Raw genomic sequence first — 72,089 nt, 5'->3', positions numbered from 1 at the left:
AATTGGAAGCTCAACACGGATGGAAGCTACAAGGAAAATCAAAACAAAGCAAGAGTGATGTGCCGTGAATTTCGGCACATTTTATGCCTTTGTAACTAAAATTGTTGCTTGTTTTTAAGTGTTTTTACATTGTTTCTTATGTTATTTTTGTGTTTTATAGGATTGGTTGACTAAGGATAGGAAATGAGATGAAAGGCTGAAAAAACGAACAAATTGGAGCTAAATGACGGTCCATAACTCATGTTACGGACCGTAACGGGATCCGTAACTCATGTTACGGACCGTAACGGGATCCGTACCAGAAAGGATACGTGCCGCTATGAATTACGGTCCGTAATGCATGTTACGGTCCGTAACATTGAAGCGTAACAGGACCCAAATTTCCAGAGAGTTTTCTTGGAAACCATCGGTGTTACAATGTGGTGTTATGGTCTGTAACTCATGTTATGGTCCGTAACATCTCACCGTAACATCAGCCAAAATTCCAGAAAATTGCCAAGTAATGTCACAAGTTACGCCTCAGAAGGACGGTTCGTAACACAGGTTACGGTCCGTCGCATGGTGGCCGTAACAACAAGCTGCCAAATGACGAACTGAAGGACGGACCGTAACCTGGGTTACGGTCCGTAATGATGCCGCGTAAGGGCATTTTTGTCCAGAAACTTGGCGCGATTTTTGGCTCTATAAATACTTAATGTAGGGTTTTAATTCAGCAGCCAGATTTCTTTTGAGAGCATTAACTTTAGGTCTTTCATATTAGAAGTGGTTGGAGCATTTCAAGCAACAACTTCACTTCCATTCCACATTGTATTCGCATCGTAAGTACATTATGTCAACTTTTAAGCTTTCTTTGTTAGCTAAAATTATGAGTAGCTAATTTTAAAGCTAAGGTTGTGAGTCCCATGATGGATATTATGTGAATGGGTTTCTATTATTGATATATGCATAATGGTTGTTGGTATTTATTCTGTCTTTGTGATTTAGTGTAGGGTGATGATTGCAAGCATTAGCCTAAGCCATTATATTAACTTTTCTTGGAAAAGAGAGTTAGTATTGGTAAGATTGAATAACAATGACTCGAGGCGTTAACCCTCGTTTAATAGACTAACTTAGGGATAAGAACAAGTCTAAATTGGCATTATTGGTCATTCTTCGATTGCAACTCTTTTATATTCGGAAGAATCATAAAGAGGAAATACGACTTAACTGTTGGGAAACATTAAGAAGTCCTTAACAGATCAAGTGCATATTTATATAACAACCATTAGAAATATATCACATTGAAACCTGAAGCATAATATCTAATCAAATTGGGGAACACAACCTTAGTCTCTATCTCGCATTAAATACAATTCCAGTCAAAATATTTAATTAGGTTATTCAACAAATATTTCAAATTATCAGGAATAGGATTAAAGCCTTTAAAGACTAGTATCGCATACGATTAGTATTCGTTTCTCTCCATATTCCCTGTGGGATTCGACCCCAACCTTCTTGGGTTACTATATTTGACAACGTCCGCTTTATATCATTAATAGGTGTAATTTGAGCGTATCAAGGAGCCAGAGGTATTGTTAGGAACAGAAATGGGGATATGGTCATGGCCTTTGCACATCCATCCCAATTCTGCACTAACAATTATAGTGAAGCATATGCAGCGCTAGTCAGTATTTTTTGGTGTGTCAATCATCCCTTCGAAGCCCTTGAAGTAGAATTGGATTCCAAGATGGTTGTACAAATGATTGAGGGTTCCCTTAAACCTCCTTGGAGGTTACATGGCATCATAGAAAGCATTAAGTCAAAGATGGCTCATAGAAACATCTCAATACAACATTGCTATAAAGAAGGAAATGAGGTGGCAAATGCCCTAGCTAATTATGCAACAAGAATACAAGTCCCTAGAATTTTTTTGAATAAAGGTGACTTGCCGATGGAAGCTAGAGGACCACTCAGAATGAATAAGCTCAACCTTTCTTCCTTTAGGAGGAGAGTTAAAAAGAATGCAGGTTGGTACTTTGAACCTCCGTGAGGTGACTTAGGCGAAATGCATTAACTGACTTAAAGTTTCAATGCATTAGTATATCTTTTGTATAGTATTGAATGTAATCTTGTGTAAGGATCTAGGGATATGACCACTAACAATCCAGTTTGAGTCTTCAAATCGTTCTACCTACGGGTTACTAGTTAACGGGTTAGTTATAACTTTATGAGTATCTTTCGGGTTGCTCACAAGCCTGTAGATGCTACTATAAACCCTATATTCCTATGGTGGCCAGAGGTAACAAGAACGCAATTACTTCTCCGTATTCAACTAAGAAAGGCTAAAGGGTATATTCCTATCCTCATTAGTGAAACGATTAATCGAACAAGCTCTATTTATTCTTATTACGCATGCAAATTCCCTTTCCCAAGTTCAATTCACACGCCACAAATAGTGCTTAACTATTTCGTCAGATAATCAAACAATTAAGATCAAGAATAAATAAATAACCCAAAGATGAAAATCAATAGATATAAATGATAATCAAACGTCAACTTTCATGTTTGAGGCAAAACCCTAGAACTAAAGAGTTTAGCTCCACATAGACATGGTGGAAAAACAACAAATCATCTAAACAAAAATGTCAAAATAAGTATTACAGAGAAGAGAAGGTAAAACCCTATAACTACGGCCTCCACGGCGGCTCCAAGCTCTCTCTAGGTCAAAAGTTCTGAACTAAGGGTTTCAAGCTATCCAAAGTTATGTAAAAACCTTGTAGAATATGTATTTATAGGGTACCAAAAGGCCTGGGCTTTAAAAAATCAAATCCAAATCGGAGAAGGAAAATAGTCGAAAATAAGCCTGGTGCACCACCCTGGGCACCAAGGCAAATTTCCAGTGAACATTTTTCGCTGCCAGGTACCTCCTCCTCCTCCTCCTCCTCCTTCTTCTTCTTCTTCTTCTTCATTGCTTCTTTCTTTGTTTTGTAGTCAAAATGGGGGACAAACTCTATGGAATGTCCCCCTTCTTGTCCCCCTTCCTCTTTTCCTTCTTCTTTCTTCCACACTTTATTCTATTTTGCTCCAAATCTCGTTATCTTTACATCGTTTTATTCCTACATAGTAAAAATATAATATTAAGCACAAAGTAATATAATTAATACTCAAAAGACGTTTAAAAGTATTAAAATGTGAGACAACAATAGCTAAATATATGCATTTTTAGACCGAACATCAGTACTACCTAAAAAGCCAGCAAAAAACACAAAACTAGTTGTTCTTGATTGTCATGAGGAACCTCTTCCCTTGTCCAAGATCATTTTCAGACACGAATTTGAGAAAATCTGTGAAGCTGCTTTCTTTATAACCCTTTGGATGCTCTTCATCCACTAGCTCTTTAGCTGTATCAATTTTCTCATCCATTCCCAAACTACGCAAGCTAGCAACTGAAACTCTAGCCTTCTCAGAGTTGAGGGTAACTCTATGTACCACACTTTTATACAAACCATTCCTTAGTACTTCTAAATGGTCACCCACATGGACTTCAAGGGTACCCTTAAGGTGTGGGACGACCCTCCATTGTCCATCTTCACTGTCCAAAATTTCAAAGCCTAATGAACTCTGAAGGACAATTGTTAGGATACTGTAATCTGAATGTGGTGGCAACCCTAGTGCAAGGCTTGGTTGAGGACACGGAAGCTAAGAATTCACTGCCATTACATTCACCCCTTCTTCCCATTTTTTGCTTAGATATGTTGGACCAAGTCCTAGGCCTTCAGTGATTAGACCAATGATGTTCATGGCCAATTTTTGTTCTTCCTCTGCATATGTGCCCATCTTCTCCCTGGAATTCAATATTCAAATTAAAGAGTTAGAATGTTTTATTGACAACTTATACACGTGCAATTTAATAAGTTGTTTAATAGACTTTTTTTTTCTTACGTTACGGGCTTGATATGATGAGGTATATATTTTTGTTGGTTATCAAATAAACTTATAGTATAAATTCGTTTTTCTACAAATTAAAACGTTTCTCGCAGAAATATTTTCTAGAAAAAATATTTAGATATACTCACTGACAGTATAAGCAAACTGTTACTTGTCAGATTCCGAAAAAGATAATTTTATATATTTTTTCTAAAAAATAGAATTAGTAACCTAAAAAATAAAGTTCTAAGTTGTCTGTTATACTAGGTTACAAATACTATGCGCTAGTGGCTAGAAAAGAAATTACTCCCATCATTCCAATTTATGTAATGGTGTTTGACTGAACACAGAGTAAAAAAGAATTAAAAGAAGGCTTTTAAAACTTGTGATCTAAAACATATAGAAAGTTTGTCATTCTTTTTTTTGGTTGACGTGTGATATAAATTCGGATCGAGGGAGTATTTACACTATCAATGTATATAAGTATAATTTGATAGAAATTCATAACATGCCGCTCACAATGATCTGTTTGAAGTCTAGAAAAAAAAAAAAGCAAGATACGTACCTATAGTCCGGCGGGTTTAGAGGCCACAGTTTAATCCAATCACTTAAAGGATTTGCATAATGTTTGAGGAAGACTCGCCAGAATTGAACCTTGTCTTCACCATCCCTCAAGCTTGTTCCATATCTCACAGGTTTGAACACGTCATTTGACATTAATTTTTCTTTGTCTTCAGTAGGCAGGTCAAAGAAACCAAATTTCACTACAACAAATGTGTTATTTAGCTACGAAATTATTAAGTACGATATAAAATTTGTCACTAATTGTTCACTTTTTGTGACAAAATTTACCTTTCGTATTTAAATACATGAGCCATATACTTTTAGTGACGAAACACATAATTTCGTAGCAAAGTTTCATCCACCAAAGTTTCCCACCAAAAAATGATTTGGCGCCATTTATTAAGTAGTATTAGCGACGAATATTAAGTTATCAGTGACACATTTTTTTGTCACTAATAATGCACCCAATTTGTGACAACCTATTATTTGTCTTAAAATTAGTTATATTTTGGACACGAAAATTTTTTGTCACAAAAAATATGTGGTTGCAATAGCGACAAATTAGAGTTTGCAGTTAAATGTTGTAAGCTTTAGCCACAAAAAAAATTATATTCAATTGTGACATTAGTTTTTGTCACTAATAATATAAGAAATCAGTGACGATCATTTTATTGTCTCTAATGAACTTGCAACTTAGTGACAACCTAATTTTGTCACAAAATATACAATGTTTAAATAGCGATGATTTAAACTTTGTAGTTGAATAATTAACTATTTATAAAATGATCTTAGGCTACGCTTGTTTACGATTACAAGTGACAACTTGCAAACAATTTTTCAAGCGCTTTCTACAGGACAAGACGAAACCATAGAATGGTATGATAATGCCGAACTATGTCTTATGAAAAGGCAAGTGTCAATATAAACATAAAACCTACTCTAAGTTAGGATCTTGATATCACAGAGAACAATTATACAAAGATAGTGTCGACTTGCAAGCCTAGACTTTGAAAAGGTGCTAAATGTTTTATGAAATTTTGATTAACTATTTACCACCAATGTGAAAAATGAAATAAACTAAAAAATGAAAGCAGTAATGAAAGAAATTAACCCCCTAGAATTTAGGATATATTATGATAAGGCACTATAGTGGTAAAAAAACTATACACGTCCGGAGCCAGGGTAAACATATTATATCCGGACCTAACCCAAGATAACCATCACACCTAAACAGAAACGACCCATGTAGAAAGTCATTCGGCATATAGTCCTACCTATATACCGACTTGCATTCGACCAGATCCAGGCTTCAGGCCAAAGGCCATGCGGCATAAGGGTCCGCATTTCTAGCCTCGTATAAGCCACACTCATCTTCGCTTCAGTATGTGTTAACTCCTGTTGACCAAGTTTAAAGGAATAATATGGACGTCCAACAACTTCCACAACAACCTCCGTGAGATCAGAGGAGTAGATATCGGCCAACTATTTAATTCAACGAACTAACTGAATACCTATAATCCAATCGTGGCTCCAAGCAAATACAAGAAAAATGACCAATTAGAGGGTCATCGAACACTATTGTACAATACATAAAACAACATATTTGACTACATATTTATTTTCTTATCTTACACTTGTACTTTCACAAAATATCATTGTATGTTCCTTTTAGCTTCCTTTGAAGCCGCTAGCTTGGACCACTACATATACGTATGTATGTACATATATAAAGTAACCAAATCCATCTTTTGCTATGTGGTTCAATGGTAGTATTTTAATTTAATATAGTGGAAAACGCTCAAATATGTCATCGAACTATTTGAAAAGGCTCATTCATGACACTCGTTAATAGTTGGGCTAAAAAATGCCACTGCTGTTACCATTTTGGGTCATATATGCCATTACTCACTAACAGAACTCTACTACTACCAGATTTTGCCACGTGGCATTATCTAATCCCTTTATTTCATGAGTGACATATATGAGTCATTTCATAGTTCAGCGACATATTTGAGCCTTTTCCCAATTCCTATATAAACCTCAATTTTTTCTAATTATACGTAACAAGCTTATAAGGACAAGTTTGCCCCTTATATTAATAACATTATTATTTTACATGGAAAAACTATGCTCTCTTGTTTAATTAGATTATGAATTTAATCTTATTCTACATCCTTCACAAATTTTTACGGACTTTGCGGCTCTATTTTTTTTTTTTAAACACATAAATTTATCTAAGAAAAAAGAGACAGATTTAAAAAAGAGTACACTAATGAGGTGTAGATGAGTACGGAAAGTTACATATGTGTAAAATTTGCGGTGTTAATAGTGGTCGGGATCAAAGGCTCAAATATGTCAAACTCATATGTACTTTTCTTACTTATCTACACCTCATTAGTGTACTCTCTTTTATACCCGTCTTTTTTTTTTTCTTAAACAATTTTTATGCATTTTTTAAATATTTTTGAAGAGTCATAAAGTACGTCAAAATTGTGAAGGATGTAGAATAAGATTAGATTCATAATCCAATTAAATAAGAGAGCATAATTTTTCCATGTAAAATAATAATGTTAGTAATATAAAGGACAAACTTGTTCTTATAAGTTTGTTACATAAAATTAGAAAGATTGAGTTTTATATTAGAATTGGGAAAATGCTCAAATATGTCACTGAACTACGAAATGACTCATATATGCCACTCGTAAAATGAAGGGTTTAGATAATGCCACATGGAAAAATCATGAAGTAGTAGAGTTCTGTTTGTGAGTAATGGCATATATGACCCAAAATGGTAACGTCCGAGGCATTTTTTAGCCCAACTATTAACGAGTGCCATGAATGAGCCTTTTCGGATAGTTCAATGGCATATTTGAGCCTTTTCCATTAATATAATAAAAGATTTTTTTATAATATTTTGTTAATTATTTTGCAATGTGTGGGGCATCGGAACGAAGCAATTCTTCCTCAAGAAATCAATTCCAAGTATCATATCGAAATCTCCCAAAGGGATTACCATCAAACTGTGTTTTCCAGCCCAAGGTCCAGCAAGCACTTTCACATCATACGCCATACCTTCAATTAGTTGGGCCACTTGATTCACAGTCTTCATATAAGACGGACTCTTTGTCAACTTAAGTTCGAATTTTGCAGCAAGTTTGACATCAATAAAAGTGTGAGTAGCTCCAGTATCCACCATCACCACTAACACTCTATCGTCAACCTTCATTTCTATGTGCAGCAACGAAGAATGAGTGTATGTTGATCACTCCCCCACCGTGTTCACTAATGAAATATGATTGTTCAAGAGTAAACGAAGCGGTTTTGCCAAAGCAGCAACTACACCACCCTCCTCATTTGTGTTTGCATTTCCTGCAAGCATAACATTCACCATTTCACGATTTGGACAACTCTTGGCCAATTGAGGCCGACCACAAGTCCAACAACCTTTGTCATTTGCTGAATTCTTCGTGTTCTTTGAATTTTCAGTGTCCACAACCGCCTTTCCTTTGTCGTTTGGTATGCGAACTAAATTATCCCAGGATTATACTCTTGGAACTAATTTATTCCATTTGGGAGGTGAGATAAAATTATCTCAAGTTTGATGAGATTAGGTGGGATATTCCAGAATTAAGTTTGGGACTAATTTTATACAATGTTTGTAGAAGAAGTATAAAATTAATCCCAAACTTAATCCTGAAACCAAACATAGTATAAAATTAATCCCAGACTTAATCCTGAAATATTTCACCTTATCCCGCGTACCAAACGACTCCGAGGTATATGTGTCAAAAAGTGAATAGCGAGGGTAAAATTGTTTGGAAAAATATAACAAAAGGTAAATGTAAATAACAATATTTACAAATTAAAAAGGGGTAAATTAACCATTTTCCCAAAATTAAAAGACTGAGAAATCAAAATGTGGTCCCCCAAATTCTCCCCCCTCGTTTTTCCCAAATTCCTATTCCCTCCAAATTCTATTTCCCCATCAAATCAGATTCCCGCTCCCCAAATCCCACTCCCCACGATTCATGCCAAAACATTATATTCAGACCTACGCTCCCAATCTCACTTCTTTTAGTGAACTGCTTCTTTAGGGTTTAGTTTAATTCTTTCACTTTCTCGGTATCACCGGTGAGTATACCTTACATTCTTTTAATCTCTTGTGAAGTGCCAGAATCAGCAGGCAACCGCTATTTCACGAACTGTAAGTTTCTATCTATTTTTCTCCCTCTCTTTTGTATTTTTTGTAGTTTTAATTAAGTGATTCTATCTTTGAATTTCTGGCAATGAAATCAAAATAATTAGATATATCTAACCCTACTAGCTTAATTTTTGAGTAGTTGAAATTGATAAGAGGTAACAAAGTTGCAATGAAACTCTCACGGCCTATTCAGACTTCAAGCCTTCATTCTCAGACTCCAAAGCAGCAAACCTTCAGTAAGTTCCTATTTATTAATCTTTCTTTCTATTCCAAATTTCATCCTTGACTTGATTAAGTTTAGTTGAATCTTATGTATATCTATCTTGTGGGGGACCACTTTTTTACTATTTTTTAGGTATGCTCTCTTGATAGAGGAGGAGGGGTATATAGTCTCAAAGCTTTAGTAGCAATGTTGTGAACTCATATGAGAGTGATCAAAACTCTGTCAATTTTAGAGTCACTGGTATCTTCATTATAATGTTATTATTTTATTATTCGAAGATTTTAATTGCTGAATTTGTTTTCTACTCCTTATTCTGTTTGCAAAATCGATATAAAGTTCAAATGCACTGATGACGATGAGTACGAATTGGAGGAGTACATTATTCGGATTGAATTGAGAAACTAATTTGGATTAACAATGTCACGGCCCAACTCCGTAGGTCGTGACTAGTGCCCAAGCTGGACACTCGTATACGTACCTGTTAGCTATAATCAACCCGAAACTAAACATAATATGGAAACTTGTAAAAACAAAACGTCGTCTCAGAACTGTCACATATACAAGGTAACTTGTCTCCTGAGGAGTCACAATCAATCAAGCATGACATAATACGTAAGCCGACAAGGATGCCTCTACATACGGGAACATCCCAATATATATACATATATATATATATATATATATATATATATGCAAGCCGACAAGGCAGCCACTACGTATGGGAACATCCCAAATATAAGTCATGCTAACACAGCCGAACAACATCTGTACACAACCCACACATATGTCTACAGACCTCTACGAGTATCAACAGTGACATATGACGGGACAGGGCCCCGTCGTACCCCTGGATAAACATATATATACATCAAAAGGATTTGTACCAAAAGTCTAGGCTCCAGAACAATGGAGCACTCCAAGACAGCTGAGTAGAAGTCCTAAGCTGGAGGATCACCAAAGCGAGTATCTGCACCTACGGGTGTGAAACGCAGCCTCCCCGAAGAAAGGGGGTCAGTACGAGATATGTACTGAGTATATAAAGCATGAAATACAATAAGTAAGATCACAATTGAAGTAGAGGTTCCAGGAGACAAGTATGATAATCAAGAAATCACTGTACCTGTGCCTTACGAAACAAAATCATGCATATCATTATCATATACCATACCCGGCCCATTATGGGACTCGGTGAATAAAGTTGTGTACACGTATACCATACCCGGCCCATCATGGGACTCGGTGCCATAATCATATCATCATATACATATACCGTACCCGGCCTTCTAGTGAGGGACTCGGTGAACAATGCAGTGAAACTGTGAACGAATACATACCCGGCCCATCAAGGGACTCGGTGAAAGATATAATAACAGCGTGCACGAGCAGAGTAGTGAGTAATCATATGCAAATCAAATCATCATCTGAGACTCGATAGAATAGATAGAATGAACTAACACTTGAATATCAAGACAATAATCATATCAAGTATCCTTCGAATGTCACAATAGATTATATCAAAATAGAACTTCAGGAATCATAGACATGTACCAAGATAATGTGAAATAGCTTATGGAAGTCAAGAACATTAGTCATCGTAGAGTCTCTAAGGATAGGAGCTTATACATACCGACTACTATCCAACATATAGAAGACTTGAGAGGCAATAGCTCAATCACCTTAAGAGTTCTAACATCAAGAAGTGAATAAGGATCATGGATCACACGCGAAACTTATGAATGGAATTATCCCAAAGTTCATATCATACGTCACTTATATCTAAGACATGCCAAAAGAAAGAAGGGATAGCTTTACATACCTTCAACGCTTATCCGTAATACAATACGTATACGCTGCCCGCAGTGTCTCGACCTATATTAAGACGTTAAGAACTATGGTTAAGCTATGGAAAGGTTCAAAACGTATTCCAACGTTAGTAGTTCGTTTCTAGAAGATTAGGCGGCATTTTCCTTATATTCAAGCCAACTATAAAACAACCAAATCAACATCCATAACCACACGTTTAAGTACTATATCAAGACTAATCAAGACAAGATTCAAGAACATTCCGAACAGCCCATATATTACAACATTCGATAATAATCTACATACGATTACGACATATTCAAGTTATCCTTAATGGTCTATAGTCATAACGTTTTCATCGAAACGACCTTGTAACAGCTCAACCAATACAACAATACAACAATACATTATATAATCTTAACTATGCTTAATCCTCCAATTCAACAAGAATAACAACATGCCCAAATAGCCCCTAATTAACAACATAGAGATGCCTGATAATCTTACGAACATCTACGGATACACCAAGCAAACCACATACGCTTCTTATACGTTATTTCATACACTTCTTTCATCTAAATTAGTGAATTATACCAGCAAACACACGACAACAACATCATTCATTCATATGCAAGAAAACTACATTAATATCACAATAGGTCCTTACAACAACCCACAAACAAATTCAACTTCAACTTTAACCATTTAATTCCTTCACTCTCATTATATAATCCATGACAACAACAACCAAAATGCTACTTAAAATTAATTGACCAATTCTAACTAAAACACCCCCCCCCCTCCCTTACACGGCTCAAACCACATCTCAACATCAACATACACAATTCTTTAGATTCAATTCATATCTACCAAATTATCCAAGTCCAAACCATCCCTAAAACATGTAAAAGAAGATTAAACCTTACCTTAACAACTTGGCTCCTTAATTTGCTGAAATTGGTGAATTAAAAGACAAGTATTCTTGCTGCCCCCAACAACCAAACTCACGTTGCTATTGATCCTTCAAATAGTTGGAATACCTTGGAAAATTAATTTTTTTGCTACAAATTCTTGAGCTTCACCATGGACAACCATGGCCGAGTCTCTCTCTATCTCTATAATTCACAAAGTGTTGAAGATGAAATGAATGAAATGGATAGTCCATTAGTCATCAATTCACTATATATATGGTGTCCAAGGGTTGTACACGTGCCCCACTTATGGCATGGGCCAATCAGATTTGGCCATGCCATGGTGGGGTCCACTTGGCCCACTAATTGCCTAATTAATGATAATTAGTCTCTAATCCCCACTTAATAATCTAATCATGGTTAATTAATCCCTAATCTCCACTAATATTTCTATACCAAATAAAATTTATAAGCAATTCGTGCATTAATTAAAAGTTGAGGATTAAAAGTCTCTATTTCATATCCCAAAATAATCTCGTCCTTAACTTATCTTGATTAGCTTAAAAATATTATAATGTACAAAAATACGGGATATAACAAACAAAATTTGAGATTTGATGGATGTAACAGGGTTCCAGCGGATGGAAGATACTAATGGCTTTTCATATTCTCAAGTGAGTGTTGTTTCAGTTTCATGATTGATCATTTTTCACATCATTTATTAATTCAATTAAATATGTTTTTGAGGTGTTGATGTGTGAGTTCACGATCAAAGGGAGTAATGTTGTAATGAGAAAATTAATGAGGAAAAGAAAATAAGCTTTCGTGAGGGAGGAGCAAAGAGTTACTACACATAATGTTGTGACTCTAGGAAAGGTTAGTAATATAAGGTATCATGAAATGACTTGTTTATGCACTTAACAAGCTCATTTCTATTGTGTGATAATAAAAAAAGGCTTTTTATATTTAAGAATTGTTAATCCCCATTGTCATCCACTTTACCTTTGTTACTTTCAAGTCAGATGTGTGATTTATTAAGTGCTAAATTATTTTGATATGGAACTACTTTGTTATTGTACTGTTTAAATTTGTCTCTGCGAGTTAAGGCTTATCTATAACATGCTGTCTAATTTTATTGATACATTTCCAAATTTTTGGTTGTAGGTCCCCAAATTCTATCTATGTGGTAGATAGAAGCTCTGGCAGTTTAATAAATATATCAAAATTATGGCGAAGAATATAAGGAGCGAGGGACTTCAATTAATGTCTTGTTTCACGCTTATGGTTAATATGACATATTGGAGACAATTTCAGAGAAGATTTACCAAAAGCTAGAAGAATAAAAGTAGGGTAAGATTCTCTTAGACATAGTCTTCATTAAATTTTCATAAAGGTAGTTAGCAACTACGATCAAGTTAAATTGATAAGAAGTTTAGCTATCCTGTTAACAAAAATTCATGTTTGTTGAGAAAATGAGGAACAAGGTAAACATAATTTTGAGTGTTTGTGCAAATTTTAAGAATTATTCTGTTGTGAACTCTTATGTGTAATGGTTCATATCTCAAATTAGTAAAAGATTCAAAACTTGACTTCCATTTCTCGCGAAAAAGGACAAGTTGTTGAGTTCTGTTAGTTTTCAGAATCCCCTATTATAGGGTAGTAGGTAAGTTCAAGAAATTTTTACTTTTTCTTTAGGTCTTCTTGAATTCCTCCTTTATATTTTCTAGTTAAGTGTATGATTTCCTAAAATGTCAAACCGATAGTTGAATGTTTCTGGACAATCCTTTGAATTTCTCATGACAAATTTTACTTTCAGTATCTGCTAACTTTATTGTATTTTGGTAGTTTATGATGGAACTTGTGATATGTATATTTATATTGAAAAGACCTAGTTGGAAAATGAGACTTCTCGTTCAAATCCATTAAGGAGATATGGATAAGTGAATGAAATTCTTAACAGTAGTTATCATCCTTATCTCTCTATGTCTTTTTTTGGTTAGAGGCTTCTTCACACTTTTCCAGTGTTTATTCTCATCTAGAAGGTACTCCTGATGACTTAATAAAGTAATGCACTGTTGAAGCCGCGACTAATGAGCAAGAAGCTCATTTGATTGGAATTTCCTCAACTCAAGTAATATCTAATGCTCTCTCCACTGATGTTGGCTGCTTTTAATATACTACCTTAGCAAAACATCCTAAAATACTGTAATCGTTCCTAATACTGTCGCATGTGCCTTAACATTTGCAACTTCGAAAGTTGCGTCTCTTGATCCTGTTAAGCTAATGGCAACTGAAAGCACTACTCAAAATTCATTTTCCTTGCTACAGACTTATCCAAATATTAGCAAAGGCCTAATGAAAGAGAGAACATTTGAAAGATGCCATGAGCCTTTTGTTATTCTTGGTAAATCACAAGTAATTGTTTCATGTTTTCCTCAAGAATCCGTCTTGATGTAGTTTCTTGGAATTAATGGATCCTTCTTTGGGCAGTGAAGGGGAAATTGGTTTGTTCAATAGGAGGTTTAGACTAAATCAAATGAATAGAAGTTGAACTGTATGAAGTGTTTGGAAGGACTTTTGGCCTTTTAGGTATTTTCTGGATTTGCCTTTCGCATAGTGCTGACTCGCGGGACATATTCTTGATTTGCACAAGTTTTTATTTCTACTCCTTTTTGATGGATATGTTCTAATCTTGGGTATGCTTAAACCAGCTTACAGATTTTGGTTTGCCAAATATTGGACTTTTGAACAGTACAAATGATCAATCTGGACTCGGTACAGAGGATGTAGTGCTTCCTGATGTTGGTAGTCAGCAAGATCCAGATCTATCAGACAAATCTCAGCAGTCTGCTGTTGGTACCCTGACTATTTGGCTCCGGAAATTCTTCTTGGAACTGAGCACGGTGAGAAAGAAATTGCTATGCTACACTTGGTGACATGTTGTTACTTCCTCCCCATGTCACCCTTGACTAAACATAAGAACATGACATAAGATAAATAGGGGCGTTAGGAGTGAGAACGAAAGGAACATAAGTAGAATTTACTACCTGATTATATGTACAGGTAGCGATACTGATTAGTGGTCAGTAGAAATTATTTTATTTGAACTCATCACTGGGATTCCGCCTTTCAATACCTAGCCTATTGAGGTATTATAATACAGTTCATAACATGTATAATTAGTGTTAAAGCACTCTTTACATAGTCCTCCATTTTGAGTGTCATTCACATTGCAATTATCTGATATTGTTTTTTGTCATATTGAAATCATAGGATATGGAAGATGATATCTCACTGCATTTTCTGGTGCATTTAAATGGAGAAATCAGACTGTTATGGTGCAAAAGTATTATATTAATGGCACTATTTAAATGGAGAAATCGGACTTTATGATGTTAGTTTTTTCTATTAATTTCAGGGCATATAATCGTGCTGCGATCAAAATTAGAGGACTAGATGCGGATCAATTTCAATGTGAATGATTACCATGATGATCTAAAGTGCGTGTAGATAGCTAATTATTGACCCTTACAGTGTTAGATGTATACTCAACACTAAGATCACTGGTGAAACTTGGCACATGGTCTTAAGCACTGAGGGCATGTCACTTAATCTAACAAATTACTGGTCTTTTCTGTTTGTAGTATAAATTGATGAGTTTTGTTTGAGCTGAACTATTTTTGTTGGGTTGATCAGGTCCCAATAGAGAAGGCCAATCCATTGGTGTGATTGTTGATGGTGAAGATGCTAATGGGAAGCCTCACAAGCTCGGATTGTATTCGATTACTAGCAATGCCCTTGGTGACTCCAAAACTGTAAGCTCTTAATTCCTATTTATTCCAAAAATTCCACATATTACAGTTCATTCTTAACAGATTGATGAACATATGTCTAGAGTGATTTATATTGACAGTTATCGTTTTTACCAACAACTATAGGTGATATCATCTAGAATACAATTAGATGCAACAGATGATGGTTATGATAATCAAGAGTTGTTTTCTCAAACTTCAATCAAGGTATCTTCCCACTTCACTCTGCTTACTCTGTTGTTTCATAGTAAATACTACCATTGTTCAGATAGAGAAAGCATTTTTTTAAAGTTGGTTCCTTTAGGAAGTTCAGTCATTGCTCCAGGAAACTGCTCAGTTTTTACGTATATTAGAAAATGAATATTACATTTCCTGATTAAAAATCTATTGTCTGGTTAGTTCTTGTAACATACCTCTCTGGTATCCATGTCATAAATTTGGTATTATTTTGAATGTTATAAATTAGTTTGAAAAATGTCTTAACTTTAAAGCTGAGCAATTACTTTATGATAATGATGCCTACTTGTTTCACTATTGAGCATTTGTGTCTCTGTATTCTGATAAAGAGGAGGTTGTTTGGATTATATGTATGCTGATCCTCTGTTTGTGTTTTTCCAAGTATAAAGAATGTTGAGATTCTTTTGGCATATTTCAAATTTTTCTGAATGGCGTTTCTTTTTATGTAAGAGATGTCTATCTCTATTTTCAAATAATTGGATGTTCTTGAGGTCTAGCCTGCTTAGAATTGGTAGTATCAATATATTATTGGTTGAATTAACTCACTACGCCGCCTTTTTAGCAGTAGCTTCGACTAATTTTGACCTTTGATGGTTACCGAAATTTCTATGTTCTTCAAGTCTTAGCCTCGTTGAAATTCTTATCAATATTTGATTTCCATTGTATGCACCGCCGTTTCCTCCGAATTTGATGGTTTTGATAAATCCTACGTAATTCGTTTACTATAAAAATTTCCTAATTTCTATCTTTAGGTGCTTTGCTATTTGCGCATCTAATATAAGAAGGATAAGGTTCTTCAACAACGAGAAATGAAGTCAACCACAACCAGGAGTTTGAAGATAGGAATAGTTTGGAGACATCTTATGTTATTTTATGGGTTATGCATATATACAGAGAAAATGTATTCTAATGTAATACTTTATGTTGTTTGGCTTTTAGCAATGAAATATTCTTATATAATTCTATTTCTAGAATAATCTTACTGACTACGAATTAACATCGTAATTTATGACAATTGCAATTGTAATTAATTATGGCAATTTGTAGTGACAATTTTATTTTGTCAGTAAAAGCAATAGTTTTAGCGACGAAATGATAGTTTTACCTACAAAATTGTAAACCTTTGAATAAAAGCAAAGATGTCACTAATTTATACATTTAGGGACGAATTACTTTTTGTGTATAAAAGGCAATCTTTAGAGACGAAATAATGTTTGTTCGACTACAAAACGCATATAACTTTGGAGACAATTGATGTTGTCGCTAATTAAACTAAATAATTAATGACAAAGTAATTTCGTCGGCATAAGTAACCCTTTTAGTGATGAAAGTACACTATCAACTACAATTTTTTATACTTTTCCAGACAAAGAAGTTCGTCATAAATACGATGCATTTGGGGACGAATTTTTTTTTCGTAGTTAATATAAAGTTATTTAGCCACGAAACACTAAGTCGTCTTTGTATACTATTAGCGACCCACCTTTAAGGACGAATGATTGACGAATTTCTTTTCATCAAAAAATATTTTTAGTGACGAAAACTGATTTTTAGGTGGCAAAATAAATCGTCATTGTTAATTAAATTTGTTGTAGTGAAAGGCGGCTGAAAGTGCTGCATCTAGTATTTCCTGTGATATCCCATGGTTGATAACCTTTAAATGACGAAAGAAGAGACATGTTAATATTTACAAGAGAGGAATTTGGATCAAATGATATTGAAGATAGGCTATTATTTTATTCACTTCCATTTAATTTCGGTGTATTCAAATGTTTAGGCCATGCTATATTCATTCATGAAAGGGAGTAGCAACGTACAGCTCCACTCGTCTGTTGGGATTTTATTTAAATATAAATTAATTAAAGTGATTTAAAAGAACATGTATCTTTTAATGAAATGGTGTGTCCTTTTATTCTTGGGTTATTACCACCATTCTATTTAAACCTAACTACTTTTAATCCAACTTTACTTTGTTATTCCTTCCAAAAAGTATTTTTTCTTCTACAAAATCCTACACTTGAAAATCAGAAAAGTTCTTACTTTTCTAAGATGGATTTTTTTACTGTTTGCTCAGTGCAGATTTCCAAGGCTTGTCATATCCACTAAAACTATTTGCGTACAATCCCATAGCAATCTCGCCGAGGAGAGGGAGCAAATATCATATTTAAGAAAGCGTTTCGTACGTGTTTCAAGCCTCCAATTCTGTATTCATTGTTCATATTGCCAAACCTTCATCTTGTGTTCTTCTTTATATATTTTGTGTACTCGGATATAATTTTCTAACATCCTCCGCATCCTCACCAAAAACAAAGAAACGGGAGGAAAGTAAGAGGATTTAAGTTATACCCTGACTTCTTACATGATAGGGTAAACTATCTATATGTTGTCACTGCACAAGAGTTTAAACTCATAATGGAGGCAATCACTCAATATGATCTGATTATCCATTATATATAGCATCTATGGGTACATATGAAATGTATTGAATCGTTTTTTTTTTTTCAGTGAATAGATTCGATCATAATTTCGAATATGAAACTAAAAGGGACAAAATAAAAAAGGATATACTCTGAATCATAGATTATAATGGAATATACAATCAACCAATATTTAGCAAATCCGAAAAAGAGTCCGAAGAAATGGTCAGCTACCTGAAAGAAACCATTGCGGCGGCATGCCTTTGCAATATCTTGGATGATTATTGATCTCCTCTCGGGATCATCATTTAACCCATCCAAATCAGCCAAAGGGACCCGAGCAACCTCTGGATTATTCAAATTGGGCCTTTGTGGAGATGACACCTTGTAACACTTGGGAACATGCGACATCCCTTTCTCTTGTGGAGTTTTCCCTATAGGAAATGACCTAGAGCTTTCATTTTCTCCATCCATTCTTAACAACTTGAAAGTGAGAAGGGATTGTTGAAGTTGTAAACTGAAAAGAGAAACAGAATGGATTAATTATGAAGACAAGTAGTACTAGTGTGCTGGCTATTTATACTATTTGAGCTCATTGTCAAGAAGGTTAACAGATACATGCATGCATCAAGTCAAATGCTACGTATGAGGACAAGTAATATACCATTTTCTGTTTGAAACAAACATGTCCCACTAGCCAAGAGTATTTAGTCCCCTAGGGGCATGACGATGACCAAGTTGCAATATTAATGTTCCTAGTTTATCAGGCGTATTTGGCTCAGGGGTCTTGTCCAAGTTCATCTACAACAAGACAACATTAGCTTTTTTGGTATTCAATGTGACAAAAAGGCTGCTATTTTTAAGAGCCTGATATAGTCCGGTCCCAATTTATGTGATGGTTTTTTATTTATGAGAGTCAAACAAATTATTTTTGACTGAGCAATTTTTTTGTATGCCTTTTAAATTATTAATTATTGTAACTTATAGTTCCTTTACATAGTTTTCAAATACCTATTTTTTTTATTTCGAAAAACTAAAATATTCTATGTCCAAATGTTCCGATCAAATTAAGAAAGTTGAACTCGAAAAGCAAAAAATGACACATAAATTGGGCTAGAGAGAGTAATAATATTAGGGGTGTCAAATGTGATAGTTGGGATGAATTTGGATGGATCAAAACAGGTTGAGTTAATAAATGAGCGGACTATAGACCCGTCTAAAAGTTACTTGGGCTGAAATGAGTTGGGCAAGTCATAACCCTCGCAACCCACTCAAAAGTTACTTGAGCTGAAATGAGTTGAGAGAAAATGGGAAGTAAAACAGGTCATCACTCAACCAGCTCAATGTTTACTAAGTTTTAATTTCTTAACTTATTCTTTATACCTTTTTAAGTACTTACTAAAATTTTTTTTCTTTATTATTGTTATATATATAACAGATCAAACAACAAAAGAAGTCTTTTTAAAAAATAAATTAACAAAGATTTTTCACGGGTCAATTTAGATTACATGTTGGCCTAATTATTTAATTGACAAAATTAAACGGATCAAAATGACGGATCATGTTTTTATGAATTAATTTTACGCCCCTAAATAATGTCATACATGTTGTCATCCTGAGACTTTGAAAACTTGGCAAGTGACCCTGTGGATATAGAAGGAAATGATTAGTGGCTTCTTTTAATAGAAAAGAAGACAAAGCTTAGCTCTTTGAGCAACCGTATATGTCGCGTGTAATAACACTGTTGAATCCTAGATAAATCTATGCGTATTTTTGCGATGTCACTGAAATAACTGCTGCCACTTTTTCAAGAAAAATAGGTTTTTGTCCTGAATAGCGAGTCATATTCTTGTTCTTTCCGAGAAGAAAAAAGGGTGGGCTGAAGCATTGCATTTGGACGAGACAACAATGAAAGATGCATAGATCAATATATGTCTCTACATGCAGTGTGCTTTGATCTAAATTTATCCCTAACATTAAAACATTAGCCAACAGCTCAAATTGGATGTTTTATAACCTCAAATTAATCTTGATGAAAAATTATCATGGGATATTTCTTTTGGCATATCTTGAAAGAGATTTTATTTTTTGAAAGTCAGCGACGACAGAAAAAAGCAGCGTAAACAGGGGCGGCTCAATAAGATCGGTAGCCTAAAGCCAACTTTAACACGAGACCATTTTTTTTTCTTTGCTCAATATTTTTTAAAAGAAAAATTAACCTATAAATCTATTGTAGGTAAAAATTAAGCCCCATCATCCCTTAACTAGAGGTCTTGGGTTCAAGCCTCAGAATATAAAAAAATTTGCTAGGAAGTGTTTTTCTCTTTAACCAGCCTCGCATGTCTCAAAATTGAATTAATCGGGAAATTCAATACATCTATGGAACTACAGATGAAAAAAATGGGCCTCCAAAATTTTGGGGCCTAAAGCCCCCACTTTAGTGGCTTGGCCGTTTGGCTAAAAGGATACCCGTAGGTTGAAGTGTGTAAATGATTTTTTTTTTTTTTTTTTTTGGTTGACAATTTCAAGGGTTAACTTATGTATTTCTATCTACCTTAAAGAAACAGGACCCTCCTAAACGAAGCTCAACCTAAAATACCTTGCTTCTATATTTCATTGTTCTTCGATACCCTCACTCCGCCCTCATGATCATAACAACGAAGCTCATCCTAAAATACCTTGCTTTGTTATGAAATATATTAATGTGTATATCTATGTAGTTCACCCCACTACTCTTCACCATATGTCTCACCTCCTCCATGTTCATAACTCTGGTAGAAGTAACTCCCACTACTTCATGACCATTACTCCACACTTTATTTCTATAACACCCAAATGTTATTACCCATGTTTATGACACACCCTTTGGTGTTCTCAATATATTCTTATAAATAGTAGGATTGAATGTAATGGTTATACACTTCAAACACATTGAGATGAATAAAAAAAGCTCTCCTCTCTTGTCTCTCTATTTCTATTGTTTTCATCCTTTATATTGTTATTATTTTAGTTTAATTTTACAATACGTTATCAGCACGAATGACTTCGTTCATCTTCTCTATCAAGCGTATGTAGTAGGTGTTATTTTAACTTCCACAGCTTCGACCGCCTATACCCTTTTGGTTGTCAGGTTTAGATTACCAAAGTTTATGGCACTATGTGTGTTTCAGTGATCATCCTATCCAAAAGCGACATATGAAGTTTCAAAATGAATTTCAATTTTGACAATTTAATTAAGATGAGAAGGTGAGATTATGCGGTGATTGGTTTAAAGGTAGCATATTTTCTTTTACTTTCCCCTTTCAAATTTGCTATAAAAATATGTATTTATCTATATTTATGAGACTACCGCATCCTGAGTGTATTCTTTCTGTCCTTTTCTATTTCTAAATGGGATCTTTTCAATATGTTAACTTGCAATTGTTTTCTTTCTAGATCCTATGTACTGATATGTGGTACAGGTACATAATAATACAAGATATATTCCAACAAATTAATCTAGTGGATGTAGATAAAACAGACATAAGATCAGGTAGAAATTTACATCTACAACATATCATGAAATAGATTAAATTATTAGGTAGAGATACTTTTGTTCCTTTCAGTTTTTCCTTCTTTGATCTCAATTCTAACACATTGGTTTGTTTTACGTTGAAAGCTTTACATATTGATTTATGTGGTGCTAACATTTTTTTAATGTTTCAGAAAAGTACCGAAGAATAAAGAGAAAGATTTTCATGTTGATTTTCTTAAATCTTATTATGACTAAATTTGTTCAAGTCTATAACCATCGATGGTGGTGATATATTTAAAAGGCTTGAGGGCGAGTCCTAGTACATTTGGCCTATTATGCCATTGGTTGAGGGTAAGACGATGGATTGAAGTCCCGTCGCACCAAGAGGGTAACACGTTGGGTTTGAGTCCCGATGCATTATATTGATGATGTAATGATGACTAAGGCAAAATAATGTGCGTTTGATGAAAAATCGTTAACACCGTCCCACTTGATATGCTCCATTCCATGAGGGGAATGTGGTAGCAGTTCATAATAAGTCTAAATGAAAATAAGCGGTTAAACAAATGAACGTGGACGTTGCAAAGGACAAAATAATGTTAATCATCATTGTGGTAATATAAGTGGAAGAACATTATGAGTTCTCTAAATGGTCCTTCCAAAGGTGAAGGTAATTTTTTGTCATCAATATGTTATTGGACACACGGTTGTCGTATGACCCAATTTGAGAAAATTTTATAAATCCTCGATCAAAAGAAAGGAATACAATTTTAAAGTGATGACGAGGTGGATCTATGAATATAATAAAGAATCGTCATCTATGAATATAATAAAGACAATGGGCTTATAATGAAAATTTATGAAGCACGTATATATGATTATAATCCATTCCTTGACGAGAATGTGACTTGTGATGCTCGCCCATTTTTTGAAAGTGAAATATTTAAAATCATGGATAAGAACGTGCTCATGTATTGTTGGATAGATATCACAACTTGCCTCTACGGGAGGTTTGAGAGGAAAAAAAATTATTTTGGCATAAATGGTCATTGGTCACGTACTTTTGGTACGTCACAAATATTGTCTTATTATGAATTACCAAAGGATAAAAGTAAGGAATAAGTCTTGCTAATAAAGGTTTTGGACATGACCATAATGATAGCTACTCCCTAAAAGGAGATGTTAACCATACAGATGGTATTATGAAATTTGTGGTAATACATAATCAGTTGGGAGCTCTAGAAAAGCTAATTTGTTACTACCTGGAGGAATGAAATTGTTCATAATATTGGTATTGTAGTAAGTCTCAAAGGAAACTTTTTAAGTTTCAAAGGCATTGGTCATAAATGAATTATATTGAGATTACAAATTATGGGAAGGTTTAATATCTTCATATTACTACAACTATAGCGGGGAAACAAAATGTATGTGAAATGTTACCCGTTTTTCCTTTGAATCTGTACCACATAAATATTAGCATGATGGAATCGCATGCTATGGAGGTTGGCATGACCGGTTGACTATCCCGGTTCAAATGTGATGCAAAAATAATTGAGAATTCATGTGGTTATATTTTGAAGAAATAAAGAGATTCTTCAAGAATTCTCTTGTGCTGCTTGTTCTCATGATGACAAATTGATTAATTTACCAGCTAAGGTTGGGATTGTATCCCATGATTTTGGAACGTATAAAAGGTGATATATATATGGGCCCAGTCACCTGCCATATGGACCGGTTTACTATTATATGATTTTGATAGCTGCATCTATGTTATGGTCACATGTGCATATGATATCAACTTGCAATTTGATTTTTGCAAGGTTGTTTGCTCAAATTCTTAAATTAAGAGCATCATTCCAAATTATGAAATGATGTTGATAATGTTGGTTTATATCCAAGTTGGTTTAGCAGAAATTGTATGCCTCCAATTATAGCTAAACAATTGGTTATGAGAACAAACTCCCAAAAAGAAATTTTGGGATGAGATATGTTATTTAATATGTAGCAGCACTGGTACGCATCAAACAAACAAGTTATAAAAAGTTCCTCCATCATAATTGTTTCAGGGTCAGGAACCAAGTAATTCCCGTCTAGAAATTTGAATGTGCGGTATATGATTTACTTGTTTCACCAACGCACATAGATGGGTCCCCAAATAAGGTTGGGTGGTAAATTTTAGATTTCCTAACATTAGGGGGAGAGATGATAAGCAGCTGGAAATGTAATGAATTATCACTGGCGTGGTCCTCGTTGAAAAGATAATTCAAGTAATTAACTACCAGACGCGTTTACTGACCCAAAAGTGAATATTATATTTGAGCTACAAATGCTCCAATTTCAAGTAGAATTAAAGTCCTTGAAGGACATAGTCTATGGGGATAGATCGATCGGTTTTAAAGATGAAATTCCTTGAAGAAGGAGAGGAGCAAATGATCAAGATAGTCATACTAATGAGGCAAGTGCTTTAAAATAGCACCACGACATAATATTTCATACAACCTTTGATTAGGTTCAGGTACTTGAAAATGATGAAAATAAAGAGATCTCAATAAGTTATGTCGTATTGGAACCGATATCAAATTACCATCAACGGTATCTTTGAAATAATGTAGCGCTCAACATTATAAATGGTGATGAGGATCTTGAATTCAAATCTGTCAAAGAACGTGGACAGATATAATGAATGGCTAAATAAAATACGCAGTTCAAGTATATTTTGTTTCACTTGGAAAAGTGATGTTTTGGACCTATAGTCAAGGACCTCAAGGTATAATGTCAGTGGGGTACAAATGAGTTCTTATGCGAAAAGTAAAATGATAAATAAAAGCTATAAATATAAAGTACGGTTTGTGCCTTGTGGCATAAAGATTTTTCATAAAAGTCCTGACATTATTGTATGGAGATTTATGTATTCTCTTGTGGTAGATCAATGGGGATTCTTATCAGTCTGGCAATATATGAAAATTTTGAATGCATATAATTAATTGTTGCCAATATGGCTATATAGAGAACGAAAGAAAATCCGTAGGGATTTAAATTGGGTTGAAACATTTAAGGTTTACGAAAATAATGCTTCAACAAATCTTGATATAAGTTAAAGCGATTCCATTGAGTACCCCAATAGTTGTGATGTCGCTAAATATAAATAAACATCATTTTGACCTCATGATAATGATGAGTATATTGTATTGCATACTGCAAAAGAAATTAGTAATATAGATTTATTTATCCTAATAAATATTATCAAGGTTTTGTTGGTTATGTAAAATGCAAGGCATTGTTTTTATTATTACATCAATCGAGTTACCCATTTGCATACTTACAAAGCACACCAGGAATGCGTGTTTGGCTGAGATCAATAATTCAGCACATTTTACAATAGTATGATGTTTATTTGGAAATGAAGATTTCAACAATATTATTCAAAGCTTGCATAGCTCAATTGAAAGAAGGATTTAACAAAGGAGACATAATAGAGCAAGTTTCGTCAAAATTCTTTTCCAGACATTATGTTCAACAGAAAGATGAAGTAGATATTCAGCAAATACGCTCGATTGGTAATTTAACAGATGTGTACACTAAAGCATACCAACCACGACATTTGAGAAGCCGGTATACAAGATTTGGATACGTCGTCTCCAAGAATTAAGTAATATTTTAATCAGAGGGAGTATAATACGCGCTGTACTCTTTTTCTCTTAGCTAAGGTTTTGTCCCAGTGGGTTTTCCCTGCAAGGTTTTTAATGAGGCAGCAAGCAATGCGTATTACAAGATATGTGTACTCTTTTTCCTTCACTAGAATTTTTTCCCACTGGGTTTTTTCTAGTAAGATTTTAACGAGGCACATTATCTATGGACACCCAAGGGGGAGTGTTATGAAATATATTAATGTGGATGTCCATGTAGTTCACCCCACTACTCTTCACCATTATGTCCCACCTCCTCCATGTTCATAACTCTTGTAAAAGTAACTCCCACTACTTCATGACCATTACTCCCACACTTTATTTCTATAACCCCCAAATGTTATTATCCATGTTTATAACACACCCTTTGGTGTTCTTAATGTATTCCTATAAATAGTAGGATTGAATGTAATGGTTATACACTTGAAACACAATGAGATGAATAAAAAAGCTTTCCTCTCTTGTATCTCTATTTCTATTGTTTTCATCCTTTATATTGTTATTTTTTTAGTTTAATTTTACAGCATTCTATATTTTATAGCAAAATTCTGCCTTAAGGTAGAATTTGAAACTCTGCATGAGCTTTGCGAATCCAAACTCTATCTTGTGTTTTTTTTTAAAAAAAATTTGACTGAGCGAGAGTTAAAACCCGAAATCAAAAAAAAAAAAAAAAATTAGTGTTAGAACCCGAAATAAAAAATAAAAAAATTAGCTAAGGGCAAAAATAAAGACCACCAATTTGAGGGACAAAAATTAAAGACCAGTGCCTTTGAAGGACAATCGTGAAAATGACCCTATTGTAGTTGACTTTGATCCAAAGCGGCTAAGAGGGGCTACCTTTCAAGCTCGGGCCATTTGCACTTTTCTCCCTCTTTTGAGCTGATCTTTAATTTTCGTCCCTCAAGGAAAAAAAAATCTTTCATGGGCATACGTTTATATTTTCATATTATAATATTTCATAAGTTATGTCACGATCCGTTAAAGAACTTATTACCCGTGGGCATAAGTTCAGTTTTGTGGGGGAAAAATTAAAGACCAGTCCATTTGAAGGTTAAAAGCATTTTTTTGCGCGGATTGTCCTTCAAAGGAGCTGGTCTTTAATTTTTGTCGCTCAAATTGCTGGTCTTTAATTTTGCCCTTCACTTACAAAAGTAATCAAAAATACCTCGAGATTCTGGATTCGAATCCCTGCTCAGTAAAAAAAAAAAACAATTTTGCAAGGCAAGGCCTCGCAAAAATTCTGCCTTAACGCAAAAGTTTACCTTTTGAAATTTTGCAAGGCAGAATTTTTTTTACTCTGCCCGGATAGGCCTAATTTTGCTACTAAATTCTGCCTTGCGACTTTTTGTATATTTTTTATTGAGCCGGATTCGAACCCAGTATCTTGAAATACTTTAGACGAAGGACAAAAATTAAAATCCAGCAATTTGTAGGACAAAAATTAAAGACCATCCCCGAATAAGGACTAGCGTGCAAATTTCAGAAGTTATGACAACTTTACTAGTCAAAAAATTAAAGACCAGTCCATTTGAATGACAAATCGTGCAATTTCTTCTCTCTCTCATTTGTAGTATTCGGGCAAAGAAGAATATGGGGGAATTGGAAGAGAATGGGGAATTCTATTTGAGGTACTATGTTGGTCACAAAGGCAAATTCGGACATGAGTTCTTAGAATTCGAGTTTCGTCCTGATGGGAAACTCCGTTATGCGAACAATTCCAACTACAAAAACGATACGATGATTCGTAAAGAGGTTTTCCTTACCCCTTCCGTTCTCAAAGAATGCCGCCGTATTGTTAACGATAGCGAGGTATTAAATACCTTCTCTTCCCCCCTTTTAGGTTTTCTTTTTTTGGTACTAGGTATTAGGGAAAATTACTCTCTATGTCTTTTGGGACAAAGTATTTGTGCCACGTAGCCCATGTTTTGAGTTCGTTGCTCGGGTTAGCCTATATTTGTGTATAAACACCTTTTTATACATTATTATGCACTTTTATACATTATGTATAATACTTTCCTCCTAGGTATGATGTTGTATATTGGGCTATTTGGCCTAATGTTTTATGTTGAAGGAGTAAAAAAAGGGGAAGATTAGGCTCTATGTCTACTGGGAAAGAATATGTACCCGGTTCACACACTATTATACACTTCGGGGTGTTTGGTAGCTGGTCTGGAGGTGAGTTATATAGGTATTCAATCCTGCATAAAGTAATACCATGTTTAGTAGCTGGTTAGGAGGTAAGTTATTCGTGTATAAAATTGATATGGTGTTTGGGTTGCAATTTTGATACCCGCGTAACTAATACATGCATTAGTTATGAGGGAATCTATGTATTATTTTATGCTGGATAGAAGGTGGAATAACTAAATCCTGCATAACTAATTCCTACCTAAAATAATGCATAGATTCCCTCATACCTTACCCCTGCATTACTAATACATGCATAACTCTAACCAGCTACCAGAAGACCCCTAAGTGTATAATGTTGTATAATGTGTGTATAATGTTGTACAATGTTATATACCTTGTGTATAAGCACTGTTGCGAAAAAAAGTTGGTTGTAAAACTGAAATATGGCTATGTAGGTGTAATATATTATGTTGGGTTGTATATTTTTGTAAAGATCTAAAAACAATTGGGTCTTTATCTGTTTGTGGATTATGAAGGAAGATGATAGCAATTGGCCTGAACCAGATAGAGTGGGGAGGCAGGAGCTTGAGATTGTGATGGGAAATGAGCACATATCGTTTACTACATCTAAGATTGGTTCACTGATGGATGTGCAGACCAGCAAAGATCCTGAGGGACTTCGTATCTTCTATTATCTTGTTCAGGTAGTAATTTTACATGCTTCAATTGTCTGAAAAAAATTCAGTTAATTTTGCACCAAGTAGGTACAAAGATTATGCAGGCTAATTTGTACAGAAAGGGGAAACAGAATGAAAGAGAAAGATGCATTTTACTGACTCTGTTAATCTAATACGGCAACTCTATGTGCAAAACTTCAGTTGTTTCTCCTTTCAAATGGTCGATATATATGCGATAGGGATTGATTGTGAAAGTTCAAACTAGATTCATATAGGAAGTTACGGAAAGCAGACTACAAAATCTGTTTCTACTCTGTAGAACTGCCTCTCGACTATGAACTTATTTACTACACGAGAAACTCCTCCGACGTCTAATCCCCAATTGCTGAGTTACCTATTATAATCAATTCCAGCAATTTTCAACTTCAGATTGGACTAGATATGGCCTCTTATCAACTTCCAAGACCAATATGTTTGTAAATGCTCTTTGCATTTGCAGCTGGATTTGGTTTCTTTGCAAAGTTGCTGGCCTATGCTCAATATTGGGTTGACTAGTCGTATCGTCTGACGTCTATTCTTGTTCTCTTGTCACCCCATTTTCAACCACTTCCCTTCCACACTCGGTCATGATGTAAGAGAGGATTATACTCGTTCTAGGAGAAAGAGATCAAATGACTAGCAGTAACAAGGAGAGTACTTATCCCCAGAAAATAGGAAAGGAGTATACATAATATAAGGAAATTTCACTTTCTGTCTTACCATTGACAGCATTTTCGTCATTAATATTTCCTTGTAAACAGTTTAGTTTTCTACATCACTAGTTGTCCAGAACCACCAGGTGGGTTTTAAAACTGTAAAACAGAAAACTACCCATTACTCACATAGCTTTCTTTCCTCTCCTCCATTCCCTTCTATCCCCCATCTCCCTCATATAGCTGCTCCTATAGCAGCTTGCGTGCCCCGTAAGCCATGTGGCATCCCTCAAAGGCTCGTGTATATGTAACTTAGAAAACCATAGATGGAGCCAACCATCCATGTCTTCACTCCTCAGCGAAATCCTTAAAGCTTCTTTGGTGAAAACTGATCATTTTATGAAGAGAGAGAGGGAAAGCATAGAGATAAAAGTAGATCAAAAAAAAAAAAAAAAGAGGAAGGGCCAAGTGATGTGTGGGGTCTGGGGTAGGTGATTAGCAGAATGGAGAACAAGTTTAGTTTGAGGGGCCAGTCAGAAGTAGGAAGAGTTGTGATATGTCAAACAGAGAGATAAAAACCTACCTTCAAAAGAAAAATGAAAAAAGAAGGCTTGGCAAAGAAGAAAGAAGGGGTAAAAGGCAGAATACGATACTTCCTATTTTTTATGCAGCTCTCTGAATCAGGGTGTGCAAGGATGGTTCCGATTATGCTTGAAAATATTGTTTGTCCTGGTTTCTCATTTCCAACCCCAATAACCACAGAGAGATTCACAGAATGATCCACTAGAATATGATGCAGTGCTTCACTAGTCAGAAATTTCTCTGTACAGTAACTGCAATCTAGATTCAATCGAGTAACGTATGGCCAGTGCCATTTGTCTTTGCAAGATGGAGAAGGTTGGAAAAGATTAAACCGGGAGAGCTATGGTGACCGTTAAATAAGCAATTCTGTGAATGGGTAAGGAGATGAAATAGGAGTGGAAGAGATGATGGACGGTTTTATTTTTGTTCTCAAATATCTTTCTTTAAATTTCAAGTATGGTTTGTTTCTTGGACAAATTTTAAGATTATAGTGTCATGAAGGAGTTGCCTCTGTACCTCCACGAGGTAAAGGTAAGGTCTGCGTACACTCTTCCCTCCCCAGACTCCACCTATGTGGATTACACTGGGTATGTTGTTTTGGTTGTTGTAGTGTCATGAATGAGTTCAAGCTTTGCTTTAAGTGTCGGTTTAAGTTATAGTGACATGCAGTTAAAGTGTCACTATTAAGAGTGCAGTTGGTTTAAGTGCAAATAACCAGGACGATATGTGCCGTTTTCGATGTTTCTTGCACGTTTACATATACATTCCTTGCCTATGTAAACACCCAGGCCTACACTCGTGAAATTTGTTATCTTCTATGTTGCTCGGACCCTTCACTTTTGCTGCCGCACCCGTGTCCGACACGACACGACACGACACGACACGACACCGACACCGACACCGGATTCGTGTCGGATCTGGTCAAACGACATTGGATACTTTGACCAAATCCATTGACCAATCTGAGAAAAAATTTGAGGCCAAATTGAAAGAAACGGAGAGCTCTTGAAGAGTGGACACTTATTGTATCTAGAAGAGTTTGAAGTTAATTAAAAATTAATATTTAATTATAAATGAAACATAACTATAAAAAAATTATTTTTATTTTTTATTTCTAGGCATAGATTTAGTTATTTTTCTTATAATTTTGAATTATTTTAGCCGAAAACCCGCACCCGTATCTGCAACTGGATCCGTACCCCCGAATCTTAAAATTTAGATTATGCCGAATCCGACCTCTGGATCCGTACCTGTATCCGACACTCGACACCGAGTCCGAGCAACATAGGTTATCTTCTAGTCTTTCCTTCAATGGTCGATTAAGCTCCATTAGGATTCCATTTTCTTTGTCAGCAGCTTTGTTCCTCCATGTAAAAAAATGTTTGTTATCATTCATTTAATTGAATTAATCAAAGAGCTTTAGAATCAAACTTGATATCAGCCCCAACTAGGGTAGCAGGCGAGTGGACGTGAGCTGGTAGCTTGCTTTGAAATAAATGCTGTGGCTCAGGCTTTATTGAAACTTGTTGTAGTCTGGCAATATTGGTAAAAGAGGATTTGATTAAATGCAATGTGAGAGCCTGGTCACCTCAGACCATTCAGTTACAATCCTTAAGCCTTCACAGCAGACGATTAAAATACAAGAAGGTTAGAGGATTGGGAAATTTTGGGGGTGGGGGTTGTTTGTGTTGTTTCCCTTTCTTCAAAGGAAAGTTTCTGCTTTGGCTGTTTCTGAAAGGAATTATAGTTTGTTTCCTAACACTTCCCCACCAGAAATAGAGAAGAAATAAAGCACATGGTTTTCTCTGCTCTAAATGGTCACTTGGAAGAACAATCTAAAAAATGGTCACTTTTAAGAAGATGCTTTTGAGACATTCAACTGCTATGTAAGTTAACTTATGTCTTATAAGAGAACATAGGTTTTAACAATGATATTGGTTGAGCAATTGATGTTGGTTTGCACCACTGCGCTTCATTCATGGAGTTCTTCTGCACCATTTGACACCTGTGTTCTCATTGTCTTTGTCATTGCAGGATCTCAAGTGTTTTGTGTTCTCTCTCATATCGCTTCATTTCAAGATCAAACCCATTTAAGTCATGCTTTAGACGAGCTGACACTTCCCGACCTGTAGTTGGGTTCATGTTTCTAATGAGTTAATGGTGTATCCCATGTCAGAAAAGTGAATCTTTATGGTGCCGTTTACTGAATTGTCGGAGGAACAATCTTCTTTAAACCTTATTTTGTGATGAAAGGTCCTGTATCTCTCTTTCCACTTTGCCCTTTATTTTCCATCACATTATTCTACCTAGGCCATTGTTTGTTTGTAAGTAACAAAGGGAGGCCCCGGGTTTGGTTGATTTTCATTTTGATGGTCTCCGAGCCAATTTGTGTGTATCTTAGCTATTCCATCGGTTATTTGCTCCCTCCCACTCACTAAGGTTCATTTCATCATATGAGTATTTTATCATGAGTTTGTTGAGTTAAACTTTCAGAATTAACATCCTTTTTTCTACGGGAGACATGAACTAAAACTAGCACCAAGGGTGTGGGCCTAGTGGTTTGCACCATAAGCTCTCAGGTTTAAATCTTAGTAGAGATAAAACATAAGATGATTTGTTCCCATCTGTTCTAGCATTGATGGACAGAGTTACCTGCTACCTGGTATTATTCCATTTTCTCATGTTAGCAATGTACAGTGGTCAAATTGGATCATTTTCATCTCAGGACCTTTTACTTTGTTTCATCATGTGGGAGTTAGAATTAATTCGTGTTTATCTACTTCTAGCCATGTGGGGAGGGTAGATGATAGGTATTCCGTGAAATAAGTCGGGGTGCGCGCGAGTTGGCGCAGACACTGCTTTTATTAAAAAAAAAAGGCATGAACTAAAACCACTGCACATTTCAAGTTGCAAGTTAGAATAAATGTTTAGATACGCAGCAGAGCTGTAACATCGACATGATAATCTCACAACTAGGGGTGTACAACGGAAACTGACAAACCGTACCAAATCGATAATTTGAACCAAATTGAGAAAGAAACTCGATTAGTGGTTTGGTTTTAAAAAGAAAAATAAGACCATTATTGGTTTGATTCGGTTTTAACTAAAAACAAAAGGCAAATCGAATCAAATTGACCCGATATTACATTTTTTAAATTTCAAAAATATTTTATACATAAAGTTATTTATTTATAATGTAATTTATAAATATTTCTTAATTTTTTTTTCATAGTTTTTTTTATCTTTTAACATATTATTTCACTTGGGGTTAGAATTTTGAATGATCAATAAGTTTTATAGCCCATAAATAGTAGTAACTCAAATAAAATTCAACAAAAATCAAATCAATACTAATGTTAACAAAAGAAATTCAATTCTAATACTAGGGATGACAATAATGTTGTATATCAATTCTTTAGTTTTATATTGGTTTAGAAAGTGAAAATACATAACTTAATTTTATTTTATTTTTTCTTTAATATTTAGTCATGTAATTAATAATTATTAGCTGTATTTATTTTAGCATGACTTAGTATTTTTAGATTATGATCATTTTCTATATGCTTTATAATTTAAACGTACTTATTATAGCATGACTTAGCACTTTTAAATTATGATCATTTTATTTTATGCAATTTCATTACTTTTTTTTGTTGAATATTTTGGTACAATGTCATCTCTCATCTTACATTTTGTGTTATTTTTAGGACTAAAAAAATATTTGAAATACAAGTTATATATTTAATACAAAGACTTTACTGGAAACAAACCTGAGCAACCCGAAAAATTTGAGAAAATCGAGAAAATCCGAGGTCAAAAAATTCGACTTTTATTGGTTTGAATTGATTTATAAATTTAACAACCCGATGCAATTAATTTGATTTGATTTTTAAAAATCCGAATCAATCCGATCCATAAACACCCCTACTCACAGCCAATGTGGCGTGGAGCGTAGTTTTCGTGCCATTAACACGATGTCCCTGACTGGTGTTTTATCCCAGTCATTAACCAGCTGTTCCTTTTAATTATTGCCCTCTAGATTCTTCTTAACGGTTGTAGCATTTAGTAAGAAGAAAATGGAAAGCAAATCATTAATGAATTGGGATGGAAATAATTGGTGACTAGGATTATAATTTTAGTCGAGACAAAAACATAGTATTAGGTAATTTCTTCCACATGTACTCGATTGAATTGAGGCTTCCTCAGGTTTAGATGGTCTTCCTCCGATTCTACAAGTTAGGCCCGCATGACTAATTAAACTTAGAGAAATCTATATGGTATAGAGAACATTAGGGCTTATTTATAATTAGTAGCTATACTTTGCCCAAATTACATTTTATAGCTAAATTTTGCATGTCAATTACATAAGGTAACTAATTTAAAACCCATCTCCTCTTATTTCATTGTATCAATATTTTCCCTCAACACCCTCTCTCTTCTCCCTCAACTGCCTCACCACTGTCTCCTCCACCACCGCTGCCGCCGGCCACCATGGAGATCTCCGGCGAGTTCCATTGCGTTGCCGTCTCTGTCTCTAATCTCCGGCGACAATCGCCGCCGTCAAACACCCTAAACACCCAGATCCCCATGAGTGTAGAAATTAATGCACCCGTGACCGCCGTCTCTTTAATCTCTGGTGACCAAACGCCGCCACAATAATCACAATCGCCATCTCTCAGTCGTCTTCTTCACTACTTTGGTTCACCAGAGCAGTCACCACCTTTGCTCTGTTCGCTCCGACCAAAAGCCACGAACAGTCACACAAGCAGTCACTAGATCTGACCGAAAAATACACTGTATTATTGTATACATATAGTGTATACAATATTTTTCGCCTATACTTCGAAGCTCTTTTTGTATACAAATGAATACAATGAATTTGAAGTGTATACAAATGAATACAGTGAATTCTATTTCTTATATTCAGTATTTGAGTGTATTCGTTAATTTTTTTAGTGCAAAATTTAGTGTTTGGGGGTGTATTTTGAAGGATATTTTTTTTTGTATACAACCGATTTTAAATATAATAAAGTGAATACAGTGTAAAAGTAGCTACAAATGAATACAGTTGAGTTGAATACATTTGACTTGAATACAACTTAGTTGAATACATCTGAATTGAATACATCAAAATCTGACTTGAATACAGCGAAATCTAAACTTGAATACAGCAAAATCTGAGTCAGTCGAATTTTGAATACAACCCGAATTTTAAATACAATCTACTGTAGCGCGCCAATACAATATACTGTAGCTACGAAATGTAATTAGCTAAAGTGTAGCCTCAAGCTGATAAGTCATCATCTTCGAGAATTTCGAAAGAAGAGCTGAGGGCTGATCTACGACCACCCTCTCACTCACAGCACACATGCTATATGTGTGTTGCCGACACCCTGATCTAGACATCCACTCCAGACTATTTACCTTATTTATGATCTTCTTACGGCCATCACGCTATTCTATAATTAACCATGCTATTTATGCTAAAGATAGCCCTTCATAGATCTCTACGACCTACCTCTACGAACAACCTTAGACCAAAAAAAAAGGCCAAAATATAGTCATTTATGTAAGTTTCCCTTAAACTTATGCCAACATAAATTCGACTTCAACAACAACAACATACCAGTGGAATCCCACAATGTAAGGTATGGGGAAGGTAAAGTGTACGCAGACCTTATTCCTACCTTGAAAGGTAGGGAGGCTGTTTCGGAAAGATCCTCGGCTCAAGAGAGAACAAGGCAAAAAGGTCAAATAAGGACAAGCATATCAAAGCAATATGAAAATGAGAAATAACAAAAACGAGAAAGTCATGATAAAACAGTCTGGAAACAAAAGAAGCAGTAGCTATCATAGATAAATAATATAATCGAGGTACAAGACAAATTCGATTGCCAAAGGGCAAAAATGACCAGCCCATTTGAAGGATAGTTCGTGCAATTTCTTAATTTTCACCTCATAAAAAATTCTGTATTTTTCTTTTTAAAAAACAGACCTCTTACATTCAAAATTTTGTCGAAAAACTGTTCTCACTCTTCCTCGTGGTTTTAGTTGCTGTCAGAAGACTCCTATATTGTCTGTTGTTGAGTAGGACATGCAATATTTAGAGTTTAAGTTAATATGGTCCGTGCAAGGAATGATGAATGTTTTATATTATCATGTCATTTACCTATTATAATTATGAAACAAACCTTATTGTTAATATAACTTTTTTTTTTTCTATAGTGATAATATATAATACGTTACTTACGAGGAGATATATTACAATTTTATTTTGAATAAAGGGAACAACATAAGAAAAGAACAAATATGTGAGGTTTAAATATACTGTCACTCAAATCATAGTATTAAGCAACGTTATAATTGAAAATCTACACTCACTCTTAACTCATATCAATAAAAGGAAATACCCTCTGTCTTAGTACATATGGCACATTTGAAATTCCGAGATTTTTCAATTTTCACTGTGAATTTGGACATAGAAGTTTTAAGAATTTTGAAATAAAATTATATTCGGAAACTACGTAAATAGTGTTCTCTCCATCTCAATTATTTGTCGCTTTTTTGTTTTACACACCCCTTAATAGATATTAATTAGGAGAAGTATTTAACTACTTTATCCTTCTCTATGTCTAAGTCATAACCTCTATCCATTAAATGTTTACTTTATTTATGTATCACTCTATTAATGACACAATTCCACTAAGGAATAAAATGAGAAAAAAAAAATTAATTGTGCCTTGAATTTCTAAAACGACAAATAATTTGAGACAATTATTTTTAGTAATCACGACATATAATTTGAGACGGAGGGAGTAATATAAATCACAATTATTAACAATTTATAATATTAAGTATATAAAGAAATTCAAATTTTAAATAAACTTGATTGACTCTCGAAATTTTACGTGTGCCATATATACTGAGACTGACGAAATAAAACAGAGATAATGGATAAAAACACACCTCTAAGTATCAATTATTTTTGAGTTTCCTACCTAAACTATCAGAGTTTACTACTTAAGCTGTCACTAATTAGTTTGCAAAACACAGCTCAACTATCAGTTGTGAGAGTTTCTTACTTAAATTATTAACAACTAGTTTGCGAAACACACCTCAAAACTGTTAGTTGAGGTGTATTTTGCAAGCCGAGAAGAAAAAGTGAACAAGTGATAATTCATGTGTATTTTACAAATTAATTTGTGATAGTTTAGGTGAGAAACTCTCATAATTCAGACAGAAAAAAAAGAAAAAGTGATATCCTTGACCCACGTCACACTCCATTTCTCATAATTGTCGCTATCACACTCCAATACTCCTTCACCCAGGTAACCAAACGCATCACAAAAGAAATGTTCCTCCTTAAAACCACCACCACCGTAACCATAACCAACCCTTCTCTTTTCCTTTCCCTCTCTGAAAAAACCCCAATTCCATTCCTCCGAAATTCACCATTCTCCCTTCCCCAAACATGAATTCCCCAAAGACCAATTCCCCAAAGATGAGTAGTTGGCTCAGCAAACTTGGTTTCGGTTCCCGATCCGAATCCGAATTAAACTCACCTACTTCTTCTTCATCTGCAATTCCTCAAGGACCCGACGACGACACACCCGACCCGGGTCAACAATTCGCCCAATTCGGGGCGGGTTGTTTCTGGGGAGCTGAATTGGGGTATCAGAGAGTGACGGGTGTTACAAAGACTGAAGTTGGGTACTCACAGGGTTACTTGGATAATCCTAGATATGAAGATGTGTGTTCTGGTACTAGTAATCATAGTGAGATTGTTAGGGTTCAGTATGATCCTAAAGAATGTGATTATGATACTTTGCTTGATGTCTTTTGGGCTCGTCATGATCCTACCACCCTCAATCGTCAGGTGGGGTTTCGATTTTCGTGTTTTTTTTTTTTTTTTTTAGTAAAGAGTGTCTCTTTCTATATGTGTTAAGTAGATAATTTAAACCATAAGTTAGGAATTCTAGCTTATGCTTTTGGCTTATTTTTATTATTTTGGCTTAAAAATAAGTGCACTTTTTAATTTACCCAAACACTTCAAAATTGCTTAAAAGCTATTTTGGCTTAAAGACACATAAAATAAGGCAATCCAAACAGGCTCTTAGTAAAGAGTGTCTCTTGTTATATGTAGTAAGTTGACAATTCAAACATAACAAGTTTGAATCCACAAGATTCAAAGGACATTTTAGTGCGTTACACACCTTTTTAATTTGCGACCGCCTTATTCAAAAGTCTCTTTTATTCCTTAAACTTTGTGCCTAGTTAAACTAAGACACTTAAATTTGGATGGAGGGATTATACTCTTTGGTCTTTTGGGGGTTATTATGGATGGTTCTTGGTTGAATATATTTTTTACTGAGCTTATTTGTGAAATCATATGCGGAAGTTTAATTAGTAATTAAGAAAATTTTGATGAATTACCTGTCATTTTTTGTTTTGATGATTTGATGTTAGAATGATGTGCTTACCTAGGTGTTTTACTTTGATTGATTTATAGAGTTGGAAGGTCAGCAGTGAAGTTGGAAGCTTTATTGAGTGTTTTGTGAGGTGAATAAAAAGTTATCATTGGAAAAAGAGTTAATGGTTAAAAAACACATCTAAACTAGTATTTTCTCGCGAGTTTCATACCTCAACTATCCGTTGTTCCCTTCACCTACCTAAACTATCATCCCCTTTGTATTAAAACACACCTCGATGCTGATTTGTACAAAAAGAGTGATAGTCTAGGTAGGTAAATGGAACAATGGATTGTTGAGGTTTGGAACTCGCGAAAAGGTGATAGTTTATGTGTGTTTTTTTACCATTAACTCTTCGAAAAAACCATCAGATCTCTTTTTGAAAAATAGGATTTCTATTTGAAAACATCCACAAGCCATTTCTTAAGAAACAACCTTTTAAAAAGTTCTTCAAAAAGATTGGAAAAACAAGTTTTTGCAAGATCTCAAAGAATGTTCCATAAACAAAGGCCACCTAGTATTGGGAAGGCACTGTTTTGGTGATAATTTAGTGAAGGTCAGGTCTTCATTTAATGTTTAATCAAATTTGATGTACTTTTATATAGATGACCGTAGCTTTTCACCCATTAAAGTAATTTCATGTGAATATCATCAAACCTCTGGTTGCTTCTGCCTCAGGTTGATATTTAAATAAGATCTTGCTTGTTTGCTTCTCCTGTGATGGTTATGCATGTAGTTCTCTTGCTCCAAGGAGGGAACAGTAGCAGAGTAAGCCGGAGTTGTAATTTTGTGGCAGCATAAGGCTTGGCAACACTTTTTACATGTTATTTAAGTGTTTGTGGAGATACTCTCACGATGTGGAAAGAAATTGTAAATGCTATATATGAAAGGAAAATTGAAGCAAAATAGGGTCTATGGCCACATGGATGAGGTTTATGGAAACATATCAGGTATTTGTGGAAAAAATTCAAGAGTTATACTGGATTCAAAGTTGGCGATGAGCAAAAATAAAATGATGGACTGGACACTCCCCCTAAAAAGATATATATCCAGGTCTATAAACTCATGCCTTTTATTCGATGCCTCCATAGAACAGTTTAGAGAAAAGAACAATAGGAGCATTGTGTTAATGAGATAGTTTCAGGACTGTGAGGTTTATAGTTAGATGCAACTATGAGGGTGGAAGGTTAGTAGGTAGCTAATTGCTGTCGCACTCTGTGTGGGAGAGGGGGCTAGTCTCCTCCACTCCTCTATTCCCTTTAGTAGTAGTATTCAGTTATCGCATAGTTCTTATTTATTGATGTGTATTACTATCTGTTGCCCCATTTGTTTTGTATCGCTATTTTGCTGTTTCTTCTCTTACCATCCAGCGTTAGTTACTTTTCTTTTGCGCTGAGGGTCTATCAGAAATAGCCTCTCTACCGTGGAAGGTAAGGGTAAGGTCTGCGGATCACACTAGGTTTGTTGTTGTTGCAACTATTTTGCTGACTAGCAGAGAGGAATGGGTAAATGGGGGAAAGGATTTGTTCTGGTTTAGAGACAACAGTGGTAAATACACCAGCAAACTCAGGTGGTTAGACTAATAGATGGCGATGGAAGACATTGTGGAAATTAAAGGTACCTTCAAGTGTGGCTTATTTTGATAGAATAGCTTAGAATGAAGCATGTATTAACATAAGGCAACCTAGCAAAAGGAGGTATTCCTCTATGTGACTTATGTTCGTCATGTGAAGGAGAAGCAGAATCTGTAAATCACCTGTTTCTCCATTGTCCTGTTGCTGGGTAATTATGTTTCTATTTCTAAACCTGCTTTAAACCAAGTTGGGACTACCCAAAAGTGAGCTTGGAACAGGTATTTTGTAGCTGGAAAGGGAAGAGCACGAACTTGTGCAATCTGATTCTTCTATGTATTAGTTGGGTGATATGGAGATAATTGGCAGAAGCAGGAGTTTAGTTCATCAACTAGAATATGCTTGTCTATACCATGTGTCTTTTTGTCCAAGTATGATAGACTTTATCACCATCCTTCATAGCTATATAGAGAAGCTTTTGCTCACTCGTAATTTTTCTTTTGTAACTCAGCATCCTCATGGTGTGATTCATATCAATAAAATCACATTAGCTTCTTGTCGAGAAAAGAAAAAAGTACTTCTTAGTTGACATGTTCAAGGCATAAAATATAATCAGAAAGCTCAACTTTGTCTTATCTGACCTGTTGACCTTTAATACTTCAGTAATTAAAATTCTAGGTAAACCCTGATAACATTTAAGATCTTATTAATTATCATTGGCTATCTCTTATTACTTAATCATTGATAATAAGAAATTCTGTGTCTCAAGTATTTAGTTTGGGGACTTACCCTCTTAGGTCCTCTAATAGAGATCAATACAAGCAACATTATTGGGATCTTCTTACTTTATCAAAAGGAAAACAACATTATCGGAACCTTCCTTCTAGTTTCTTGCTAAATCATGCAACATTTCTCTATTAACTGTTTCCCTCACCCCCCCCCCCCCCCCCCCCCTTTTTTTTTTTCCCTGTACTTCTGTTCCTGCAGTTTAGCAACGTATAACTTAACTTTTGTGCATTTTAGTTCAATTTAAACCTATATTTTTGCATGCTGCTTCTCCTAGTAGAAAGCCAAGGAAATTCTTTACAGTTGTTAAGGCAGATATTGACATACTTTTGCATAATTGCATCCAAAGACGATGAACTTTTATGCATCTGAAGAATATGAAAAAAGACCTCTCACCGTCTCTCTGATTCTCTCTCTACTATTCAGCAGCAATTGCACTGTCTCTTTACTCTGTCAAGTTTCAATATTTGAACTTTTGCTTATACTGATGAACGTTCTTCAGTAGAGTTAGTTGCTTGACAGGTCAGTGTTTTACCTTCTTATCATGCATTAACAGGATGCTTCCGTTGTTTGTAGGGAAATGATGTGGGCACTCAGTACAGGTCTGGGATTTACTTCTACACACCCGAGCAAGAGAAGGCAGCACTAGAATCCCGAGACCGACAGCAAAAGCTTCTGAACAGGAAGATTGTTACTGAGATTTTGCCCGCTAAGAAATTTTACAGAGCCGAGGAATATCATCAGCAGTACCTTGCAAAGGGGGGTCGGTTTGGCTCAAAGCAGTCTGCTGACAAAGGCTGCAATGATCCTATCCGATGCTATGGTTAAGACCTTTTCATTCGAAGAACAAAAATAAAAGTTAGATGTGTTTATTCTTCTAAGCTATGCTTGTTATTATAGGCTTTAAATTGTGCTTCTCCAGTGACGTATTTAGTCTACCCGCTTATGCTTGCTTCAGGAAAATCCAATGTTTGTAGCTTCACCATAGATTTGTAATGTATATATGGTTTCAGATTCGTGTCGTTTCATGTTTGTATATGTTTATTGATGCCCTCGCCATAAGTTGGAATAGTGTCTGTCGATCACCTGGGTCGAGTTGAAATTATGAAAGCCAATGGCGGGCCTAATTATATTGTCTTAGGAGTTATTAACTAAGTGATGATGCTATTGATAATCTTTAGAGAATCCTTCCCCAAACAAAGGGAAATAGAATTACTGTTCTCTATAAATCTATGAAGTGAATTAGATGCAAGTTATTTAAAACTCCAAAACTGTTTAATGTAAGGTTTTCTTCACAGATTGAACTTAAAATCTTGTGGATTGACCATGTGATCCCTGCAATATAATTCTTGCATTACTACTTTGTGAACCAAACGGTCCCTAGAACAAAAGCAAATACATCCTGTGATGCCTATTTATGAAAAACATTTACGTGTGGATGTGGGAACCAAATGAGAGTTATGAAAAACATCATCATTATTACTATATGAAACTAAGTGTAGGCCCCTTTATAAATTAAGTTTGTTACTAGAACTAGCTGACTAACCAAAGATTAAATAGAAAAGTGGCGAGACGTTTAAACGATGTAAGATGGAATTTGTTTAAGACATCAACAAGATGCCCATCATTCATCTGAAATATACACACCTTGAATAATATAAGTCTGTTCAATCGAAGACATTATAGTACGAATTCGAATATTTGAAACATGAAAATTATTCATAGACCAGACTTAACTTATTAGAAGTAAACATAACCAAAACAAAGTACTAATAACATGGGGCCTTTCAGGCGTACACGTCTTCAAATACTTGTTGCAACTTCATATTCCGTGTGATCAAAATTAGTGAAGTTTAGGTTTCAGATGAGTATTTCCACCATTATTTTCAGTGCTAATAGGACCTTCTTCGTGCATAGGATTTACACGATGTTCATGACTTGTGGTAGGAGTCATTATAATATTACCAAAACGATTTGTAATCGTTTTGGAAGCCTCTTCATTAATGCCACTGTTACGATGGCCTGTGGTCGTAACAACAAAAAGGAGGATGACGCAGATGGCTACTGTGATTTCTTTACCCATGCTTGAGACCATTTGGTTTGTCAACTGATAGATATTTTGTAAATTTGTGCTTGTAACAGAGGGTTCCTATATGCACATTATATAGGAATATTGGGAGAAAGAGAGTTCATTGCAGAATTGTTCATATGTGCCTTTTACAATACAAAATCCATCTACTTTTCGACAATATTTGATCCTTGAGCAACAATATTTAACCTAAGTAATTTAGACTGATAGGGTTCATTGGAGAATTATTTGTATATGCCTTCTCTTTAGCAAAAATCCAATCGCTATTAGACAATCTTAGGGTTCATTGGAGAATTATTTGTATATGCCTTCTCTTTAGCAAAAATCCAATCGCTATTAGACAATCTTGAATACTTGATCCATTAGTTAACCTAACAAGGTAAAATCATTTCGGAATGTCAAATCATCTTCTATGATGAGGGCTCGAAGGCATAATATGTCTAAAATAAGTTTCAACGAGAGTCATCACTCAATTACATTTGATGAGTTATAGCATTTCATAAGTTTTGATGATTGACAAACGATCCAAGGACCAGGTCCTCCATCAGGTCCCATGAGAGTAATGCACGGTACTTAAGAGCTGTAAAGCTGTTGCACTGTTCAGGCAGAACTGCAACAGCACAGCTGTATGTATGATGGAAACTAAAAGCCCTTGAGAAGTCACTATTCATGGTCACATGTTTCTCACATGCTCTCTATTTTGTCTAATATTTATACAACATGTTGGGTATCATTTTGACCTAACACTTGCAAATCTAAAAAGATGTATTTCTCTCAAGTGTGGCGGCTACCTTTCACAAAGTGCCTACAAGAACAAGATCTCAACAATCCAAGGGACCAGTTCCTGCTACTGAAGACATCTGAAGCCCTAGGATAGTTGAGTCTTGTTTTATGCTCTTAATTTGTATTCCTACATTGCTTGTCAAGAAGCATCATAGTAGGACAAATTTCACTCTTTGTAACTTTGTTTTCTTGGCTAGAGTTGGCTAAGTATCAGTTGGGTCGTTGACTAGAGGTAGTCAAGACTCAAGACTTGGAGCTTTGCAATAGAGTTATTGTAAAGGTGCTTGCAATAGGTGTATTGTAAGGGTTAGAGATTAAGAGTTTAATTCCTAGGTTGCAATAGGTTGTAATATGAAGTTGCTCAGTTTAGTGAAGTTGGAAATCCTACTAGGGAAGGTCGTGGTTTTTAATCCCTTGAGCAAGGAGTTTTCCATATAAATATCTTGCCTTATTTACTTTCCATAACTATCTCCGTGAAAACAACTTAGGGACTAGATCCCTTAGACTGTTTTGGTGAACTGAGCTCTAAAAGGGTGAACTCATAGGTTCTAACAACATTCCTGTTATATCCCGTGTTTGCGCATTCGGAATTTGTTTTTTGGAATAATCTTGCTTTGTAGGAAATGAGGGCTATATTTGATTTTATTTCATATATGTGTGTTATTCATGAAAAATATTGATGCGGAAATACGGAAGAAGGCCAAGGGCGAAATTGAAATTTCGGGAATTAGTTTCGAGAATTACAAATAAAAATCCACAATGAATTGGGCTCAAAAAATAAGAGAAAAATTGAAGCCCAAATTGTATGGGGTGACCGGCTATATACTAGCCCAAGCCCATAATTGATTATCCATGTGATAATTAATTAAGAGGGCTTATTATTTATCTCTTAGTAGAACATTCAAGAAAGGGAAAATAAAACAAAGAAGGAGAGCAAGAACAAGAGAGGGGTTTCGGCCCCCTCCAAGAAAATAAAAATAAAAATTTCAAGTCCTTCAAATGTGACCCAAAAATCATAATTTTCTAGCAATACTACTAACTCAAGGATGCTCTTCAACATGTCATAATTTTTAAGGCAAGAAAGTGCTTGTGTTGGCAAGTGGAAGTTTGAAGAAAAAGGTAAGAAATCTATTCTTTTGTGTTATGGAATAAATATATATGTTGTAAGGATTGGAATTAGATGAGAATTATGGAGTTGTGATGTGTGTGTGCATAGCCGTGTATGTGTGTGGGTGTGTGCATGGCCGTGTGCCATGATGATGAGGGGAGAACATGAATTAAATTCAATTTAGTTTGTTAGTTGTGTTGTTGTGGTGTTTGTGATGTAAATAAGGGTTTAATAAATCAAGTTGGTATGGAAAATGGTTGTGGATTGTTATGGGAAATTATGTGATTTTAATATAGATTTTATGTAATTGTGAAAATAAGGTTCTAAATGTGAATTATGATTGTTGTTAATGAACTTGGACGAAAACAATGCGAATTGGTAGTTTTGTTGCATTTGTAGAAGTTTCGGATGGAATATGGAATTGGCGAGATGACTTGAATCCTTGAATATTGTTTGGAATACAATCGAATTATGTTCAAATGATCTTAAGTTAGATAATGAATATGGAAAGATGTTGATATTAGTTTGATGTTGTGAAGTTCGAATGAAAGTCGTCGCTTTATGTAGAAAAGAAGAATATTGACGTTAGACCTATTTTGTTGTGATTCGTGATGTCTTTGGTATTGTGGGTTGTTGTTGATGATATATTGAGCCGAGCTAAGCCTCGGGGATGTTATATGTATAGGGGAAGTGCTGCCGAAATTTCGGTAGACAAATATAAAGTTAAGTGAATTCTTAAAGCCTCGCAATTCCTAATTGGTAACTTTGACCATTTGTAGATTCTGAGCGAAACGGGATTTGAGTTTTGGACGAGCATAAGACGCATATAAGGTATGTAAGGCTACCCCATTCCTTCTTTTGGCATGTCCTAGGTATACTAGGTCGATATTTGAGCCCCGGAGGCAATTCTGTTCATGGAAATCCGACTTGGAAATCGAGTACTATTCATTCAATTGAATTGAACTATAAAACTCATATTTTGTTGAAAAGTGATCAAATGTCCGAAACTTTTGTAAACGTAATCTAATCGCTTCGAAACCTCCATGTATGATCCCATTGACCCCAATTGTCTGTGATTCATGTCCGCCACCTCTACTTGACCCGAGGTGGGTCCGCTAACATCGAGACCCCTTTGTTTGCTCTATTAGTCTCATTTTTGTATAATGTTGGCAAAACACTTTTGGTTATGAATTTGGCTATCATAAAATAATGTTTTGACTGCCACGATATTCTAAATTATATTTTGAACCATAAATACTGTTTTGGAAAGACTTTTGCGAAACGCACCCCGTATTGACTAGTTGTCCGAACTATTTGACTACTGAGTTAGCATATGATATTGTCAAGTTTCTAAAGGTGTTTTGATATATAAATTGCATTGTTTGCTCACGACTCCGCTCGTGCCCTTATTATGACTTCGTTCACCGGTTCCCGGGCCGGTTATGGTTCGTGCGCGCTATGATAAATTCGGCCGTATGCTGTGTTACGGTTCCCGAGACCTCGCCATAGGACCGGGTTCCGTTTGGAGTTATGCTGTGATATGGATGGTGATATGTTATGATGATATGTGTGTTCGGGGATGTACGGAGATTTGAACTTTCTGGTGTTATGCTGTGTGTGGCACCAGCGTCGGAGTGGTGACCACGTTCCTGAGCCTTATGCATGATTTTTACTTGCATGATATATATACATATGCTTTCAGCACAGACTCTGATGTACTGATTCGGTATTTTCTCTCTGTACCTTTTTATGTCAGTTATGGTTCGTATTTCTGTGCTCTATGCTTTACATACTCAGTACATCTTTCGTACTGACCCCCCTTTCTTCGGGGGGCTGCGTTTCATGCCCGCAGGTACAGAGGTTCGCGATCCGCCAGTGTAGGCCACATATTCTGCTACCACAGAGTGCTCCTTTTGATCCGGAGCCCACACTTTGGTACATATGTCTTTTGCTACGTATATGTTTCTGCACATTTGACTATTTGGGGTACGGCGGGGCCCTGTCCCGTCATATGTCTTCGTTTTGATTTGTAGAGGCCTGTAGTCATATATGTGGGTCATGGGTCATTGTGTGTGTGCGTTTGTTTGTGATCTACGTCTTAATGCGGTCCCGTTTGCTATTATGGCCAACACGGCCCATTTGTCTGTATACGTGTATGTATCTGGCGATGTATATTCCGCCAACCTATCAGATTTGGATACGGCTAAAATGGCCCGTATATGTGTATATGTGCATATGTTCGGCGATGTGTATTCCGCCGCCTCTTTTGGCTTTGACATGATATTTTTGCGCACGCGACCGCTTAAGATAATATTCGTTTTCAGTTCTGTTTAAAATGTTGAATATGAAACCCGACTAAGCTATAGTATGACGATTTGATATGTATGTCTGTTTGGGTGTCCAAGTAGGGCACTGTCACGGCCCACGGGGCTGGGTCGTGACAATTCCCTTTCTGTAAATACCTAGAGTCATGAAGCATCTAATGGTTACATTATGCATAAATAGAAACAGGAGCTAGGTCTCTATTATTTATAAAGACAGAAAAATGTAAGAATACTTCCAAAGACTTGCTCCAAAGGTAGGCTGAGGGAGTGTGTCGATGAACTTGCTCATAGTTACTGCGTGTGCGCAGGTACAGTAAGCGGGATTCAGTTGTTGATCAGTGATTCCAGCCAGTTGTTGCTCCCAATTAAGGTGAGCCACCACTAGTACGTGAGGCAACATCTACTGATACCATTTATTATTCTTTGTTTTTTAATCGAGTTGCGTCTCGTATCAGTGATACTCAGATTAGTGCTCCATGACTTAGCCTTTTGTTGGGGGTGGTATACTTGGCTATGTCTACTTTATATTATGTTTTCGCACTTATATATATTTGAGACATCATTAGTAGTAATCTATCTCCTTTATTTCTACGTTCCGCGCGTGCTTTAACCTAGATGGTTCGCCTAATTGGTAGTGACTTGTTTGGTGCCCTGCTGCGGCCAAAATCCTAGTTTGAATCGTGACATCATTAGATTGCGACTCTAATCTCAATGCATCAAATTATTGGAGGTAATCTTTTTCTCTTTGTTCCTTTCCTACTTTATTTACTTGTCATCCAGGATTAAGAAAAATGTTTGACCAACGATTAATTTCCTTTCCTAGTCACGTTCCTACTTCATTTCCTTGTCAACCAAGAATTAAGCCAATTTCTTCTTCTTCTTCTTCTTCTTCTTCTTCTTCTTCTTCTTCTTCTTCTTCTTTTAATTAGTTGGTAACTTTGTTTTCCTTTAACAAAGAATATTGTTGGTGTGGTTCTTCGATGTAGTCCCTCATGTTTTATGAACAAAGAAAAGAAGAAGAAAAAGACGACGATTTTTGCTTTCATCAGTTCATGTTCATATACCATGAGAAGTACCCCCTTTTAAACAATGACAATTAGCTGTTAATCAGGTACAAAACAAAATACTGAAAAATTCTTCCTTGTCCCAAAAGTGAAAAAGAAAGGAAACTCTATGTGAAAACATTCCTAAGCAGAGATGAGATGGTACATTTCAACTGTTTAGATTTTCTAGAACGCGCCCCACGTGCCTAAGTACTCTCTCTCTTTAACACCGATTGGGCCATGGGGCCGCCGATTGGCACCCCACCGACACAACTAACCAAATGGTATCCTCTAATGAGGTGATCCTGATGCATTCTATAGAATCGTATGCTACTACTCTCACTGATTCTCTGATTTCATCTGTGACCCCAAATCGCATTGAACCCGATTTGATTAAAGCTCATAAGACAACTCATAATGTCAAGGCGGTAGTTATATTCAAAGCAAAGGATTTCTATGGAATGATGGCAAACCATTGTAGAAGAACTATCGTGGGTAGATTTCTCAAGCACAGACCACAAATTGACTATCTTAGGTCAAAATTCAAGGAGAAATTTCTAATGAAAGGCGCGGCAAAAATAGGTGTGTTTGACAATTTCAATGTTTTTCTAAACTTTACCAATGAAGATGACTGGAAACAAAAAAAAAGAATCTATTCGAGGGAGAATTTCATTCCATATAAAAGACTGATTGAGGTAGATGGTCATCAAATATGGCTCCAAAAATGGACACCGAATTTTTTAGCCAGAAGAAGATCTTCCAATAGTGCCAATTTGGATTCTGATGCCAGGATTACCTTTTCATTTAAATAATTGACATTATGTTAGGCAGATTGCTAGTGAAATAGGAACCCCTTTGGAAATAGATGCTGCAACTAAGGAGATGACTAGACTTAGTATGGCAAAAGTAAGGGTGGAAGTTGATTTACTTACACATTTGGTGAAGAGTGTTTGGATTGGGATTGAGGATGACAATACTCCATTGAAGGCATTTGAACAAAAGATTGAATATGAGAATAGCCCAAAATACTACAAGCATTGCAGGAAATTGGGGCATAATATAGCTGAATGGCGAGTTCTAGAAAAGAAAAAGTTGGAGGAAAAAAAGGATGAAGAGGACAAGAATTATGCTAACAATATGGAGAATCAAAGGAAGGACCAGAACACAAAGAAAGCTGAACACGATGGAAATGCTGGTCCTCAAGAACAAAAAGAGAAATCCATTGACAAACAACAAGTTGAAAGAGGAAGGGAGGCACAAATTGACAAAAATAAGCAGCATAGAATGCCTAGAGGGAAGAGTAAACCTCTCAAAACTGCCTTTCAACCTACAGGTGCCATACTTGGGGTTAATAAACCAATGCCTGAGAATGTGCAACATAAAAAAGGTATTCGCAATTCTGAGAAGCATGATGAGAACAGAAAGAAGAAACAAAGGGAGAGTCTTGAAAGTGATAAAGAGGAACAAGGAAAAGACAAGGGCTATGATGTGAATAACGAAGATCAGGCCAATTCCATTGCCAAAAATCCCAATAATGTTGACAATACTAAGAAAGACAAGACACCAGGAGGGAATAAGAGACAAGAAAATGCCAATCCTGAAATCAGAATATGATAAATGATCCAAGTGAGTTGGAAGTGGTTCTGTATGAAGATGGTTGCGAAGCTGCTGGAAGTAAGAAAGCTAAAAGAAATTCTAGCAAAAAAGCTAGAAAAGAAGAGCAATCAAGAAAAGAAAAAGAAAAGAAAAGGCAAGAAAGCATTATTACCCAGAATAGCTTTGATGAACTGCTTCAGGAAGAGACCAATCAAAAGGATAAATCAGGTCAAGATGCTGAGAAACAAAAATCAAACAAAGTGGGGATCACAAAATGAAGATGAATGGGCTGATGTATCATCTCCTGAAGAGGAAAACACTTTAGATGAGTCAGAAGAGGATGAATATGAAGAAAGTGAGGAGGAGGAGAGAACTGGTATAGGTACATCTGGAAAAAATGATTAATCCAACATAAAGATGGGTATACAAGAAAGTGAAGCAACCAAGAATTTGACAGGAAACAAAGATGAAACACATATCAAAATGAATCCTGTTTCAAGAAATCAAAAGAAGAATCTTACAAAACCTAGCAAAAATCCCCTTAATGATTAAGTGTCTCAATTGGAATATTTGGGGGATGAAATCTCAGGTTGCTACTGAGAGTTGAAGTATTTAATAAAAGAGCACAAGATTTCATTTGTTGCTCTACAAGAACCTTTTATAAATGAATCAAAAATTGAGTCTTACAAACAAACTCTAGGAATGCAAGGACCTTTTCCTAGTGTTAACAATAAGATATGGATTTTTTGGGGAAAAGATATTTATTGCTCAGTATATTGTGCAGAAGATCAGATGGTCACTTGCAGAATAGTCTTGAATACTTCTCAGCAGGTTTTTAGCTATGTTGTGTATGCTAAATCCAGATAAATTGGAAAGGAGGATTAATGGAGATATATGAGAGTGATTGCTTCTACTATAGATGATCCATGGGCAGTTTGTGGTGATTTCAACTATATTCTTTCTGTTGAAGAAAAACTAGGAGGCAAACCTCATAGTCTGAAGAAAAGCATCCCTTTTATAGAATGTTTGCAGGATTATGGTTTGAAAGGATAATGGGTTTTCTGGTTGTGCTTTTACTTGGTCAAATGAAAGAATGGAAGAGGAGGTGATTTTGAAGAGATTGGATAGAATGATCAGTAATGAAAAATGGTCAGAATGTTTTGACACCTAAGATATCATCAACTACCAAGAGTAAGCCTCAGATCACTGTCCTCTCTAGATCACCTGCAAGACTAATCAACAGAATGATGTGAAATACTTCATATTTCTGAACTTTTGGACTGAAATTGATGGTTATCAAGATGTAGTTAAGGCTCATTGGTTCTCTCATTCTAAGGGGAACTTTTTCTGGAAAGTACAACAGAATCTTAAAAATACCAGCAAAGCTTTAGGTGAATGGTTCAAAACAAAAGTGGGGAATATCTTTGATAGAGTGCAACAACTAGAGGAGGAAGTGAAAAAGGCTGAGGAGAAATATATGGAAACACTAGACCAAAATGACAGGATGCTTATGAACGAAACAAAAGAAGAACTTATTATACAACATAAGCATGTAGACAGTTTTTGGAGGCAAAAGGTAAATTTGAAATGGAGCTTGGAAGGGAATGAAAACACTAAATTCTTCCATTCAGTGGTAAAGGGACGAAGGAAGTATCTACATATCAACAAAATTTGTGACAATGGTGCATGGATAGAGGGTGAAGAAGAGATTGGCAATGTTGTAGCTCAGTTTTATCAGAACCTCCTCACAACAGGACAACAATATTGATCTTGATATCCTTAAATATGTTCCTAAATGCATTAGTTCCATAGATAAAAAATTTATTTCAAAAGATCCTTCTGTTGAGGAGGTGAAAAAAGCAGTTTTTGACATAAATTCAAACAGTGCTGCTGGACCTGATGGATTTAGTGGTCTGTTTTTTCAAAAATCTTGGGATTTAGTTGGACCTGATATTTTAAACTTAGTTAGGAATGTTTTCAATGGCAAACAGCTTCCTAGATATTTCACTAACACTTGTTCGATTTTACTTTCCAAAATTGATTCTTCACAAATTTTTTTAGATTTTAGGCCTATAAGCCTCAATAATGTGACTCAGAAAATCATTTCAAAAGTGATGTCTGATAGGCTAGCTAGTATTATTCCCAAAATTATTTCTACAAACCAAAGTGGATTTGTGGAAGGTAGATCAATTGGGAAAAGTATTTTATTAGCCCAAGAGATCATTCATGAAATTAAGCAAGATAACAATGAGGGTAATGTGGTTTTCAAATTGATATGAACAAGGCTTATGATAGATTGTCTTGGTACTTTTTGTGTTCTGTAATGAGAAAAAATGGATTTGAGGAAAAATGGATTTTTATAATATGGAATCTTCTTTCAAATAATTGGCATAGTGTAGTTATAAATGGTAAGAGGTATGGATTTTTTAAATCACAAAGGGGAGTAAAGCAAGGAGATCCTATATCTCCAACTTTATTCATTATTACTGCCGAAACTCTGTCATGTATGCTGAATGATCTATATAACAATCTTAGGTTCAGAGGTTTCACTATGCAAGCTAATGGACCTAAGATCAATCATTTAGCATATGCTGATGATTAAATCATTTTTTGTGCAGGAAAATCCAAAACTCTGAATTTGGTTATGAAGGTTCTGGAGGATTATTGGACAGAAAATCAATAGAGGCAATTGAGTTGTTTTCTAATGGACAAGAATATCTCTGAAAACAGAATCAACATTGTCTCAAATATTCTGCAGGTTCAAAAACAGGAATTTACCATCACCTACTTGGGATGTCCATTAGTCAAAGGTAGGAAATTGATTCAATAATTTCCTGATCTGGCAACTAAGATTCTTAAAAAGGTAAATTCTTGGAATTATGGTAGACTATCCACTGGTGGGAAGATTATTTTGATCAAACATGTTCTTTTTGCTATGCTATATGTCAACCTCCTAAAACTATTTTCAAACAAATGGAGCAAATTTTTTTGCTAACTTTTTATGGGGTAATAATGAAGGCAAGCAAAAATACCACTGGGCAAAGTGGCCCAGTCTATGCTTGCCTACTTTGGAAGGAGGTGTTGGAATAAGATCTTTGAATGATATATCTGATTCTTTTGCAGTTAAGTTATGATGGCAACTTAGAACCAAGGAATCTTTGTGGTCTGAGTTTTTGAAAGCCAAATATGCTAGAAGAATCCACCCTGTTACTAGAAAGTGGAGTTATGTGTAATCTCATAATTGGAGAAGGATGATGAAAATCAAAGAGAAGATAGATCTTTTAATATTATGGAGAGTTAATAAAGGCAATGCTAGTTTTTGGTGGGATAACTGGTCTGGTTTAGGTGAATTGGCTCAGTTTAGTACTGCTAATACCTCAATTAGGGGCAGTGTATTAGAATATAATGATGAAGGGGTGTGGAATGTTCAAAAGCTTAAGCAAAAGCTTCCTGATAATGTGGTGAACCACATCCAGAGAATTACAATTAACTCTTCTGGTTTTAGTGATAAACCTGTTTGGACAGTTACTTAAGATGGGAGATTTAGTTGTAAATCAGAATGGAACATTATCATAACGGCTCAGAATCCTTCTTTAGTCAACAAGATGATGTGGCACAAAAAGTCCCCTTTCAAAGTTTCATTCTTTCTGTGGAAAGTTTTCAAGAATAAGGTGGTTGTTGATCTAAACTTAAGGGGATTCAAAGTACACTTACCTTCTATTTGTTCTTGCTGTACTAATCACGATGAGGAAGATGTGGAGCATCTGTTTCATAAGAGCAGTATCAGTCAAGAAATATGAAAGCATTTTAAACAGTGCTTTAGGATTTATCAGGTTTTTAATAGTCTGAGACATCTAGTGATCACTTGGTGGCTTACTAAAGGCAAAAATCCCATTAAAAACATGGCTCTACAAATTCTGCCAGGAATCATCATCTGGAAGATATGGAAAGATAGATGTAAAGCAAGCTTTGAAGACCAGAAAATGTCCATTCAGAGAATTAAAATAAGGATTTAATTATCAGCAAGTGGTCATGGTGATACATGAACAGTTCCCCAGTATCAATCCTTTTATGCATTGGTCTCAGTTTATTCAAATCATGGAAGAGGCTAAATATTACTTTAAATCATTTCCTGTTAAATGGTTATTTCCTATGAAAGATTGGGTGAAATTGAATACTAATGGTTGTTCTAAAGGGAATCCTGAAAACAGTGGAGGAGGTGGAGTGTTAAGAGATCATAGAGGTTATCTGATTGCAGCTTTTGGTGTAAACATTGGAATTACTACAAACAATGTTGCCAAAGCACAAGAAATGGAAATTGGAATTGAATGCTGTGTGCTGAATGGTTATAAGTTGTTGGAGTTAGAAAGTGATTCAAAAATGCTAGTGGATTGGATCATGAATAGCAGTAATCCACCTTGGAACATTATGGATATCATTTTGAGAATCAAGAGTTTACTAGATCAAGCAGAGAGATGGAGCATGGTGCATTGTCTCAGAGAGGGTAATAGAGTGGCTGATTGTTTATCCAACCGGGGCCTCGAATGCAATGCTATTACATGGATAAATGAATTTCAACTATTGTCACAGGAGGTTAGAGGAGAGATGAATATGGATAGACTACAACTTCCTACATTCCAGAATAATATCAATAAGAAATCTTGTAACATAGACAGGAAGTTAGAGAGAAATTATTCTTTTGATGTTCCTTGAGTACATACTTTGTATAGATGAAGAGTTACAACTCTTCTAGTGTACAACATTTTTGTAAGCTAATCTGAAATCCTACCATGAAGCTAGTATGTGATCTGTCCATACAAGGTAGGTGCAGGGAGTTAGATTTCCTCTGACATGTACTTTAAATGAAGTATGAAAAAAATAGCTACTTGTTTAGAGGGGTTGATTGATTTGAAAAAGAAAAAAAAAAAACAGCTTCATTCTCTCCTTTGTGTCGTCAAAGCTTTGCTAGATATTAATTAAGCCTATAAGAATTGTTTTGTTATTATTGTTTAGCTTAATTCCAAGATTCTCCTATTTGAAGAAGTTATTTACACCTCTAGTACGGTACTTATTAATACTTTTCACAGTGGTTTCACCAGTTAGGTTATAACAGTTACTTTATATAGTACTCCTATAGGATTTATAATTCATACGTTTATGTAAAGAGGATGTTTTTTTCTTCTATCTTATATTTAGTGATGTTAGATTGATGCCCGTCTTGACCTTTGCTTTTTATTGTGCTTCAAGTCCTTATTCTAACTAGATTACATGCAGTTCTTCCTCGAATTTTAATTATTCAGTCTTTATTCTGATTGCGTAAAAACAAATTAGTTTATATATACTGAACTAATGAACTTGAAGTAAAATTTACTACATGTAACAGTTACTAATTATATTGTGCTTCAAGTTCAACTTGCTACATGTATAATTGTCATATTTAGCAAATTTTGCTTGCCTCTGACATATATGTCAGTGGTTATAATTGTCAAGAGAAGATTGATGTCTGTTTGTCTTTTGGGTTGGTAAACTACAAAGCGATGCAAGATACCCTCAAAATCAATTTTTAAATGATGAATTGCCAAATTGGTTTAAAGAAAGACCAGAAAATAGAAAGAAAATCAGACGTCAACGCTATTTAGAAAGAATACTATATATCCCTCCTATAGATACATCTGAACACATCTTATTCCTTTTTCTTGTTTCGTATTCGACTTAGGTTTGACCACAAAATGTTGTCGATTAATGAGTAATCAATGGTCAGTGCAACATCCAATTTTAGGATTCTCTTCACTCTCAATCTCTGGAGTGATCAACAGTACGTAGTTAAATATATGGTTGAAAGAGACAGGAAATGACTTTTGGATGAAAAGACAACGAAATTCTGAACCAAAAAAAAAAAAAAAAGACATGTCTATTCTATTATTTTGGAATTATCGCTACGACAGAATGGGAACAATGACATTTACATGTTTTACTTTGACCCTTTCTCAGTCTCACATGCTGTTGAATATTCTTCCATAATAAGACAGAGAAATTAAGGTTATTGTGTTGAACTTGGCTTGGTGGCCTTAATAGTACTAGCATACAATATATGCATACTTAATTTTAACAAATCTATATATGCATACTTAATTTTAACAAATCAATCTCAAACTCTGAGACGTATGCATATGAATAACGAAGGCTTAATATATCAATAGCCCCTTAAATTGGTCAGTAAATTTCATTTACACATTTGAATTATAATCTATTCCAATTGAACGCCTGAACACATGATAAAATATTCTTATTAGACACTTTCGACTCATATATTGAAGATATTTTTGTCCATGTTCTCAAACGTCAATTACGTAGATAATCTAATCACATAAAATATGTCTCATTTTTTAATTATATACATCAACATCAATTGGAACTGGTCTAAGGACTTATGGATTGAGGCTAACGCATATGGGAATATTATAAGTGGTTAACTTATCTACGTAATGAGCGTTCGAGAACACGAGCAAAAGCTTTTCAAAAGTTTTGAGTTGGAAGTGTCTAATAAGACACTTTATCATGTGCTCAATTGAAACATGTCATAATATAAATGTCTAAATAAAATTTAATAAGAACAGTAAATTTAAGGGGTGTTGATATATTCAGCCAATAAGAAACTAATCATCCCGAGGTGATCATGGGAGATTAATGTCTCATGCGACTAACATGGTATTTTTGCCCATACATGCTTTGCCTCTTGGATTAATTTCATGTCTAGTGCTCTCCCGAAATTTCTCATGCATAATTACATCTTGTATTGTTCTCCATGTACGTCTCCAAGCATTTTTTAAAGGATTTCCGGTTAACATTTCACTATAAATATTATAGGTAGGTCGTCACGTCTTACGCTTTCACCTTTTAAAATATAATAATTAATATTAGTGCAAATTATGCAATGTAAAGTCAACATGGAAGGAGCAAAGTTGGAACCATAAATCTGTTTCAACTGCATGAACATAGTAAAGCTAATCATTTACCCTTGCTTTTGTGTATTCAGCACGTTTCTAAATTAACTGATCACCTATCAATTGGTATTTAAAAAAAGTATTAGAACTTTGATTCGTCGTACCTCGTCATTTGGTTGAGTCAAAATTAAGGAAAAATTGAAGAAGAAAAAAAGGGCTCTATTTGCGTTGTTTCTTCTTCTATTCATAGTAAAAAGGTAAAAGTAGTACTAAATTGTTTCTTCTCCTATCCGTAGTAAAAAGGTAAAAGTAGTACTAAAAGTCTTCTTAATTAAACTTTTCCTAAGCTAGCCTTCTAATCAAATATAGCACTATTTAAAAGAATCTCTAGTTTCTCCAAGCAAGCCGCCTTGACCTTTGAATTATTTGTACTTTTGCATTCCCTGGATGTAACCACCAATATATACTGGCGGTTGAATTCATTAAAGGAAATTTGCTGTGAAATTTGCATTAAACAAAACTCCTGCATCGTAATAAGAGCATAAATTTAGTGGGGCGTATAAGAGCGAGTTCAAGATTTAAAATGTTAACGTGCCTTCTAAGTTGAAACCCAAGGGTACAAAACACGAGGACCAAAAGTTTGAGGGGATCTAGAAGGGTTGGGCCAAGCCCATTACTTAAGAACTGTTAAGAGAATTCACTGTGAAATTAGTCAAATCCTCTACTATTAAAATAGAAGGAAAAAGTTAGGAGTCATATAAGAGCAAATCGTTTGATTGCTGATTAGAGTTAATGTTAGTAATATGTTAATTTGATACTCCTAATGAAAGTTATTTAATTACATTTCGTTGAGTCTTTCTCTGCATGGTATAGTTAGTACTGCACTTGATTAGCAAGCAAACCTCACTTCTCCTCAATCTCCACTGACCTGTCACCAGTGGTGGAGCCAGGATTTTCATTCATGGGGTTCAAAAAATATGAAGAAGTAAATACATGAAGAATCCAAGAGAGTTCAACAACTACTATATATACATAAAAAAATAATTTTAATCTTGTATATACACTGTAATTTTTCGACGATGACCCCCTGGAACCTACCTAACTCCGCCCCTGCCTGTCACCATCACAGCTTCTTCCTTTTTTTGTTCTCTCTGTTTTCCCCCAAAAAACAACTCCTATGCTTAAGGGCGGCTAATCGATTAAAAAAAAAATCATTCATGTCAATGTTAAATCGTTACATTTATTTTATTGAAAGCCAACACACAAGAACCAGCTAACTAGCTCCGACTAAGTGATTTTTAACACATAGAAGCATTATTTATGCTCCGTAAAGATTAGTTATTGCTGAGTTTGATCAAAGATATGTAGTGGAAATATTGACTGCAATTTTTCACCACAGGAATCTTGTTTTCCCGGAGAAGTACTCACCGTTCTAGAAGTGCACATTAATGTAGTATGAAAAACATCACTCTTTTGAACATTTATTAATGTTTTGTGTTTGTTAGAGTTTCTAGAGAATTTGGAGAAATAATTAAGCAGAAAAAGACAGGATGATAAGCGTAGAAAGAAGGTGGTGGGTGAAGACCACATAACCCAAAATGAGAGTGTGAGAAGTCCCACAACTAAATAACTTAGCTTTCAACTAAGTGCACCACTAAGCTTTTTGTAGCATGGGTATCTGAATATAATAATAGATATATTTTAAGAATTATACATACATTATACGGAATTTAATCGGGTGATCATGAGTTCACGTGACTCTTTTTAACACATAAATTCGCCACTGCCTCTAATCAGGAATTAGTGTTAGAATCAGATACGACTAGTCCAATTATTTTGTAAGCTGATACTTTTATCAATCTGTATGAGAGCACTAAGCGTGTTTAAGTAACTTTTTTTGTTTTAGTAATAGTCTAGAACAGAGTAAGGCTATCCCTGTTACACTTTGTAATGGACTATACTTGTCCAACCTGATATAATCGCGATTGTTGATGGATCCATTTGGGTGTTAATTTTGAAATTATCCCATATATTAAAAGAAGTAGTCAATGAAATATTAATTAATTAAGTTAATTCCTTCGATGATTATCCAAATTATGAAATGTCGTACCTCGTCATTTGGTTGAGTCAAAATTAAGGAAAAATTGAAGAAGAAAAAAGAGGCTCTATTTGCGTTGTTTGTTCTGCTATTCATGCTGAAAAGGTTAAAGTAAATAGAAAAAAGTCTTCTTATTTAAACTTTTTCCTAAGCCTTCTAAGTTCTAATCAGACATAGCATTATAAAAACAAGGCCAAACCTATCGACAAACATATGTAGTCGTCCACTTCTTTCACTTGAGCACCTAAAGTGACCCTTGTTCCATTTAGACATACGTGGATTAAGTGGCCAATTAAATTGTGCCAGCTCATTTAAATTGTGCCAATTCAATTTAATTGTAAATTCACTAATTTGTAAATTCACTAATTTGTAAATTCGTGGAGTTTTGACCATTAAAAATTGGGGCTTTTGGGCTGGTTGGATGTGCAATGAGGTGGCGCCCCCTTTGGTGTTGGTTTAGCTCCGATAACGGTGCAAAAAGTGTCTAAGTGGAATAGGAATGACCCACCTGAAGTGTCTAAATGGAACAAAGGTAACTTTAGGTGCTCAAGTGAAAGAAGTGAACGATCACAGGTGTCTGTCGATGGATTTGGCCAAAAAACAATCTCTAATTTCTCCAAGCAAGCCGTCGTAATCTTTGAATTATTTGCACTTTTGCATTCTTTGGAGGTAACAACCTATAGATCTTGGCAGTTGAAGTCAATAAGAAAATTTACTGTGAAACTCAGGATTAGACAAATCCTGCATCATAATAAGAGCGACAAGTTAGGGGCATGTAAGAATGAGTTCAAGATTCAACTGTTAACATGCCTTTTAGGTTGAAACCCAGGGGTACAAAAACGTAAGGATCAAAAGCTTGAGGTGATCTAGAAGGGCCAAGCGAATAATATCTTGACAGTTGGACCTGGGCCATTATAGGGACCTCCCATAATACGGTGATAATGCAAACTTTAATGAGGACATTGAGTTCCTGGAGGAAGGGGGCGAGTTAGAAGTCAACTTTCGAGACGTCTTTTGAGTTAACATCCAAGAGAGTATATTGATAGTTAGGCCTAGGCCCTTACAAGTAAGGGTGTGCAAAAGCCGATTTAACCGATAAACCAAACTGGAAAAAAATGTTATTGGTTCATTGATATCGGGTTATTGGGTTAATGGTTTTTAAACGATTTTGTAATTTTTCTTATTAGACTATCAGTTCGGTTTCCGGTTTTTAAATTTTAGTTAATGGTTAAACCAATAACAAAATAAGGTCATATTAAAATTACATTTTTACTCTAATTAAATAAAAGAGAGTGTGAGAAGTCCAACAACTAAATAACTTAGCTTTCAACTAAGTGCACCACTAAGCTTTTTGTAGCATGGGTACCTGAATATAATAGTAGATATATTTTAAGAATTATACATACATTATACGGAATTTAATCGGGTGATCATGAGTTCACGTGACTCTTTTTAACACATAAATTCGCCACTGCCTCTAATCAGGAATTAGTGTTAGAATCAGATACGACTAGTCCAATTATTTTGTAAGCTGATACTTTTGTCAATCTGTATGAGAGCACTAAGCGTGTTTAAGTAACTTTTTTTGTTTTAGTAATAGTCTAGAACAGAGTAAGGCTATCCCTGTTACACTTTGTAATGGACTATACTTGTCCAACCTGATATAATCGCGATTGTTGATGGATCCATTTGGGTGTTAATTTTGAAATTATCCCATATATTAAAAGAGGTAGTCAATGAAATATTAATTAATTAAGTTAATTCCTTCTATGATTATCCAAATTATGAAATGTCGTACCTCGTCATTTGGTTGAGTCAAAATTAAGGAAAAATTGAAGAAGAAAAAAGAGGCTCTATTTGCGTTGTTTGTTCTGCTGTTCATGCTGAAAAGGTCAAAGTAAATAGTAAAAAGTCTTCTTATTTAAACTTTTTCCTACGCCTTCTAAGTTCTAATCAGACATAGCATTATAAAAAACAAAGGCCAAACCTATCCACAAATATCTGTAGTCGTTCACTTCTTTCACTTGAGCACCTAAAGTGACCCTTGTTCCATTTAGACACTTCAAGTGGGTCATTCTTATTCCACTTACACACTTTTTGCACCGTTATCGGAGCAAAACCAACACCAGTCGTCTCCTACGTGGATTAAGTGGCCAATTAAATTGTGCCAACTCATTTAAATTGTGTCAACTCAATTAAATTGTGCAAACTCATTTTAATTGTAAATTCACTAATTTGTAAATTCGTGAAGTTTTGACCATTAAAAATTGGGGCTTTTGGGCTGGTTGGATGTGCAATGAGGTGGCGCCCCCTTTGGTGTTGGTTTAGCTCCGATAACGGTGCAAAAAGTGTCTAGGTGGAATAGGAATGATCCACCTGAAGTGTTTAAATGGAACAAATGTCACTTTAGGTGCTCAAGTGAAAGAAGTGGACGACCACATATGTTTGTCGATGGGTTTGGCCAAAGAACAATCTCTAATTTCTCCAAGCAAGCCGCCTTAATCTTTGAATTATTTGCACTTTTGCATTCTTTGGAGGTAACAACCTATAGATCTTGGCAGTTGAAGTCAATAAGAAAATTTACTGTGAAACTCGGATTAGACAAATCCTGCATCATAATAAGAGCGACAAGTTAGGGGCATGTAAGAATGAGTTCAAGATTCAACTGTTAACATGCCTTTTAGGTTGAAACCCAGGGGTACAAAAACGTAAGGATCAAAAGCTTGAGGTGATCTAGAAGGACCAAGCGAATAATATCTTGACAGTTGGACCTGGGCCATTATAGGGACCTCCCATAGTACAAGTACAGTGATAATGCAAACTTTAATGAGGACATTGAGTTCCTGGAGGAAGGGGGCGAGTTAGAAGTCAACTTTCGCGACGTCTTTTGAGTTAACATCCAAGAGAATATATTGACAGTTAGGCCTAGGCCCTTACAAGTAAGGGTGTGCAAAAGCCGATTTAACCGATAAACCAAACTGGAAAAAAATGTTATTGGTTCATTGGTATCGGGTTATTGGGTGAATGGTTTTTAAACGATTTTGTAATTTTTTTTATTAGACTATCAGTTCGGTTTCCGGTTTTTAGATTTTAGTTAATGGTTAAACCAATAACAAAATAAGGTCATATTAAAATTACATTTTTACTCTAATTAAATAAAAGAGGCTTTAGATAGATACTCTATTCCTAATTTCCTATTTCCTAAATTCTATTTTAAATACAGAGCCTTTTGCAAGTTGCAACATCTTTGAATTTTCTTCCGGCTAGACATTTACGCTAAGGGGCACTGTTTCTGCTTAGTCCCTTGCAAAATATTAGTCTTTTAATTTAATTCAACTGAGCACCTCTTTAATTTACTACATCTTGCATAAGGCATTGTCATATATGGTTTGATCATTCATCTAAATTTCATGCCACATTGACATATAAGACAATATCTTGTGTAGTGAATTAAAGAGAAGCATTTCTTATCGCTTAAACCGAAAAGCAAGCAAACCTCACTTCTTCAGTTCTCCTCAATCTCCACTGACCTGTCACCATCACAGCTTCTTCCTATTTTTGTTCTCTGTGTTTTTCCAAAAAACAATTGCTATGCTTAGGTAGTAGGGGCGGCTAATCGACAAAAAACAATTCATTCATGTCAATGCAAAATCGTCACATTTATTTTATTGAAAACCAACACACAAGAACCAGCGACCTAGCTCCGACAAAGTGATTTTTAACACATAGAAGCATTATTTATGCTCCGTAAAGATTAGTTATTGCTGAGTTTGATCAAAGATATTGTTATGTTGCACAAGCAGTTATCTATCCTACTGTATATCATATTTTCGCCTATAGGATAGACAAGGTTACTCTACTTGTTTCAAGCTAGCGTTTGCGGAATAGTAATAACAAGAAAGTAAGGACACAACAACTTTTACGTGGAAACCAGCCAGCTCACAAAGGGTAAAAAAAACACGACCTACAATTCTGTAGGATTTTCTACAAAATTCCAATACAACTGTGAGTCTTTGCAAATTCAAGTTACAAACTCTGTAACCTATGAACTAAACGCTAATTCCTATCTCGCTAGACTAATGAACTCATTTCAAGTTATTCCAACTTGAAGTTGAATTTGACTAACGTTTATATCTATTGGATATTGCTTCTATGAAAGCTGACTCGATAAACAATCCTAATACACAAATCTAGACTCAAGACTGTAAAACATAAACTCTGTAGAATACGTTCTTCAATCTTCTTCTTTGTATTAGATCACACTTTAGTAATCGGAACTCTTAATTGCTTGCACTGATAGTGTTTGCTCAATCTCTAATTTTCTCTCTATGTGAGTGCGGGAACTTCTTCATGGCGGGACTTGGATATCTGCTTTAGTTTGCATCAAGTTGGCTGAACTCAATCCCTATGTGGTAAGGTCCATTATGAGAGTTAGGGTTGGAGTTGACTTGGGATTCTTGCTTTTAACAAGGCTTTAGTGTCCTTAAAGGAATCTGAAATATCTTGATAATTATGGCAAGAAATCCTACAACTTGTTCACCAAGTCTTTGCCATAAATCACAAATCCTATTCGTAGTAGGACTTTGAGCTGGAACATGTTCTTTGACCTTATTCATTCACCTCTGATCGTCTTATTGTCTGAGATGGGACATGTTCATAGACCTGTTTCATTCGCCCTTGTCTTGCATCTCCTGGTTCATTCACTTCACCTTGCATCTGTCTCTGAGATAGAACACATCTGCAAACCTAGTTCATCCACTTGGTTCAGTCACTTTTTCCATCATTTTTCTGTGTTTAGTTCATTCGCTTTATCTCAAGCATCTTTCTCTATACCTGGTTTACTCGCCTGGTTCATTTGTCAATCATCAAAACTACACGTGCTTATGCCAACAAATATGTAGTGGATTGGGCTGCAATTTTTCACCGCCAGAATCTTGTTCTCCCGGTGAAGGCTTACAGAGAATGACTGTTATACACCCATAAAACATTTGATATTTAAATAATAGTTGGCTGTTATAGGCAAAAAAGATGAATAAATTTTTTTTTTTTAATCTTATAAAAAATAACAAAATTATTTAAATTTTAAATCTCAAAGATATGCATACTTCACTAACTTAACATTAAAGAAAGTCAATACAATTTCAATAATTCATCACTGAATGTATAAAGTTTTAAGATCTAAGACACACATTTTAAATCTATTTGAAAATTACAGTCTTTCAAGATTGATGAAAGAAATTGATAATTGTAGCTTGTTTCCAATTTATTAGTGGTGATATAACGCTTGTTTTTTGGTTTGAAAATATTTTATAAATAAAAATAGAAGACAATGATAATTTTAGATTAGAAATAAATATGTATTTATATGTAATATTTTGTCATGAATATAGTGTATTAAAGTATCAAATTAAATATTTGGTCAAAATCTTTACACTTATTATTGATAATTATAGATATTCTATTTTTATAAAGATGATTAATTATTATATTAGCAAAAAGAAAAAGCTATTATATAGGGGATAATTTTACAAAGACCTTTTTTTTTTTAAATTATTATTTAATCCAATCACCCAGGATATGGTTCCTGAGGTGTTGGGGGGGGGGGGGGGGGGGGTATGGCATTGGCCCCTAGCTTGTATATTAATCAACAAAATGAAGTTACACTTAGAGGGGGACATAGACCAAAACCTCCAAAGGATAAAACTCAAAGCATACACAATCCGAAGTACTGGTTGCTTAGAGTTTGGGGCACCAAAAAAGGGGGACAGAGCACAGCGCCCTGTCTTCCTAGCTCACTCAAGGGGGTTCAAAGTGCCACCCTGAGTGTTTCTTGGGTCTAATCCTGAAAGAGGGGACTTGAATTTTTTCCATCCTCAAGGTCCCTCTTATGTCAGGTGGTAGTTCATCCCCCATCAGGAAAATCTTCTGTACGCTTAGTCTTGTGGCATGCTTGGATAGTAAGTCTGCTGACTCATTTCCTTCTCTGTATGTATGCTTTACATTGAAGTGATATTGTTGCATTTTTCCTAATGGTTGCAATGTCTTTTTGAAATTTCCATGGGATCTTGTATGTACCTAGAATCATATTCACAACAAGCAAAGAGGCTAGCTCAAGAGTTAGTGTAGTAAAATTATGATCACAACACCATATGACCTTGAAGGGCAGCTTGAATTTCTGAGATGTTGTTGGAAACTGCTTGAATAGGAGAGGAAAATGCCATTATCATATGACCATGGTGGTTTCTAAGAATGCCACCTACCCCTGCTCCATTTCCATTAGCCATGTAACTTACATCAGTATTGATCTTCCAAGAGTTATGATCGGGTTCAAGCCAGAGAACCATCTTGCTAAATATAGGAGTTTTGTAGTGTTCCACCACATTGCACACTTTAAACCAGTCCCATTTCCAGCTCAAGTTGCTGAACCTCTGGCCAATAGTAATCTTGACGTGGAATAAAATTTGCTGGTGCATTCTGTAAAAGGAGATGGATTTGTGTCCATATTTCTTCTTACATCTTTCCTTCTAGATTTCCCATAGAACAATGAGAGGAGTGACTTGGAGGAGAAGTTTATGTGCACCATTTTTAGCTTTGTAGGACCACCAAGTGTTGAGGAGATGCATAATACTTCTGTTGTTGACGTTGATTCCCAGAGGAGTAGCAAAGAATTGCCAAGTTTTGGTGGCAAGATCACTAGTGATAAAGAGGTGGCTAATGGTTTCCTGAGTGGAAACACTACAACAGCAATTAGATTGAAGATTTGGGTTGAACCTTTGAACAATATTATCTATGGGAAGTTTCCTTTTCATGACTCTCCAGCAGTTGAAAGAAATTTTGAAGGGAAGGTGATTGATCCATATTTTGTTCAAAAAAGGAGTAGGATCTCTTTTTCCCTAAAGGTGTTGTATGCAGAAGAGCAAGAGAAGTTTCCCTGTAGATTTGGGCTCCATATAGGGAGATCTTTTTTGTAAGAGGGACCAATGTCCACAAGGGAAATTTCCTGAGCAAGAGCTGGATTGACAGTAAGATGCAGCAAGTTCAGATCCCAAATTCGGTCTTGAAAAAATTACTTTATTGGTGTGTTTCCAGGTTTGGAATTGAGCTCAATCTGTGAATGTATAGGTCCCGTAGGAGTCCACTTATCCCACAAGAAGAGGATTTTACATTCAAAGATTTTCCAAGAGATGTAAGGCTTCATTATAGCTCAAGTTTTCATGAGATTTCTCCAGGAACTAGAGTCTTTAGGAACTGGGACTTTTGATATGGGGTTTGATCTAGGGCAGTATTTGGCCTTGAGGAATCTGGTCCAAAAGTTATCTTCCACCCTAAATCTCCACCATCTTTTAGCAGCGAATGAAAAACAAATGTATTGCAATTTCCTAAACCCCACTCCTCCTTCCTCGTAAGGAAAACTTAAGTTATCCTAGGAGCTCCAGTGGTAGTTATTTTTCCGCTCTTCCCCCCCCCAAAAAAAAAGTTTGAAAAGTACATTTCAATATGTTCAATGACAGTTTTGTGAGGGGACAGGGCAGCAAATAGATGAAAGGTTTGGGATTGGAGAATATGCTTGATTATGATAGCTTTACCTCCAAAAGATAAGAATTTGCCTTGCCAGGCACCAACTTTGTTCTACACTTTGGATGTGAGCTCATTGAAATAAGAAGCTCTCTTGTAGCCAATGAAAATTGGACAGCTTAGATAGGTGAAAGGGAACTCTTTCTGGGAGTAACCTATCCTGAATTCTGCTGTTGTGCCTTATAGAGGTGGAATTGTGGGACAAAAAGAAGCTCTTATCAATGTTAACTTCTTGTCCTGAAGCTTGCTGATATTTCTTAAGAACTTTCATGATGAGCTTGATTGATTTATTCTCCCCAGATTAGAACAGAACTATGTCATCAACATAGCTAAGATGGTTAATTTGAGGGCCTCTAGAGTTCATGTAGAAACCTTTGAAATTATCATTGTCATATAGCTTATTAAGACCTCTAGAGAGAGCCTCAGCAGCTAAGATAAAAAGTGAAGGTGACAAAAGGTCACCTTGTTTAAGACCTCTTGTGGATTTGAAGAAACCAAACTTGGTGCCATTAATCAGAATAAAGTACCAATTATTAGCAAGCAACCTGTAGATGTAGTCAACAAAGAATTCAGAGAAGTTAATCTTCCTTAGAACAGCCATGAGGGAGCTCCATGACAGCTTGTCATAAGATTTAGACATATCTATCTTCATGACAATATTTCCTTTGGGGTTGTTTTTTCCAATGCCATGAACAATTTCTTGGGCCAAAAAGATGTTTTCAATGATCAATCTTCCCTTCACAAAGCCTGACTGGTTGTCAGAGATGAGGTTTGGAAGAACAAGGGATAGCCTAGAGGAAATAATTTTTGAGATGATCTTATTTGTGACATTACAAAGACTAATGGGCCTTAATTGGGATAAAGATGTGGGGGATGGTACCTTAGGAATAAGGACAAGGTTGGTATGAGTGAAGTATTTGGTGAGGCTGGTTCCAGCGAAGAAGTCTTGGACAAAGTTGCATACATCACTCTTAATGATCATCCATGAAGCTTGAAAGAAGTATCCATTGAATCCATCTGGACCCGCAGCACTATTGGAATCAATGGAGAAGACTGCATCTTTAATTTCCACCTCATCAGGCATTCTTGTCAAGGACCTGTTATCCTCCTCAGTAATAAGGGCTTATATGTTGTTAAGAATGGAGGTATGATCTCTACTGAGAGTAGGTTCAGAGCAAAGTTCAGTAAAATGGTCAACTGCTGCACCAGAAATGGTATCCTTAGTTTCCATCCAGTGACTTTGATTTTTTTTTATTCTGTGAATATGAAATCTTCTCCTTTTCTCCCTTATAACACTATGGAATTATTTGGAGTTTGTGTCTCCCTCTTCAGCCCATTTGATGCTAGCTTTCTGCTTTAGGATAGAATCCTTAAGTTTGAGCCATTTGGTATATTCTGCATGTGCTTTGTAAAGAGCCTGCCTGTTGAGATCAGTGTTGTTATTTTCATATCGTTGTTCCAACTGGTCAATATCATGTTCATACTGCTTAACAGCAGCAAAGACATCACCAATAGTTTGTTTGGACCATGTGTTAAGCCCTTTAGTAGTTTCTTTGAGCTTTTGTTGTAAAATCCATAGAGTATTGCCATGAACCTGTGTATTCCATAAGCTGTCAAGAGCTGAGAGATAGTCCTCCTAGTTTGTCCAGAAATTTAGAAACCTAAAGCACTTTATAGGCTCATCATTATCGTTTCTGGTCTGGTAAAGAAGAAGTTTGTGATCAGAACCAGTTTTGGCTTTGTGGACTACTCTGTTAATCTGAAGCCATTCACCCCATTCTTCATTAATAAAAATTCTATCTAGCCTCTTGTAGATTCTGTGCCTTCTTCCTCGGCCATTACACCATGTGAAAATGCCTCCACTATAGCTAATGTCTACCAAATTACAATATGCATGTGATAAAATCAACACTCTCTCTAAGTCTATGAGGAACACCACCTTGTTTCTCATCAGCACTAAATATTGAGTTGAAATCCCCTAGTACTGTCCAGGGGGCATTAATAGAGGAGTGAAGTTTTCTCAACCTCCTCCATAGTCTTTTTCTTTTAGCTTCTGTTGATTTAGCATACAACTCTGTAACATAGAAATTTTTTCCATCAAAGTTCCCTTGCATAGTAAGCTCTTGTCTGCTGTTATTGGCGACTGATAAGTTGAGGCAGTCATTCCAAAAGAACCAAACTTTACTATTCTTGTTGGATGCAGCTTTATCAAAACCCAGGAAGGTTCTGAAGAATTCAATGTGTGAAGAATCTAAGAAAGGCTCTTGCAACACTACTAAGTTAACTTTGTGCAGTCTCACAAGTTTTTCGAGCCTTATACTTGCTCCTTTTGAAACCATTCCCCTGATATTCCAGTTGATGATGTTAATCATTAAAACTGGTTGGGGATTTGTTTAGCACCTTGATCATGTGTGGTATTAGAGGGTTGTGATCACCTCCTTTACATTTTGTTGTTTTGATGTTGATCCCTCTTGGAGATAGATTCTGTTGTTTAATGATTAGATCTCTTTCTTTGGCAACAGGATCTTCTATGTCATCTGAGTCCTTAACATATTCCTCAACCTGATCAGGTAGACCATTGACCATATTTTCCTCTTCACCATCCCCATCACTTAATTCATATTCTTCTGTTGCACTAGCATAGTTTTTTTTTTCTTCGAGTTGTCCAGTATTATCTTCAGGTTTTCCCTCCTCAATGTTTCTACTTTGTATATCACGACCATGTTTGTCAAGAGACTCAGATTCCTCAATAGTTTCTAAGGATCCCAAGTCCACCATCAGTTTGCCAGCAAGTCCCTCTAAGTTAAAATCAGTGATCTTGACAAAAGTATCAAATTCTTTAGAGACTTGGTGGTTGCTGGAGTTGCACTCTTCTTCAGTGTTGTTGGTGTTCTTTTCAAAGGTATTGGGCTGTTGTGAAATATCATTATTGTTTGGGTGACTCTGAGGTACCTCCTTTTTCTTTTGCCCTTTTGTTTCCACATACTGCTTGGGTTTCGGCTTGGTCCAAAGTAAACTTTTCATGTTCATAAGACTAGCCCTTCTGCTTTGTTTCCTTCTTTTGTTTTTCAGGATTTTTCCCTATTTTTCCCGATCCATTTCAGCTGCTGTTTTGGGAGCTTTTCCATAGGTATTGGAGTTGCACATGGGTTTAAATTTTCCAGTAGCTTGAAAGGCCTTGGTGTTATCATTGTAGTTAAGGTTGGCAAAGTTTTTTTCCTTGGTATTGGGAGTGATTTGGGAATAGGTTTTATATTTTCTTTGTAATTGGGGTTGGTAGTGTTTTTTCCTCTGGTATTGGGAGTGATATTGGGAATGGGTTTTGTGTTGATTTTTGGGGTGAGTATGTTACACCTTGGAAATTTCCCGTTAACGTACAGTGATAGACTAACAAAGGGCACAACGTTTACGATGTTTTGATAAGTAAGAAATAGCATTTGATGATTCTAAATGAGATTTCAAAGACATGTGAGGTAGGAGACGGAAGTTGTTAAGGAAAGCAAGGTATATGTTGTGTGTTGGGCAAGATTTACGAGTATCGAATTAATGATGGCTTAATGATGTTTTGGAGAAGAGTTATAATGTCCCTTAGATTTTTAACGAGGTGTTAAACAAGTGTCAAGAAGGTTCCATAAGGATTGGAGCTCAAACGAACGACGGAGATCATTTCAGGGAGATGGGGTTATACGACCGACTTATACGGTCCGTATAACATTATACGGTCCGTATAAGGGTTCGTATAACACCCAGAAGAGATGAAGTTTGCCTGGTGGTGAACCACGACCACTTACACGGGCAGTGCAATGTTATACAGACCGTATAAGTGTTTGTGGAAGTCCCGACGGGCTGAGTTAAGTTCAATTATATAAATGTGATCCCACTTCACTAATTTCATTTCCCATACTTCTTCATCTCTCTCAAGGTTTCTAGAGGGTTCCACACACTTTATCCATAAGAACTCAAGAGAGATTCAAGATCAACTTCATCAAACTAAGAGAGTTAAGTGTAAGAAGCTCACTAGAGTTCATCCAAGACAAGGAATCTAAGTAGAAGTGAAGCTAGGGTTTTAGTGCAAGAGGAGTATCTTCTCTCAAGGCTTATTCTTACACTATCTAAGGTAAGTTTTATGATCATTCCATGTTGTTTAAAGTAAGGAGAGGTTGAAAGACTTGGATTGTAGAAGGATATAGAAAATGGGTCATGAATGTGAGGATAGTGATATTTTGGTTGGTAGTTTGGAATAAGTCATGAATATTGATATGTTGTGATTATAAATATGTTATAAATGCCATTTAGGTCGTGGGATAAGCATTATATGTGAGAAAACGTACTAGTATACTACGACCATGATTATGGATGAATTGAAGTGAAATTGTGGAATGTGGGTAATGTAGATGAATGAAGATTGTTGGTTATAATGTTGTGAATGTTATTACAGACGTTTGGGAATTGATATATAATATGAGGAAAGTTGTATAAACTAAGGGAATGCTGCCCAATTTTCTCTAGCTTTAGTAAGCACGTTCATATAATTGATTAGCTAATGTTAATGCGAATTCTCTTGAAGGTAGAAACGTGAGCATTGAAGGAGAACAATCAAGCGATGGAATTGTTAAACGAAAGAGGTATGTAAGGCTAGTCCCTTCTTTCTAAGGCATGACTCCTATGGCACGAATCCTCCTATCTTTCCATGATTTTCCTACATATCGGAAATTATGAGTCTACGATTATAAAGAGCTTCATACAAGATAAAGAAAAGAGATACGTTACGAGCATGACAATACTGATGATGAATCTAAGTCTAGAAGTCCTAAAGCTCATGATATGACATTTCTACGAAGCTAATGATCCTTATATGATTCCTATGATATTATTTTCCCTACCTCACCATGACTTTCTTACATTCTGAGAACTATGAGTCAATATTGATAAAGAGCTTCTTATGAGATAAAGATGAGAAATATGACATGAATATGATAATAATGATGATAAGTCTAAGCCTAGATATTCTAAAGCAAGGTATGATGTCCATGAAGTTAATGATCCTATTTACGATCCCTTGATGTTGTTCATGGTGTACACTTACCTTAAAATGGTAGTTCTTTCAAGGTGAGATATGATGATTATGATCACTCCATAATGTAATCGGGGGGTTCACGACCTTACGAAATCCCGACATAGCTATAGTTGCCTTCAAGTTCTAATGTATGTTTTAACGCGTACATAACCACAACTAGTGGGCTGCTATGAGTACACCGTGCCTAGAGGGCCGAACATGACCACCACTAGTGCGCGACGTATGATGGTTACCCGGACGCGGGTTAACGATGATGGTATATATACGATATGGTGATGTATGTGCTACGACGATATATGTACTACGATTATATATGTTATATGTATGAAATGCATCCACTCTTAAAGGTTAAGCAGGGTATGTCTTCATCTTATGTCTTCTGATTTCTCTATTACGTTCATTTCATTCATGCCTTACATACTCAGTACAACGTTCGTACTGACGTCCGTTTTCTTTGGACGCTGTTCTCATGCCCACAGGTAAACAGGGAGGAGATCCAGACTCGTAGGAGCTGTTAGCAGGCCTTGAGAGCACTCCATTATTCCGGAGGTGCCATTGCTTATTGTTTTGTGTATACGTATTTTGGGCACGGCGGGGTCCTGTCCCGTCCCTATGTCTAGCATTCTAGTAGAGGCTCTAGATACGTATGTGTGGGTAGTATGGTCTCACAATGTCCTTATTGTATGTATATTATTTTGATAGTCGAAGGGCTTATGTATATAAAGGTAATTATGTTCAAAGTGAAAAATGGTTTTCCTATGATTTGAGTATAAGATTAATGAATGAACGCTTGATGTGTACGATGGGTAATGGTACGAGCGATGCTCGGTGGTTCGCCCCGGGTACCCGTTATGGCCCCTAGTCGGGTCATGACAAAAGTGGTATCAGAGCAGTTCAGTCCTAGGAAGTGTCTACGAGCCGTATCTAGTAGAGTCTTTTTTATGGTGTGTTGCGCGCCACATCTATAAACAGTAGGCTACAAGGCATTTAGGATGGTTACTCTTCTTTCATCTCTAAGATCGTGCGACAGAGCTAAGCCATAAGAAATGAGATTCCTTATACTAACCCCTGATTGCAGCAGAATAACAGTATTGACAGAAGAAAGTGATTGATGACATTGAAAGTTACGGAGGTAAGTCCCTTCGTTGAGGCTACGTTATCAGAATATGTATTTATATGATAATGGATTCGTTGTCATAGAGGTAAGTCGGTGTAAGTACAACATAGGAATTGACTAAAGGTATCTCTTGATGATAAGTTCAGTTATAAGTT

General features: G+C 35.6%; 3 protein-coding genes and 1 pseudogene across 5 annotated transcripts in view; 3 read left to right on the top strand and 1 right to left on the bottom strand.

Annotated features, from left to right (window-relative positions):
- The window catches only part of LOC132614552 (uncharacterized), a 2,798-nt gene extending 2,611 nt beyond the window's left edge, over nt 1–187 (top strand). The window contains exons 5-6 of the mRNA XM_060329022.1: nt 1–54; nt 161–187. The exon at nt 1–54 is cut by the window's left edge and continues 135 nt beyond it. Of these exons, the coding sequence (XP_060185005.1) occupies nt 1–54; nt 161–187 (81 nt within the window). The remainder of the gene's footprint in view (nt 55–160) is intronic.
- Nucleotides 188–3,249: 3,062 nt separating this feature from the next.
- On the bottom strand, nt 3,250–18,591 carry LOC132614544 (2-oxoglutarate-dependent dioxygenase 21, chloroplastic-like; annotated as a pseudogene).
- An 8,221-nt stretch (nt 18,592–26,812) lies between these two features.
- On the top strand, nt 26,813–31,750 carry LOC132638562 (protein mago nashi homolog). 3 transcript variants are annotated; one of them, XM_060355406.1, is made up of 3 exons: nt 26,813–27,083; nt 27,941–28,108; nt 31,390–31,750. In XM_060355406.1, the coding sequence occupies exons 1-3, from the start codon at nt 26,865–26,867 to the stop codon at nt 31,447–31,449; spliced, it is 447 nt and encodes a 148-aa protein (XP_060211389.1). In that variant the 5' UTR covers nt 26,813–26,864; the 3' UTR covers nt 31,450–31,750. The 3 variants fall into 3 exon arrangements, 2 of the variants coding, with proteins under 2 accessions (XP_060211389.1, XP_060211383.1); XM_060355400.1 differs by having other exon boundaries at nt 27,932–28,108; XR_009581808.1 differs by lacking the exon at nt 26,813–27,083 and adding an exon at nt 27,282–27,297.
- Nucleotides 31,751–36,705: 4,955 nt separating this feature from the next.
- On the top strand, nt 36,706–41,196 carry LOC132638553 (peptide methionine sulfoxide reductase-like). Its single transcript, XM_060355395.1, has 2 exons — nt 36,706–37,231; nt 40,757–41,196. Exons 1-2 carry the CDS (start codon nt 36,827–36,829, stop codon nt 41,006–41,008), a joined length of 657 nt encoding a protein of 218 aa, XP_060211378.1. The 5' UTR covers nt 36,706–36,826; the 3' UTR covers nt 41,009–41,196.
- The last annotated feature ends 30,893 nt before the right edge of the window (nt 41,197–72,089 follow it).

This window comes from Lycium barbarum, chromosome 1 (assembly GCF_019175385.1).
Source record: "Lycium barbarum isolate Lr01 chromosome 1, ASM1917538v2, whole genome shotgun sequence".
NCBI lineage: Eukaryota > Viridiplantae > Streptophyta > Magnoliopsida > Solanales > Solanaceae > Lycium > Lycium barbarum.
The sequence above is the reverse complement of the archived record's forward strand: the minus strand, read 5'-3'. Positions and strand labels throughout refer to the sequence as shown.

Bases quoted from the DNA above. Each gene is read 5' to 3' on its own strand.
- LOC132638553 (XM_060355395.1), top strand. From the start codon at position 36,827: ATGAATTCCCCAAAGACCAATTCCCCAAAGATGAGTAGTTGGCTCAGC. The intron at 37,232-40,756 runs GTGGGGTTTCGA...CGTTGTTTGTAG, and splicing joins CTACCACCCTCAATCGTCAG to GGAAATGATGTGGGCACTCA.
- LOC132638562 (XM_060355400.1), top strand. From the start codon at position 26,865: ATGGGGGAATTGGAAGAGAATGGGGAATTCTATTTGAGGTACTATGTT. The intron at 27,084-27,931 runs GTATTAAATACC...ATCTGTTTGTGG, and splicing joins GTATTGTTAACGATAGCGAG to ATTATGAAGGAAGATGATAG. The intron at 28,109-31,389 runs GTAGTAATTTTA...TTGTCATTGCAG, and splicing joins TCTTCTATTATCTTGTTCAG to GATCTCAAGTGTTTTGTGTT.